At 30.9% G+C, this 72,089-nt stretch overlaps 1 protein-coding gene across 1 annotated transcript; it reads left to right on the forward strand.

Annotated features, from left to right (window-relative positions):
- The first annotated feature begins 5,403 nt into the window (after positions 1 to 5,403).
- Positions 5,404 to 56,242, forward strand: LOC145318314 (titin-like). Its single transcript, XM_080159619.1, has 10 exons — positions 5,404 to 5,449; positions 20,310 to 20,391; positions 29,106 to 29,232; positions 29,999 to 30,075; positions 31,573 to 31,660; positions 38,766 to 38,814; positions 43,955 to 44,036; positions 47,473 to 47,562; positions 48,082 to 48,227; positions 55,094 to 56,242. Exons 1-10 carry the CDS (start codon positions 5,407 to 5,409, stop codon positions 55,195 to 55,197), a joined length of 888 nt encoding a protein of 295 aa, XP_080015745.1. The 5' UTR covers positions 5,404 to 5,406; the 3' UTR covers positions 55,198 to 56,242.
- Positions 56,243 to 72,089: the final 15,847 nt, after the last annotated feature.

Raw genomic sequence — 72,089 nt, forward strand, 5'->3', positions numbered from 1 at the left:
AAATCTTGAAATCATAACTAACCTAGCTATAGTTAACATTAATAGATATTACCTATGTACAATCTAATCATAAAAAGACATCAGGTTTTTAGCTATACTTTCTTCTCTGTCTATCTAATTAATTTAAATCTTTTATTTTCTGCCATCTTTTTTATTTGTTTGTTTTTGTTTATTTTATATGGTTGATACATTTAGACTTTAGTAATATTTACATTTCAAAATGTGTCCGAGCCATATTACCCCTAAAAAATTATATGATTGGGGGTTATAAGGTTTTTAAGAAAGTTTTTCAAGCTGGGAGGTATGTAATATTGGACTGGGGCCCAAAGTTCTATAAATACGATCTCGCAATCAAAATCAATCTGAACACTTTTATTAAATATTGATTGGGTTGTTCTAACCGTTTCTTCCAAAAATTTTAATCTTCAGAACGGGTAATTTTGTTGATCGTAATTGTGTGTATACATCAATTTGTTGTCCAGTGTCTTATTCCACAAGATTATGATTATCATGATTAGGCTTTCCTTTCAAAGCATTGTTTCACCAGGCATGAACATATACAAAAAAAGTAAAGCATAATGATATAAATTTTTTATCTGTATGAAAAGGGCTGGAACCTGGAAACCTGCCAGAAAGATCCTGCAGACCATAAGAAATTGTCCTTTATTTTTCAACTTCATCATTCATCCCACAACTTTATGTGTAGCGTGGCAATAACAAGCTAACAATAGTTAAAAAAAAGTTAAAATATACTTTTCTCGGGTTTTTTTCGAATCCGGTGGATAGGAACCGGTTCTCATCCATACGAAAAAACTATGTCTAGCATCGTATTATATCCAGCTTTCAACGAATATATATAAGAATGTACAATCATAAGATTAAAACCAGTTTTTTTAGCCGGTGTCTTCGACACCTCGGGGCTACATTGTACATTCTATATCCGCGGAAAGCCGTTTATAATACGATGCGAGAAATAACTATTATCAGACAGATTGGAACTAGCTTTTGAGGGCACTGTCAATAAATCACTAATTTGGACATTGCTTGCAGATGGTAATAATTAAAGCAAAATGTTTTGTATTAGTTGAAAAATAAGATCCCAAAAGTATTTTTAAAAAATTTCATTAAAGGTTAGGTTAACTAAAGTTTAAAGTATTTATGGGAAAGTCCTACTACTCTTTACTGAGAAAGACTAAACTACATAACTTTTGTGTCACTTTTGAGGAAGATGATTCCCTTTTCTTCCTCCCTTCCCTTTTTCATTCCGTCATATGACGTCATATGAAATCGTCTTCCGCAAAAGTGACACAAATGTTAAGTAGTTTAGTCTTTCTCCTTTTTACTTATTTTGTTTTACTTTTGTCATAGGGGGAGGGGGGCAGTGTGTAGATGGATTCACTGACAATTGAAGTGATTCTAACAATCAGAATTCATATGTCCGGTATTACTATAATTGTAAAACACACAAAAGATAAAGCCACAAAAATTATTTTTTTTATCCTATCAGTATCAGTATTATTTTTAAAAAGATAATAAAGATTAGAGACCTTTTATCAATAAATGAAATTCAAGCCAAATGAATTTGAAATTTGAAGATGGGGGGAGGGACATTGGACTGGTAATTTTACTGTTACCAAAGTGTTCTCCTATTCGCTTTTGGGTACTTAAAAAAATGTTGGTTTTCAAACAATGTTTTGATCTATATAAGGGGGATGTACATCAATGAATCATGTATTGTCATATCCCCTTGCGTTTATTTTATCATCTATGACCAATTCTATAATCTAAGTACACCATGAAATTTTTATTATGTCTTGTATCTGTCCCTTTAAGAAAGTAAAGACACATTTCTTTGTAAGCTAAGCTACTATTTAGTATTTTTTTGTTTGGGGGGGGGGGGGGTTAAGAATTTATATGCCCTAACCCTCTTGAGGGTGTTGACTTATCTTATCATATCCTGCTACATATCTTATGGCCTCTCATAATCAACACTAAGCTTTTCTTCTGATTGTAGAGCAATTGGTCCAGCCGTTTACGAGATCTTACTGGAAACATTTTATTATTCTTTAAAATCGGTGTTGAAAAAATGTAACCAACCCGGGAAGCATATGGCAAACTTAGAAAATTGTTAAATTATTTCATATTTTCAAATATTCCAAGTTACACAACTCATAAACTGGAAAAATCCTTTTTTTTGTAAGCGAATTCTCTCTATCACCATGCCCACCCTTCTAATCTAATCTTTCCCATTTAGGACATGAACAAAAATTGTGTAGACTAAAAATAAAAGTTTCTGTCAATATATGCTTCTTATGTACTTTTAATGAAATGTCTCTGAAATTTTTTAACAGTTAATTAAAAAAAAATATGCAGAATACCTTATCATCGGAGTAAGATGAATCATATGTAAATTGATCAGGAATAGACGAGCCAAGTAGCAAATAAGTGTTATGATATTATATCCTCTTATATTTTTATAATTATTGTTTCCCCTTTGAAGCTTTACAAAGGGCCTCAAAATATCAGCCGTGTAACGTCATAAAAATGAGGGATGAGAAAAGTGTAAAAGGAAACCCCTAAAAAGAGATAGATTTATATGACGTCACACGGCTGATTTTTTAAGATACTTCTTCCCCTTTCTTTTAAACTCTCTTTTTTCTCCTTCTTTAATCCTATAACACTCTCAATATTTTACATATGACTTCATAAGCTATGCTACTAATAGACGCAATCATCCTTGCTTTTAATTGAAAAGGTTTGAATATGAGTGAGTGAGGGGGGGGGTAGAATAGTCCATTAACCCTAAAAGGTATGTGTAGCGTCTATAAAATTTATATTCATATCACTTTCATATGTTTCTCTCAAGTATCTTTTTAATATAATAGTATCAACATATTAAAATAATAAAATAGTTTTCTTCTTTTTATATATAGTCAGGAAGGAAGGGGACATTTACCTGTAAATTTCACTGGTCCCAAAAGTCTTATAATCTTCCACGCAATAGTTGAGTTAAAAACTTTGGATACTGTTATTAAATCTTAACTTGTTCAAACTTAAAACTTTGGGTACTGCCATTAAATATTGATTGGTTGGTTCATACTAAAAGTATCAAATTTTTTTAACAAATGTTATGATTTAAGTCTATAAAAGGGGTGTCTTTGGTTATCATCATTAGCCGTTTACAAGATCTTACTGGACACACAGGCAGACATATCTCCACCTACATCTAAGTAAGAATTACGAAATATTTATAAAATTAAAATTTATCAAACACAAACAAAATAATAAATAGAAAAGGAACTGAGAAAAATTTATTTTCCGTTTTTGTATTTTATTGTTAAAATATGCACATAAACATAACAGGCCCTTCCTGGGCATAATTTTTTTAGATGAACATCTTCTCTGTAAAGAGGGCATGTCTGTCATATATTTACCTTTTTTTGGTATCAGTTTACTAGCGGTCATGCCCCTAAAGCGCGTCAACTTTTAATTTTAGTTTTATAAAAAAAGATTTTTTTCCAAGGGTAATTTCTCTTGGGAGAATAGAGGTTTTCACCCCCAAAATAGTTATAAAAAATCACTTTAAAAACCATATCGGTCCAGCGGTTAAACAAACAACTTGTCACTTTTAAATAAAGATCAAATAATCTCAACAAATTAAAAGTTCAAGATTTTATTGTTTTTTTTTTGGTTGGATCAGAAGTGTAAAAATTAAAAGATTATACAGGACTATAGGTTTTATTATTTCACTTCCTTAAATGTGAATTTTTCCTACCAATTAATAATTTGTCATTTACCTGCTAATTAACACTTTTTCAAATCCTAAAATCAAGTTTATGCCAATTTAAGTTCAGTATGATAACCAATTTATTCAGAAATTTGAAATAGACCAAATTGCCTAATCCCATCCTCATGAAAAGATTGAAAAACAATTTAATTTAATTGAATTAATGGAATAATAAATAGTTTGTTTCCATTTCACTTCCTATTTTGTTCATTTAATTATTTTATGCGAGCTCAATATCATATAAATCTTTTTTTCTTCAAAAAATAAACAAATAGTCATTTTGAAAATGGACATGGAGCCTTTCTCTTGAAAATGCTTTTGAAAAGTACAGGAATCATCATATCAAGTTGAAAATTGATAAAAAAAAAAGCAAGCAAATCATTATGCTTAAAAAAGACTGTCTGATAATGATTAAAGAGTTTCTAAGTTGTACCTATCTTTTACAGTAATCTTCATGTAAAGTTTAAAATCGACAGGACAATTATAATATGTCACATCACTTTTAACGATTGGTATGTTACGAATCAAAGGTAGAGAGCTGAAAGTGTTGTTCTAATGCTTGCAATATTATTTTTTGGGTGGTTTGTGAAGGAGGAAACATAAATAATTTTTTCTAGAGGAAATGAAAAAGCAGGGATCTTAAGGGACAAGACACTGGACGTCAAATTGATATACATCCCCAATTACATAAAGAAAATCACCTAAATGTTGATAAACAGTTTAGATAATGTTAGATAGACACAAACCATTAAAAATTTGTACCCAATTTTTTTTAAAATTTAACGATTAAGATAACTTGTTTATAAAACTTTGGGTACTGGTGTAATTTACAGTAGAATATCCGCTCTCTCCCTGGAAAAAAAAGGGAAAATGCAGGTAACATGGTGGTGTAAGAGGTGCTAAATCATTGTTTAATTTTGCATTCAATCCAAGTCAAATTCAATTTTCAAAGAGGGGAGGAGGGTAGGATCTGTTGGAAATTAGAGAAGGGGCTAATATAAGAAAGGTAAGAGTAAGAAGTATAAGAGGGGGTGGGAATATTATTTCACTTTATTTATATCCTTTACAGTTCACTGCAGATACTTGATGACACACTAAAATTGCATAAAAACAATGAAAGCACAGTGGTCTACCATTAATTTTTCTTTTATAAAAATCTTGGACCAAGGAATATAATTAGAATTTCAGAATTTTATGTCAAAACATTTTAAGTAAAAGTCTGTAATATTTTTAGCAAAAAAATTATTACCAATAATATATTTCGCACCAAAGTTAACCCACTTTAGTTTTTACTTTTAAAGCATTTAGCTGGGATTTTCAACATAAAACAATAAACACAAACTGCATTCAACTCAATTGCCTCTTAAATTGCCATTTTTAGAAATAATTATAATTTATTATTCACGTTTTTTGTTTCATTGGGATTTTGCATAGATGACATTAAAAAAGTGTACATAGTAATTTTCTCATAATGAATTAGCACAAAGTTTAAAACTTTAACACATTATGTGCATGAATTGAATAAAAGTGCAAGATTAAAAAGTGTAACATGAAAAACAGTTGTAAAATTGTTTAATTAAAGTGGTTTTAATTTTTTTGAATTAATTTTCAGAGTAAAAATGAGATGGCTTATAGTCCAGCTAACCCTGCTACAATTACAAGGTAATTTACAAATTTACTAGAGCTCATTAAAAGAAGATACCCCGACATTCATGCACCTCTGGCTGTATGGAGCTCATATACCCTTACCAATTTAGTAGGTATGTTAGTCAAAATTGATATATTTTACTCAGAGGATCTTAATGAAAATAATATACATATAGTTTTACAGTAGTAATAATTCTTTAGATGTTATCAAATTAAAGGATTTTACAAAAAGGTTTTGAGTGATATTACATAAAATATCATTTCTCAGGATTTACTTAAAAATATAGCAGCAATGCATCACAGGATTTATCCAATGGAAAACCAAAACTTGTTGAGCCAGTTGTGAAAGTTAATTTTATTGTTCTGTCTGAAATTAAAGAGCTTGTGTAATTACATGTTATTTTTCTAGTTCTTACTGGTGCATTAAAACAAAGTAAAATTATTTTTATTTTCAATGATAGAAAAAGTGCCTTAAACAGAATATCCTAATAACTTTATAACATTTGTTTTCCAAATTATAGATGAAAACTTTCTACAACTGTTTGAAATCTAAACTCAACATTTTGAAGAAAGTTTAAGGAATTTTATCATTACAAAATACAAGGAAAAATAGTTTAAAATTAAATTGGTATCTTGTTTGTACAGAAAATACAGAAAATGTTGCATCACTGATTTATTTATATATGAACAAAGAAATAGGACTTCCTTAAATGCTTTTATCCTTGTTTAAGTTAAACTTGTAAAATACAACTCATAAGACCATTGGTAGCGCAAGCTTCAAATTCTGAATAGGAAAAGTTTTTACATTAACATTTTTAAAATGCTTTTTACACAAACAAATTTGCACCATTTGTGTTGTGTTGAATTAATACAAGAAGCACAGTACATGTTTTAGTGTAAACCAGTGCAACTTATGATTTTAAATTAGAATTTTTAATTTGAATATGAAGGGAAAGTCTAGGGCACATTAATGGTTTGTAATAGTTAATCCAAATTTAATTTATTCGTCTGGATCAGTGGCCAACTAAAACAAGACAAAATATATATAAACTCTGTTTTAACATATCATGTAATTGAAGTATAAATTACATATAAATTTGCATCATACTTTTCTTTATGTAAAATAATTTTAATTTTGATCTAGATTTCATTCCTGTTTTCAATTGAATTTTAAATTTAAAATAGCATTATATTAGTCATTGACATACAAAGAAAACTTTATTATTAGTTTGACATAACTATGTATCCATCTCTTTACTAATATCTATATGTTTGGTACTAGCAGCTAAATCCATAGAAGCATCATTGGAAACCATCCCTTGATCTACAAAAAGCTTCTCTGTAAAGGAGAACCATATTGGTTAATTGGTTAGCAAGGTCCTTCAGTACATACATACAGACAGAAAAACTTCCTACTACTTTTAAATAAGTTGCACCTTAAATAAAAAAATATTATATTACAACATCTTTTTAGTAGCGAAGCTACTCTATAATTTGAGATGTCCATCTGTAGTCTGATTGCTTTTGCAACTTTCAAAGATAAAAATCTTGTTTTAGGGTTTCATGATTTTAACTCTTTGCATATTATCTCATTTTCTTTTCTTTGTTATGATAACAGAAAATCTGCTCTATAACTTTTTCTGTTTATCTACTTCATAATAAATTTTGTGCTTTGCTACTTATGGATGTTGTCATCCTTGTTAAATTTATATTTACTTGTAAAATACAATATAAGTTTAAAAATATAGGGATACTGTAGGGGGTACACTCTATTTTACCCCCTCTCCCCAATTTGACGTCTTGTTATAACCTCTTTACTAATTCCTCTGTGATCAATTAGATAAGTTTCTTCTCTCTAATTCCTCTGTGACAAATGAAAAAAATATATATCTCCGCCTCTTTATTAATTTGTCCATGTTATTAAAGTTGTATCATCAATTTAAGAGCACCTTGACTTTAGCAATGCATTTGAGAGCTCTCTAACTGATGAAACATAAATCTTATAAGTAGTGAGATGCATTACTGGAAATGAGTAGTTGCTACTTTTTTATTGACAATATTTTATATTTTATTATGAAGTTATTTTTTTCTATTTATTGAAAATATTTATTACAAGGAAAATATGTTTGAAATATCAAAAATAAGAATGATAATATCCAAAGTTAATTAACAATTTACTAAAATAATTAATAGCAACAAACAACAAGATAAATGTACAAAGTTAGATGTTCTTATTTTTTATTTGTTCTTGGAAATGTTTCATCAGATATCTTTAGTAACAGCTGTGACAATCACATCATCCTACATTTTTTCTGATAAAATCACAAATAGACGGACAGACAAACTGACAGACAGACAGACAGACGAATAGAAAGACGAAGAGGCATTAAATTACAAAGAAATACACTAGTATGATTTATAGAGTGGTTTAACTTTTGGAAACTTTAAGAGAGCAAAAGAATATTTTATTTTATTTGAAACTTATTTTGGTTTGTTGGTAACTTGTTATAAAATTTAAAATGTTAACAATTTTCTTTTCTTCTAAATAGTTTGAAGACCAATTGATGAAATACTTTTTCTTTTACTTGTCACACAAAACTGGGATTTACGGATAAGACAATATATTATCGGATAGGGCAGATTTATAAATACTATATTGCTAAAAATACAAAAGATATAATTGGACATACTTGCAATTTGAGAAATATCTAAAGAGATGTTATACTTAGAGAATCGTGCCAATTTATCTTAGGAATCATTTATGTATGTATAGGAATAAATATAATCAAAGAAACAAATCTTATCATATATTACTAGACATTTAACTTGGTTAACTTGATATTTTGGTTAAAAGATTACTTATGCAAGGCTTGAAATTTATAGGACAATTCTAAAATGTAATATGTGCCTTATCTTACTGTCATATATTTCTGGACATCCTACTGAACAGAATAAACATTACAAAATTTAGAAAAGTTTTGGTTGTAAGATTAATAAATCAAATATTAATGAGAACAAAACATTGAATTTTTAGCCTATAGCCCTATGCCTTTATCCTTGTAATGAAAAAGATAAGTAATAGATGTATAACTATAGATGGTCAATTGGACATAATATTTCGTCCAACTTAAAAGGGATTTCTAGCAGACGAAAATATTTGCCCAAGCAATTCTTTATCCTTGGAAATTCGACTGTTTAATCTAATAGCTGCTTCATTATAAGAATAAAAAAGTACATTTTCTTACCAATAATGTAGTCGGATTGTTGCAAAACCGTTTACTATTGGTTTAAGTAACGAATTGTTCATCTAGACTTTTTATATCTATTATATAAATAGCATTGTGAAGATAGAAAGATAGGAAGATTAAATAGTTTAGCTTTTAGTTGTAAAACTATTCAAATAAAAACAACTTTTTAAACTTTCAACATTGGGTAAAAGAGTTATAGTTTTTAGTAGCAAAGCTTCTTTAAAGTAAGGTTAATTACGTCTGTGAGTTAATTTGGACATTCTAACAGTATACTAGCAGTTTTTTTTTCTGGAATCCAAAGGGATAAGACAATGGGCAATATATTGTTGTAAACTCCCTTTTCTGATAAATAATTTTACCCTTTACATATATTATGAATTTAGGGTCCAATGTCCGACCCCGACCTGGGCTTTTCTAACAATTTTAAAAGCAAAAATTATGTTTTTTTTTGACAAAAAAAAGTAATCATCTATAATACAAAGTAGCTTAAAGTAAAGTCTGTCCGTCCGTCTGTCCTTTAAGATCTCGGTAACCACTGAACCGATAGGATTCTATTCTACAGGGAATATATCTACTGGTTCTGTGGTGGTTTTAGGCTTTTTTCAGGGGGAGGGGGAGGTGAGACACTCCCAACCTCAAAAAAAACAAAAAATCCCCACCCCATTTTTTTTTCTATTTACGTCCGACGCAAGAACCCTGCAGCTTGAATTACCACATACAAATTCTATTTAGGAGGGTTAAACTCCCCTATCCTCATAGGGCGAAGCCCCTAGAGGCTTGGGGCGAAGCCGCTAGTCTATAATACAAAGTAGAACGATGTCTGTCTGTCTGTTTGTCTGTTTATTTGTCTGTCTATTTGTAGCGAAGGATCTCGCTAACCGATCGGGTTCTCCTTTACAGGGTAGCTTCTCATAGGTCCCGGGAAGGTTTATAACTATTTTTTTGGGGAGTGGGACACCCCCAACCCCCCCAAAAAATGGAAAATACCCCCCCCCAAAAAAAAAAAAATTCCCCCCACAAAATTTGTTTAAAAATTTTTCTTTTAAATCTAAAATACCAAAATACGGGTAGACCAAACCTTTTGGGGCAAAGCCCCTAGAGGCTAGGGGCGAAGCCGCTAGTATATTATAAAGTAATAGGATATCTGTATTTCTTAAGATTTCAGAAGTATTAACAATATATAAATATATATCCTAATATATAAAGTAGTATGTTTTTTTTGTATATAGCTTAAGATTTAGGTAGATACTGAGCTGATTTTGATACCCATTTTATGTAAGCTTTACATCGGCTCTAAGATGGTTAAAGGCCGCCATTTTAGATTCAGCCTGGGGATGGTTTTAGGCTATTGTTTTGCCCACTCTTACCCCATTGTATAAAGAGTCCCTAAATGCTAAGGGCGCATCCACTAGTATATACACAAATACGATAAAAAGCTTTAAACATTAAATAGATAAATGTATTTTTAGTAAAAGAATTTTACCTCTGCATTAAGGGAAGGCGAAGTTCAAAAAAGCGAAGCTAAAAAACACTTTATAAAGTTACCTTGCTGTTTATTGGACGTGTAAATCATTTTGTGTTTTTATAATGTAGTTGCTACGCTTGATAAAGACGACAAAATTGCCCAAGAATTATATTTATATCTAAAAAAGCTATCCGTTAACTTAAACTAAATGAACTGTAGAAAAACTTTGCTTTATGAATGAAAGAAAAAGAAAAAAGAGAACAACAAAGGGTATTGAAGTATAACAACCCCATAACAAAAGATTCCTATACAGATATCTATATTCTATTTATAATTCAGGAGGGAAGGGATAGAATAACAAAAGATATTGAAGTATAACAACCCCATAACAAAAGATTCCTATACAGATATCTATATTCTATTTATAATTCAGGAGGGAAGGGATAGAATAACAAAAGATATTGAAATGTAACAACCCCATAACAAAAGATTCCTATACAGATATCTATATTCTATTTATAATTCAGGAGGGAAGGGATAGAATAACAAAAGATATTGAAATGTAACAACCCCATAACAAAAGATTCCTATACAGATATCTATATTCTATTTATAATTCAGGAGGGAAGGGATAGAATAACAAAAGATATTGAAATGTAACAACCCCATAACAAAAGATTCCTATACAGATATCTATATTCTATTTATAATTCAGGAGGGAAGGGATAGAATAACAAAAGATATTGAAATGTAACAACCCCATAACAAAAGATTCCTATACAGATATCTATATTCTATTTATAATTCAGGAGGGAAGTGATAGAATAACAAAAGATATTGAAATGTAACAACCCCATAACAAAAGATTCCTATACAGATATCTATATTCTATTTATAATTCAGGAGGGAAGGGATAGAATAACAAAAGATATTGAAATGTAACAACCCCATAACAAAAGATTCCTATACAGATATCTATATTCTATTTATAATTCAGGAGGGAAGGGATAGAATAACAAAAGATATTGAAATGTAACAACCCCATAACAAAAGATTCCTATACAGATATCTATATTCTATTTATAATTCAGGAGGGAAGTGATAGAATAACAAAAGATATTGAAATGTAACAACCCCATAACAAAAGATTCCTATACAGATATCTATATTCTATTTATAATTCAGGAGGGAAGGGATAGAATAACAAAAGATATTGAAATGTAACAACCCCATAACAAAAGATTCCTATACAGATATCTATATTCTATTTATAATTCAGGAGGGAAGGGATAGAATAACAAAAGATATTGAAATGTAACAACCCCATAACAAAAGATTCCTATACAGATATCTATATTCTATTTATAATTCAGGAGGGAAGTGATAGAATAACAAAAGATATTGAAATGTAACAACCCCATAACAAAAGATTCCTATACAGATATCTATATTCTATTTATAATTCAGGAGGGAAGGGATAGAATAACAAAAGATATTGAAATGTAACAACCCCATAACAAAAGATTCCTATACAGATATCTATATTCTATTTATAATTCAGGAGGGAAGGGATAGAATAACAAAAGATATTGAAATGTAACAACCCCATAACAAAAGATTCCTATACAGATATCTATATTCTATTTATAATTCAGGAGGGAAGGGATAGAATAACAAAAGATATTGAAATGTAACAACCCCATAACAAAAGATTCCTATACAGATATCTATATTCTATTTATAATTCAGGAGGGAAGGGATAGAATAACAAAAGATATTGAAATGTAACAACCCCATAACAAAAGATTCCTATACAGATATCTATATTCTATTTATAATTCAGGAGGGAAGGGATAGAATAACAAAAGATATTGAAATGTAACAACCCCATAACAAAAGATTCCTATACAGATATCTATATTCTATTTATAATTCAGGAGGGAAGGGATAGAATAACAAAAGATATTGAAATGTAACAACCCCATAACAAAAGATTCCTATACAGATATCTATATTCTATTTATAATTCTGGAGGGAAGGGATAGAATAACAAAAGATATTGAAATGTAACAACCCCATAACAAAAGATTCCTATACAGATATCTATATTCTATTTATAATTCAGGAGGGAAGGGATAGAATAACAAAAGATATTGAAATGTAACAACCCCATAACAAAAGATTCCTATACAGATATCTATATTCTATTTATAATTCAGGAGGGAAGGGATAGAATAACAAAAGATATTGAAATGTAACAACCCCATAACAAAAGATTCCTATACAGATATCTATATTCTATTTATAATTCAGGAGGGAAGTGATAGAATAACAAAAGATATTGAAATGTAACAACCCCATAACAAAAGATTCCTATACAGATATCTATATTCTATTTATAATTCAGGAGGGAAGGGATAGAATAACAAAAGATATTGAAATGTAACAACCCCATAACAAAAGATTCCTATACAGATATCTATATTCTATTTATAATTCAGGAGGGAAGGGATAGAATAACAAAAGATATTGAAATGTAACAACCCCATAACAAAAGATTCCTATACAGATATCTATATTCTATTTATAATTCAGGAGGGAAGTGATAGAATAACAAAAGATATTGAAATGTAACAACCCCATAACAAAAGATTCCTATACAGATATCTATATTCTATTTAAAATTCAGGAGGGAAGGGATAGAATAACAAAAGATATTGAAATGTAACAACCCCATAACAAAAGATTCCTATACAGATATCTATATTCTATTTATAATTCAGGAGGGAAGGGATAGAATAACAAAAGATATTGAAATGTAACAACCCCATAACAAAAGATTCCTATACAGATATCTATATTCTATTTATAATTCAGGAGGGAAGTGATAGAATAACAAAAGATATTGAAATGTAACAACCCCATAACAAAAGATTCCTATACAGATATCTATATTCTATTTATAATTCAGGAGGGAAGGGATAGAATAACAAAAGATATTGAAATGTAACAACCCCATAACAAAAGATTCCTATACAGATATCTATATTCTATTTATAATTCAGGAGGGAAGGGATAGAATAACAAAAGATATTGAAATGTAACAACCCCATAACAAAAGATTCCTATACAGATATCTATATTCTATTTATAATTCAGGAGGGAAGGGATAGAATAACAAAAGATATTGAAATGTAACAACCCCATAACAAAAGATTCCTATACAGATATCTATATTCTATTTATAATTCAGGAGGGAAGTGATAGAATAACAAAAGATATTGAAATGTAACAACCCCATAACAAAAGATTCCTATACAGATATCTATATTCTATTTATAATTCAGGAGGGAAGGGATAGAATAACAAAAGATATTGAAATGTAACAACCCCATAACAAAAGATTCCTATACAGATATCTATATTCTATTTATAATTCAGGAGGGAAGGGATAGAATAACAAAAGATATTGAAATGTAACAACCCCATAACAAAAGATTCCTATACAGATATCTATATTCTATTTATAATTCAGGAGGGAAGGGATAGAATAACAAAAGATATTGAAATGTAACAACCCCATAACAAAAGATTCCTATACAGATATCTATATTCTATTTATAATTCAGGAGGGAAGGGATAGAATAACAAAAGATATTGAAATGTAACAACCCCATAACAAAAGATTCCTATACAGATATCTATATTCTATTTATAATTCTGGAGGGAAGGGATAGAATAACAAAAGATATTGAAATGTAACAACCCCATAACAAAAGATTCCTATACAGATATCTATATTCTATTTATAATTCAGGAGGGAAGTGATAGAATAACAAAAGATATTGAAATGTAACAACCCCATAACAAAAGATTCCTATACAGATATCTATATTCTATTTATAATTCAGGAGGGAAGGGATAGAATAACAAAAGATATTGAAATGTAACAACCCCATAACAAAAGATTCCTATACAGATATCTATATTCTATTTATAATTCTGGAGGAAAGTGATAGAACAACAAAAGTTGAAATAGAACTAATTGCTATATAAACAAGATATTTATCAAAACATTTATTTGCGCTGTTGTAATAATGTTGTATCCAGTGGCGTTCGGTAAGGGGTGTTAACACCTTTCTTAGAAGTGAAATTGGAAAGGCCTGATTTCCTCCAATTGTCCCCCCCCTTTTGCATTGCTCTGCACGCCACTGATTGATTGTATCCATATTTATTCAATATAGATTTTACTGACGTTATATAAAATAATGCAATTTTTTTATTGTATTATATTTTTATTGACCTTACTAGTGGGGAACATACGTAGATGTCAATGTATTTGAGCGAATGATCTAATATTTTTTTTACAGTTCTATACATTACTATTTTATTAACCTTACTAGTGGGGTAATTGAGTAAATGGTAATGTACTTGAGCGGATGATCTGATATTAAAATGTTTTTAGGACCTTATAAGTGGGGTACTTGAGTTGAAGTCAATGCAATTTAACGGTTAATACTTTTACTATTTCAATTTACCAAGCAAAGTTACTCTATACTTAAGCACACAACACAGATAAAGGCAGACATAAATTTCCAGGTTTATATTAAAATTTTATAACAGTTTAGTGTTCTTTCTTTTTTCTTTGAAATTTCCTCAGCGTTTTATGCTTCAGGATAAATAAGATGGAAAATATAATAATAGTATAAAAGAAGTTGCTTTGGCAAATAAAAATCCACCGAAATTCCATTCTTTCTAAACCTTTCTTTAGGATAATAGTATAATACAACTGTATTACAATATAACGTCCATTCTATTACTTTATCCTTTTCTTCAGGGATCTTAAGGGATAAGACAATTTAGAATAAATTGAATGAAATCCCCAATGATGATAAACGAAATTTGAACAGTGAAAGTTCCAAAGTTTTAGAGTGAACCAATGAGAAAACGTGTATAATTTAGAGTACCAACATTATTTTCTGTCAAATATACCCTCCCTCCCTCCCTCACTTAATTCCTACACATTCATTGTATAACCTTTTTACATGTTAAACTAAGAAACATTGTATTGACTTTCATTATTAATGTCGACTTTTTGGTAACTGACATATTATCAATATTTTAAAAGATATTTACTTAGACATTTAGTTCATAATTTATAAATTTACAGGAGGTATGAAAAAAAGAGTTTAAATGGGATGTTACAATGAGTTAATAAGAACACCATAGTTTAGCAGATAATATTATGCAAGGCAATTAGATGCAAGAAATATCATATGGTAATCATTATGTTAATAAGAACATCATAGTTTAGCAGGGGTTAATAAGATAAGATTATACAAGGCAATTAGATGCAAAAAGATCTATGATAAACAAACAAATAAAAACAAATTGGTTTATTTCTTTCTTTCTTAGTTGGGAGCATGAAACTAAAAGTATTTATATTATTTTCATCACTTTACATAATGTATGACTTAAGACTTAAATGTATTAGTGTCTTCATCCCTAACACTAGCATCTAGGGTCTTCCCCCTCCCCCAAGGGGTTGGACTTTACCCCCACAATTAATATTTTTGTTACAAAAAAAAAACATACTAAACAACATTTTTATTGCAATCAGCATATAATTTTTTGGGGGGAGGGTGCAATTAGCCTTAAAAAACCTTGGAATAAGCATTTAGGAAACTAATTGAACAGCAAAGTCCAATTGGTCCAGCAGTTTCTGAGTCTTGAGTATCATCCAGACAAACATGCAGTTGCAGACCTTGTATTATGGATAAATATAATTCAGTAGATAAAATTTTTATCTAATTTTGTGTTTTAGTATTTTTTTGTTCCAATGTTTATATATTATCGGCTTTAAAAAAGTTTTTCTAAAAGAATCACAATCCCTTACTCCATGATTTTAATGCTAAAGTGTTGAATATTTGTATAAAATTATATTTTATATTCGCTTAAAAGATCAACTGTCTATATAATATGCATATGCGAATAAAGTACTTTAATATTAGCATGGCACGAAATCTTTACATGCACTTGGAGGAGTGGTTTGTAAGATTCTTTTTCTAAAATTATGTTACTGATTCTATTATAAATATATGAAATATAGGCTGACAAGGATTTTTTGTCATTTTTTTGTTCTATTCAAAAGAATGTAAAATGAAAAAAGTAAATTTTTTATGTAACCACTAACAAATGAGATTATAAAAAAAATTGGAGATCTAAAAAATACCGAAAAAATAAAAGGGGTTGACATCTAAAACATAAACTAATATCTTTAATTCTAATGGCCCCTTTGATCTTTGTTGGGAGGAGGGAATGAATAAGTGAGTCATTCAGAGAGGAAAGTGGAAACTTATAGAGATGCCCAACATTTCAACACAAAGAGTTATGAAATTGCGTTTGCAAAAATGAATTTTCTTGTCAGGCTACTGCATATCTTTTACTCTGACCTGAATAAATTTAAATATTGGATATAACTGCAGATAAAAGTGTCGCATTTGTGTGGACACAAATTTAAGGTGCAAAGCTACTCTAGACATAGTTTTGTGTACTAAAAAGTCGTTGTTCTCATATCAACATAAGGTTAACGGTCGGTATTAACCTTTCATGATTGTCCAGTGATATTAAGGGATAAGACAATAGACGATAAATCTATAAACATCCCAACACTCCAAATTCAATAAAAGTAACAAAAGGTTTGGGGCTAACGAGAAGATAACGTGGTTTTTATTTAGTTGATATTTACAATCCAAAGTCCCCTACCTTCTTAGGTGTATCAAATTAAGGGAAGCGCTCCATAATTTGACACATTACAAACTTTCCCGATTTTGTATTATTTTTGAGGAACATGATTCCAGTTACGTTATATTTTTCTTTCCCGAAAAAGGGAAGGGGGGAAGAAAATCTCTTCAAAAGAGATGGGGAAAACCCCCTTTTCTCCCATCTCTTTTTTCTTCCCCCTTCCCTTTTTTTTCTTTCCCCCTTCCCTTTTTCGGGAAAGAAATATATGACGTAACTGGAATCATGTTCCTCAAAAGTAATACAAATTCGGGACAGTTTTTATTGTGTCGGTTTGGGGCTAACGAGAAGACAACGTGGTTTTTATTTAGTTGATATTTACAATCCAAAGTCCCCTACCTTCTTAATTAGACCGTGTATCAAATTAAGGGAAGCGCTGCATAATTTGACACATTACAAACTTTCCCGATTTTGTATTATTTTTGAGGAACATGATTCCAGTTACGTCATATTTTTCTTTCCCGAAAAAGAGAAGGGGGGAAGAAAATCTCTTCAAAAGAGATGGGGAAAACCCCCTTTTCTCCCATCTCTTTTTTCTTCCCCCCTTCCCTTTTTTTTCTTTCCCCCTTCCCTTTTTCGGGAAAGAAAAATATGACGTAACTGGAGTCGTGTTCCTCAAAAGTAATACAAAATCGGGAAAGTTTGTAATGTGTCCATAATTTTGAAAATGTTGCAAAAACTGATAGTAATCTAATACTACTTAAACAAGAAATAAAATAAAGGTGAAATTTAACTATTTTAAAATTCATAAATCTAGCAAACAAAATATATTTTTAATTTCAAGAAGAAAGGGGGAAAAGAGATGTAACAAGAACAATCATATCCATTATTATGGCTGAAATACAAACAAACAATATGTTTTAAAAAGAACAATAAAGTTTTATACAAAAAGATGAGAGAATATTTTTTTTAATAAGGTAATTCAACAAATTACTGAATATAAAAATTTATTTTATGTTGTACGTTGTACGTAGGGCTTAATCTAATATATAGAAGCCTCACTGTTAAAACTGACTGAAACAATGGATGTAGAAATAGGTGGATATTATGCCAGGAGATAAATTGTCGTCAATTTAGCTTTCTAACATGACCATAATTTGTCAATCAGTTCGTTTATCCAGTAGGAAGGGAATGGATGGTGTAAAGGGTGTGCTTTGAAAATTCGTTATTTTAGCCAGCTACAAGTTTGTTTTTAGTACATGATAGTCTGAAATAAGTGAGAAGAAAGAAAGAGAATAAAAGACTTTCATAATAGTAAAATTTGATGGAGGAGGGGAGGGGAGGTGGTAAGTGTTTTATTTTTACATAAATTTAGTTTTAAAGTTTAAAAATGTATAATTTTCTTGTTTTGCAAAGTTTTACTTAATGGCATAAAGTGCCTTGGTGCCCGCAAATTTACAGCCAATAAATCCTTACATAGTTGGAATTTGTCAGTGTCATTTTATGGCTTGAAATTCATTAAAGTGGGCAAGTTTATAGGTTTGATGGGGATTTGGCAATAGAAGCATTGAATATTTAACACATATACTCAAAAGTTTAATTGCCTTAAAATGCAAAATGCACAAATAACATGATTATAAACAGTTGGTTTTTTATGACAGTGCTGATTCTTATTGATATTTTTATTGATAGTGATCGCTAATTGATTTATAGCAGACATTTGTACAACTGACAAGTGTTGAAATCTTGGCAGTGTTGTATTAGAATATGAGTTATTAGATAAGTAATGCAAATATTAATTTTTTTTAGATTAATGCAGTATATTCTATTGATAGCATAGCTTTGCTTTTATATGTCCTTAGTCTATTAGGCAAATTAGTATCAGGACAAAGTGTCTCGAAAACAACTATGTGATGTCATAAAAATGAGGAAGATGAGAGGAGAAGGGGGTAAGAAAAAACCTAAATAGAGATGGATAATTCCTGACATCACATGGCTGAGTTTTGAGACACTTTTTCCCGCTTCTGAAAATAAGTAAATGTCTGTCAGTTGTTGTTGGCAGATACCAGGCTTCGGCAAGTGTTTTGCAAATAATTATTTCCAGAACATAAAAAGTACTTACAATCTACTTGCAAGATGTATATACCCAATAAAATCAGGGACAAAAGGACACCATTATTATAAAATATTAATGTTTTTAATTGATTTTGAAAAAGAGCAATGCGCTTCTGTTTATTGGACAAATCTTATACTGTGACCTTTTGTAATTGGAGAAAAATTTTCTAAATTAAACCAATTAAACATTGTAGAAAAGAATATTACAGCATACTTTTACAAAATAATAAAGTTTGTAGTATAGCACTCTATAGGATAAAATTTCCACATTGACTATTAAGATTAAAATCAATAGTATACTGAAATAAATCATAAAAATGTTCTTTATTATAACTAACTTAAAACTGCTTTAATAAGTGCAGCAACTTTAAAACAACTTAACAAGTGTCTGTCTGGATGGCCATTAGTCCATATTCAAAATGTAAGAAATATAATTCCTCCTTTTTTGAAGGTCAATTTCTGTTTCACCCTAACCCTGAATTAAAGTAAAAGATGCACTTCTACAACTAGAAATATACCAAATTTTAGGTTGTATATGTAATAGCTTGGTTCCACTTCAACAAGCAGGTTTCCTTACACTGATATAACAAATTATATAAAAAGAAAAATCCTAATTTCCTGTCAATAAAAGATATAACATTACAAAATGAAAAAGAATTTTAAAAAAGGCCCTCCTCTGACCTTAGTCAGCAAGTGGAATGCCAAATTTTTTACGGTGCCTTATCAGTTTCATGAAAAGAAAACGAAGTTTTGGGTTTTGTCGCATTTTTCCAGTAACTTTTCTCCTAATTCTAACCCCTGCGGCGGGCTCTAACCCGGCGGGGCAATCATTAACACCTAACCTAAAATAACCTTTCAAAAGCTACTGTGAAAATGCGATGAAACTTCCAACTTCCAACTTAATTTCCATGAACCCAGTTTCTCAGTTTGAGTGAAAGTTTTGATTTAAAGAAACATATTGACTCCATAACCTTTTTCTAGTAGCCTTAGCTCTAAAAAGGAAAAAAGCTTTAGGTGTATAGATAAGCTAATAAAAAAGTATTTCAACATCTTTAGTTTTGACATATTGCATTCAGCAGACGTGTTAAATGTTGCATATTTTCTAAAGCTGCACTTTGCATTATTTTCATTACTTACAGACAAACAGATTGACTAACAACCCGTAAAGTGTTAGATTTATTGCAGTTACATTTGTAAGACTATACTTTTGACAGGTACTTTAACATTTCTGACAGAAAAACTTCTAGATGTATTTCTGTCGGTTGTACAAGTGGCAGCGTCCAAGTAAAATATATATTTATTTTAGGTGAATTTGGGAGTGTGTTTTACCCTCCCTACGAGAAGAATTTCTGGTTGGAGTTTGGCGGGACCTCTACAACAACTAGCAAGTGAGTAATTATGTTGTATTCACTGCATCTACTCTTTGTTACCTTAAAAGCGTTAAGGGGTGAGATTGAATTTTGATTGGGTGGTTCAAAGTAACAATTAGCAATTTTTTACCAATGATTTTAATCTATAAGTGTTAATTTTGTTTATCCTAATTGGGAGGGAGGTACATTAATTTATGTCCGTTGTCCAATCCATTATGTGTCTAAAATAAGAGTCTAAAATGAATTTAGACTTGGACCAATAACAATAATTAACAGACAGATATTGCAAATTGTTGGCAGAATAAAAAAAAATTTCATGTATTTTTTTGCAGGTCACTACTAACTTTTTAAGCTTTTATATCCAACCCCCCCCCCCCCCCCCACCTCACTCTTCGCAAGGATAACTTTGACCATATTCAATTTTGAAGGGAGTATTATTCTAAAGAAGAAAAGGTGAAATATATATTGTACAATAAAACGGATTTTCCAATAGTTTTACATTTCAGCTTAAAACAAATCAAGTGCAGGTTTTAGGCTATTATTTAATGTATTATTATTATATTGCCATTTTCTCATGAAAACAGTTAAAACATTTGAATCTTATTCTGTGTCCCAATTGTTGGTTGACAAGTACAATTCTGTACAGAAATAGCACAACAACAATAAGCTGATAATATTTGTACATATAATTAAATTACATACACAATAATAACGATCAAAATTATTCCTTCTGTAGATTTAGAGTTATTGATAAGTATTGTAACTGCTAGTTTGAATCAAGCAATCAACCATTAGTAAAACTTATAAAAGTACTCAACGGTTTAAGCTAGCGAATGAGAGAGCATAATCGTAAAACTGTAGGTACCACAAGAATTTACAGTCCAATGTCCTCTCCCTCCCTGAGAACATTAAAATATAATACAGGAATAATTTGAAAATGATTGTATTGCATATGAGTTTTATGTGAATACATGACAAAGCTTTTAGAATAACTAACTGCCATTAATTATAGTATAGCTCTACATAAATGTCTGTTTTTCGTCTTCAGAAGAACATATGGACAGATAGAATAGCTGTACCACGAAAAATGTTTTGTATCTTTGTTGATGTTATTTTGCATAGTTTTATCGGTTATTTAGAATATTGGAGTCTATGCTTTCAACTCTTTCAATAACCTAGTCAATTCTAGATAGACTGGTTCGAAATTATTATTTAGAATATTAAAATATATGCTTTCAACTTTTTCAATAACCTAGTCAATTCTAGATAGACTGGTTCAAAATTATTATTTAGAATATTAAAATATATACTTTCAATTCTTTCAATAACCTAGTCAATTTTAGATAGACTGGTTCATAATTATTATTTAGAATATTAAAGTCTTGCTTACAACTCTTTCTAGAGAACCTTGTCAATTCTAGATAGACTGGTTCAAAATAATTATTTAAAATATTAAAGTATATGCTTTCAATAACCTAGTCAATTCTATATAGCCTGGTTCAAAATAACTATTTAAATTTTAAAATATTGAAATCTATGCTTTCAACTCTTTCAATAAACTAGTCAATTCTATATAGACTGGTTCAAAATTATTATTATTTAGTATTGTAAAGTCTATGCTTTCAACTCTTTCAATAGCCTGGTCTTTTATGAATAAGTAGAGCAATAAGTTCACAAATTATTGCTCTTCAATAATATTTATAGAGGAAATTAATTTTACATATTTTTTATTACATTACAATTTTTTTAAGCTCTCTTCAGATGACAATGAAAAACTAAAGTTTAAAATAAGATTAAATCATTATTATTACAAATATTTTGGAAGATTTTGATATAAGTATTTTTTAAAATATGTACATAACACTACCAGAATTTCTGCCAAGATGTTTCATTTTGAAATATTTCTTCTTGAACTTGTAAGCTTAAAGAAAATATTTGAGTCAGGCTAATGGTGGTTAAAGAATATTGGTGTTAGTTTACATAATATTTCTTTTTTAACTTCAAGAATTATTATTAGGGTTGTATAAATAAGTATGAATACTTCAAAATTAATTCTTTCCTTCTTATAAAATCAATATGGAAAAAGATTGTTATTCATATTTGACTTTTTAAAATAAAACACAATCAAAAAGTCAAAGTGATAACCAAACCCTTTAAAACCTTTTTAAAATATGTATGTAAAGCATTTTAACTTACCTTTACTTAGGGACTACTTTACTTTTCAAGGATGATAGCTGATACCCTCCTTCCTTGATTATATTAAAATATATACCAACTAGCGGCTAGGCCCCTAGATTTTTTTTTTAATATCTAATTTGAGAAATAATTTGTCTATGTTATCAGCTGTTAAATTCATGTCTCTACGCAGCGCGACTACGCTAGCGACACTATGCGGCGGAAATATTTCAAATTTTTTCGATTTTATTGTGATTTCTCTTGGGAAGGTGGTGGTACCCTCCCCCAAAATAGTTATAAACCTTCCCGGGACCTAAGAGAAGCTACCTTGTTAAGGAGAACCCGATCGGTTCAGCGGTTAGCGAGATCCTTCGGTACAGACTCACAAACATCCTGTTACTTTAGTATAAGGATAATAAATACGCCCCTAGAGACATCTCAAACAGCACTTAAAGGTGAAGGGCGAACCCGACCACTTTTAATTTTATTCTCAAAAAGAAAAAAGTTTTTTCTTGCGTTGATTTCTCTTTGAATGGTGGTGTTAACCCGTCCTCCAAAAACTTAAAAACTTTCCCAGGGCCTATGAGAAGCTACACTGTAAAGGAAAACCATGTCGGTTCAGCGGTTAGCAAGACCTTTCAGTACAGACAGACAGAAACAGATTTTGTCATTACATAGCATTTTGTTTTAACTTAGAATCTAATTAAAAGTAAAATATGTGTCCGTGCATTTTTAGGAAAAGGATCGCTAATGCTAGTTTCTATATTCTAAATAGACTTTGGCTCTAGAAAAAAATTACATTCATGAGGTCACAAAGTACAAAGTACAAAGTAGGTCAGACAAAAATGTGATATTAGAATACAGAAATATGTCTCTGCTGACTGGGTTAAATATTTTTTTCTCAGTAGTAATTTGAGAAATATATAAATCGTTAATCTTTATCGACTGAATTTATTTTGTAAAATAAATAAAACTAGCAAAAATTTTAATTTCAAATGAATTAGATGTCTTCGCTTAAAAATGTGATGCTAAATAAACAAGGATAACAACATCCGTAAAAGCGAAGCACTGGGTAGGACAAACGGACATTAACATTTATATTGTGTCAGAACTGAATTACCAGTATAAAAATGTATAAGAGTCAAAGCAAAATTGTAAGTCAATTTGTTGAAAACTGCTTGATACAAGATAATGTTTATGGACATACTTACATTTTTAAGACTTGATTATAGAGTTGCTTCGCTTTTAATTTTATACTTTGTTGTCCCAGGAATTAATATACCAAAAATCAGATCAATCGGAGGATTAGATCACATAAAAGATTGTTGTTAAAAAATTTAAAAAATCAACATGTTTAAAATGGACGTACGGACATTTTGGTAATGATTATAGAGTTGCTACGCTTTCTAAATTGTACCTAACTACTAAAGGAATCACCATGCAAAGTTTGAAATCGATAGGACAATTCTAACATGCCTAAATTAACAAAAAAAGCTATCCGTTACGGACGGACGGACGGACAGACCGACCTTGATTGTAGAAAAGCTTCGCTTTTAAAAATAATATCGGGGAGGAAAGTGACATTAAATTACACTAGTACCCAAAGTTTACCATTCGTTGGCTAAAAAACTTTTATTGAATTTTAATTTGTTGATTTCATACAAGCATTGTCCAAACTTTTAAACCAATCATTTTATTTACAGAAAGCATAATTTTGTCTGTTATCATTGGGTATACAAATCAATTAATCGTCTCATCCCTTAAAATCATACAATAAATAAATATTAGAAGTTAAATGGATTAAATTGTTTAACCCACAAAAACGTACAAATTTCCTATGCAATGTGGTTGATAAAAGGTAGGCACCAAGGTGACCGAGAATGTAAGCAAGTTTAAAATGTACAAGGGCAAATAACCAATTAAATACTGCTTCTTAAAAGTCTCTTATTATATAAACATTTCAATAAATAAAACTTTTAGAAAATAAATACAAAACTAAAAAAAACCATATGTATACAAAATATGTTCTGATAGGAAATGTATGTATAGGTAGGCTGGATAAATAGTCCATATATTTATCTGGGAGGGAGGAGACATTGGACTTTAATTCATAACAGTCACAAAAGTTTTATAAACAAATTCTTTGATTCGTTAGCTAAAAATTTTTATTCATCATCATTTTATTCACCATTTTCATATCTCTTAAAATCCCTGAAAATTATAGCGGGAGAAAAGTATAGCAAAGTATATATAAGATTCATGGAAATGGGAGAGAGGAAGGAGTGAGAAAGGAACAGAGAGAGGTGAGAGAGAGAGAAGAAGTGAGAGAGGTACAGAGAAAGGGGAGAGAGAGAGAGAAAGAGAGAGAGAAAAAAAAAGAGAGAGAGAGAAAGAAAGAGAGAGAGAGAGAGAGAGAGAGAGAGAGAGAGAGAGAGAGAGAGAGAGAGAGAGAGAGAGAGAGAGAGAGAGAGAGAAAGAGAGAGAAGGAATGAGAGAGGTACAGAGAATGGGGGGAGGGAGAGAGAGAGAGATTGAGAAAGAAATAGTGTGAGAGAAAAGCTTTAATCTTGAAAAATCTCTTCATCAAAGAACTTTAGTTTCAAGTTTTATAATACAATATAATAATTTCAAATAACATAAAATTTGCTACTATATACTAGTACTAGCGGCTACACCCCTAGAGGCATTTAATTTTTTTTTTATTTTAAATATCTAATTTGAGAAATCATTTGTCTATGTTATCAGCTGTTAAATTCATGTCTCTACACAGCGCGACTAGGCTAGCGACACTATGAGGCGGAAAGATTTAAATTTTTTTTCGATTTTATTGTGATTTCTCTTGGGAGGGTGGTGGTACCCTCCCCCAAAATAGTTATAAACCTTCCCGGGACCTATGAGAAGCTACCCTGGGAGAACCCGATCGGTTCAGCGGTTAGAGAGATCCTTCGGTACAAACAAACACACAAACATATAAACACACACACAGACACACAAACATCCTGTTACTTTATTATAAGGATACACTTTTATTCGGAGGGGACAATGGACTGTCGATTATACTTTTCTTCGCCCCTAGCCTCTAGGGGCTTTGCCCCAAGAGGTTTAATCAAACCAATTTTTCGTATTTTAGATTTAAAAGAAAAATTAAAAAAAAAAAATTTTTTAGGGGGTGGGAAATTTTTTTCGGGGGGGGGGGGGGGGGGTAGTCGACCCCACTATTTTAATTTTAGTTTAAAAAAAAAATTTTTTTTTTTTGGGGGGGGTATTTTTCATTCTTTGAAAAATACCCCCCTCCCACCCTCCCACCCTCCTTGAAAACCTTCCCGGGACATATGAGAAGCTACCCTGTAAAGGAGAACCCGATCGGTTCAGCGGTTAGCGAGATCCTTCGCTACAAACAGACAGACAAACAGACAGACAAACAAACAGACAGACAAACAGACATCGTTCTACTTTGTATTATAGATAATCTCTTATTAGTTAATGAATAGGTTGGGGACTTTAATTTAATCTTGATTGGGTAGTACACAATAACAATCTTTACAATTTTTCACCAACAATTTCTATCAACAGAAGTGGTTATTTTGTTTATAATCATTTGGGATATATATAAATTTTTCGTAATTTGTCCCTCAAAATCCATGACTTTTCTTAAAAGTATTAGGAGCAAAGCTTTTCTTTAACTTTATCGAAGCAGCTTACATTGCCTATAAAAAAATGACGGCATACAATACAAATGACAAACAAATTTTATAGGCACTATAAGCTGCCTCATTTTATTATGAAAAGAGGGTAATTTGACGGATTCTGAATACTACTAAAAACTTAAGCTACAGAAGAAAAAAAATCACTACTATGAATAAGAAAAAAATAGACAATCAAACAAACATAAAATAAGAAGATAATATAGTTATATTTCTTTTTGTAAATAGTTCTAAGCGCATTAAATTAATGTCTAGGCTTTACATTAAACTAGTTTAATTACTAATTAGACTGAATTTAATGACTTATGATTCACAAGATTTCCTCATCAGAGCAAGGGATAGGAAAATGATTATTAAGATAACTAAAACAGCATTTTGAGTATTCAGAGGAGGATTTATAATAACAGTTTTGTTTCAGGTTTTAGGCTATTTTAAAGATGCTTTAAAATTTCCTTTAAATACTTTATTTTAAACTAGCGGCTACGCCCCCTAGAGGCCTCTAGGGGCACTTAAGGAGGGGTAGTCGAATTTTTTCTCTCCATCATTTTTAATTTTATTTAAAAATTTTTTTTTTTTATGGGGGGGGTGTATTTTTCATTACACCCCCCAAGAAAATAGTTATAAACCTTCCCGAGACCTATGAGAAGCTACCCTGTTAAGGAGAACCCGATCGGTTCAGCGGTTAGCCAGATCCTTCGGTACAAACAAACACACAAACACACAGACACACATCCTGTTACCTTAGTATAAGGATATTAATTTTTAAACTTGTAATTTCAATAAAAAAAAACTGAATTAGAAAGGAATGAGACTGGAAGATAAATTGATTTACATCCCTAATGATAATAAACAAAATATTTTGTATATTGGATTATTGATTGAAAAGTTTTACCTCTACTAGTTAGGAACCAACCAATAAAGTATCCAAAGTTGTACAGCCTGGTTGTGCGAATGGGGCACTTGTCCAAAATCTGGAATGTGGAGATCGCTCTTCTATGAGTACTACTTAAATCCTACTTTTACTGCAATACACATAGACATTCTCAAAGTCTGCTTGTCAGTGAAGAATGCTTTTCCTTTTATTCCCACAAGTATAATACGAATTTGGTTGAACTCGTGGCTGTTCAACAAATACCCACGCATGGTATTATATTGCTTAAAATTAAGAATAAATGGCTGGTTATTATGTCCGATCTATATCATATAAGTATATCAAGTACATAAGAAGGAAGATGGTTTTATAAAGTGTATTTATATTACAAGCGAATCAGTTAAGTATGAAAGATACAGGATAGGAGATAATAAACATAAGTAGTGTAGGACAGGAGATTGCCTTAAGTCCAAAGCATCTAATTGTGCATAGTGTTAGGCCTCTAACATAAGACCTAGGCACAATTCATGCTAAGTACTAAGGAACCTAAATTTAAACTACAATGCATGCTAAATTAACTAAGATCATTACCTTTAAGCCAGGAGAGAAGAAAGAACTTAATAGTTCAAGAGTTAGTAAATAACTGACTGATTTTAAGAGGTGCAAGTTATAAAGACAACTTATTACCAGGATCTAGTCCTTGTCTGTTCAATAAGGTGTTTGTATGTTAAACTTGTGACGTAAATGTAGCTGTGGCTGTAGGTATGCTTAGTTTTACATAATGGTTACATGATTACTTTAATAATAGATACAATTTTTTATATAAGCATATAACATTTGTCAATCACATATAGATTACCATAGATAGGCTAGTATTACCCATATATAGTGTTATATTGGTAATAATAGGCCTGAAATTGCATAAAAATACATTAAAACTGACTGAGGGCTGACCATATTATCTGTGTCTTATGCCCTGAAGTGCGAGAGATAATTACTATAAACTGTCAATCAAAATTTAGACCAAAGTCTTATATTGTACTAATTTATAGAGGGTATAAATAAAGTGAACTAGATGCGAAGCATTTCTATAAAAATCTTGTCTGTACATTCAAAGAATTTTGAAATTTAGATGTCGCATCTCCAAACCAATGAATAAGATAACGTGGTTGGTTGGTTAAAAAACTCTGGATACATTATTATTTGGATCTTACACCAGATGTTCTCTAATAAAATGAAACACGCAATGGTCTAAAATAATCATTTCCTTTTTCCATCCCCTTTACCCCATCCCCCCCCCCCTCCTACTGGAAGAACAAACAGACCAATAAGCGAGTTAGCATGTTAGCAACCTAAATTGACGACATTTTCCCCTGTCATAATATCTACGTATATACTACATCCATTATAAATATAAACAAGTTTTTATTCCAAATGCTGAAATTAATAGGTCAATAATTGACAACTTATTATGAAAAGGGAAATCCATTATTATACCTTGTCAATTCTGCATCCAACATTAAAATATATTCATACTATCTTATTTATTTATTTGAATTTTAAAAATGACGCTTAGTACCACCCAATTATGATAACCAAAATTATTCCTTATGTAGATCAAAATTATGGAGAGAAAAGTTTGTACCACCCAATCAATGTTTAACATTTAACCTCGCATGTTTTAAGCTAACCAAAAGCAGTCTGTGAGTATTTAATCTCCATTACGATTTCGTAAACGACTGGATAATTAATTCTGAAATTACAGTCATGTTTTACATGTTTACAAGTTAAGATAGAGAGCTGATTTTTTGTGAAGTTACTTAGTCCTTCAGTCTGTCGGAAATGATGTCAAAGAATTATTTTTTATTTTTTATTGCATATTCCTTATAACTTTTTTTTATTGCAACTGAACTGCTATAGAACTAGTTTGCCAATCCATGAGTATTTTTTGTGCCATGCTAATTCTGGATGTTTAATTTTAGGCCGGTAACAATATGGAAGCCACGGCCAGTGTTCCAGAACCCAGGTTATAACGGAACCATCCACACAGTCACACTGGGTCAGACAACACACATAGATTGTCAAGTCAAAGATCTGCATGGCTACCAGGTTGGTAAATTTCTTACTTAGTATGAATTTGAGATCTTAAGGGATAAGACAATGGACTTAAAATTTGTATATGTATTTGCCCTTTTAATGATAAATAAAACTAATCCTTTTGTTGTAGATTAACATTATGTTTTGAAATAAAAGGACACGGTTTGTTTGAACCATTCAATCAAAATTCTAAAAAGTTTTTAAAAGAACTAAAAAGAAAAAGTTTAAGTTTCCAATCCCTTCTATGTCACATTTGTGACTTCAATAGTTAGAGTAGGGGGAATGGTTTGGCCTAAAACTTACACAACTAATTACCTTGCACAGTTAGGACTTCCAGGTGGTTGTTACTTAACATAATACCACGGATGTTAATTATACTTGGTTGTTGGACCTGACGTTAAAGTGTCATGGACATCAGCCTCGCCCGTATGAGGCAATTTAAGTTATTTATAATTTGGATAGTCATTTTAAATCTTTAAATTACTAATTACAGGTTAGCTGGTTAAGGAAAGTAAATAGTACAATGGATCTATTAATTACTGGATACTTGATTTATAAGCTATCAAACTAATATTTAATATATTACAGGTTAGCTGGTTAAAGAAAGTAAATGGTACTATGGATCTATTAATTACTGGATACTTGATTTAAAGGCTGTCAAACTAATATTTAATATATTACAGGTTAGCTGGTTAAGGAAAGTAAATAGTACAATGGATCTATTAATTACTGGATACTTGATTTATAAGCTATCAAACTAATATTTAATATATTACAGGTTAGCTGGTTGAAGAAAGTAAATGGTACTATGGATCTATTAACTACAGAACATTTAGTTTTCTCTGCAGATGCCAGGTTTGTTTAAGTTTTTTTGTATACCTATTAATTGCATAGATACACCTTTTTGCCTTAGGTATATTCTTATATTAAAATACTAGGATGTTTGACTATTTGTCTGTTTGTATCGACGGATCTCGCTAATCGCTAAACCGATATGGTTCTCCTTTACAGTGAAGCTTCTCGTAGATCAAGAGTAGGGTTTAAATCTATCTTTTGTTTTTGGGGGGGGGGGGAGAACAACTAACCTCTGAAGAGAAATCGCCACAAAAAAAATACCCCTTCCCCTACTTCCCCAAGTAAAAATTTGAATTAAAATTTAATTGCTCCTGAAGAAATGAAGCCCCTCTCTCCTTCTAAACAAAATACCAGCATCCTTAAATTAGAATACACCCTCAGTTGTCATTTGTCATTTCATACTTTTTATATTTATGTATCTATCTACCTACATTCAAATATAAACATTTATATTTGGTATAGAATTCTAACAGGGGCATACTTGGGCATTTTTTATAAGGGGGTGTCAAAAATTTTCCATTAAAGAGATATTTTATCAAAAAAATACTTTTTATCATTTAAATCTTATTATTTTAGTGTTTCTTATTATTATGTTATTATTATAAACAAAGAAAAAAATAAGTCATTTTAAAGGAAATAATATTTTGTTTTGTAGAAAAGTGGAAGGCAAAACGTTTATTCTTCATATGAAATATCCCTAAATTGAAATATTAATAAATTTACATTTGATATGGTTGTACTGTACATGCCTACAAAATAAAAGCACCCCTGTGATACGCACCTAACATTGCAGCTTGTGTATGGTTTTTATGGCTTGTTTATTCTAATGGATTCAATACCATCATCACAAAATAAAATTTTATATTTCTACCTTTCTACCTTACAAACAAAAATATTTTTTTTGTAGCGAAGCCATTCTATAATTTGCAACTTCCGCCTGTCTGTAAGAAATTTGGCTCCTGTACAATTAATAAAATTGACTAATAAGCATCTTGTTGGTTTAACTGCAGAAATATTACACTTTTGAGCATAGACGTCCAAGCTTTTTTTTGGGGGGGGGGCAAAAAATTTTAAGGGGGGGGGGGGGTAAAATGGCGCGCGCATTAAATGGGGGGGGGGGGTAAAATGAAAAAAATTTTGGGGGTGCCTATGGCACCCTCAAAACCGTTTGGGGGGGGGGGGGTAATCGCCCCATTACCCCCCCCCCCCCTTAGACGTCTATGCTTTTGAGTACTTTTGATACACTAATACCTGTATAATAATATATATTATTTAATGTTTAGATTTTGTGGTGTACACTGTAAGCCCAGCCCGACAACTAGAAGTTGGTCATCAAATCCTCCATAACAAAGCTACCTATATGATAATCAATATTATCCTATGTTTAGATATTCTGTGGTGTGCAGTACACCCCTCCAGACAACTGGAAGTTTGCCATTGATCAAATCATCCTAAACATTGCTACCTGTATAGTACTCTATATTATTCTATGTCTAGATATTCTGTGGTGTACACCCCACCGGACAACTGGAAGTTGGTCATCAAATCCTCCCAAACCAAGGATTCTGCTACATATCTTTGTCAGGTATACATATTTAATCTTTATGTCTGCACATAGGTTTCTGATTTAACCAAGAGGTGAATATGCATTCGTTGCGTGCATACCTAGGTTGTAAATGATTCTGATTATTAATGGATTTCTAATAATGAGATTGTTTTTATAAAAATTATAAATTTTAATGTAGAGCAGATTTTTGGGGTATAGTCCTTTCCACGACATATCTCCATAAGGAGCGATTCTTCGTAATTTTAAAATGGCTTTTTATAGGTTATTTTAGGTTAGGTTAGGTTATATTGTGTTAGGTGATTGCCCCACAGGGTTAGGTAAATGGCCCCGCAGGGTTAGAGCCCCCCGCAGGGGCTAGAAATAGGAGAAAAGCTACTGTGAAAAATACGAAGAATCGCTCCTTATGGAGATATGTCGTGGAAAGGACTATACCCGATTTTTGTATATCTTTTATTATTATTAAAACTAAAAGCGGATACGCCCCTAGCGAAATCTAAGGCACTTAAGGTAATGGAGGGAGGTCGACCCTACACTTTCAAGTACAGTTTATAATTTGGAGAGAATTTCTAAATTTTGGCGATTTATGGTTCTACAGGTAACGAGATCTTAAGCTACAGACTGACATCTTTTTACTTTATATACAATAAGGATATGATAATTTGATAAATTATAATCTAGATCTATATTAGTGTCTTTTCCTAAAGAATTACTTACATTGTGTGAAACTTATAAAAATAATTGTTTATTTAAGCTACCTGACCTGAACTCTATAGTTATATATTTTGTAACCCTAAAGCCTACCTTATACCCTATATACTGTAATAATAAATCCAATTTTCTGTTTGTTTGTTTCTATTTAAAAGTTTAACCTTATAATATATTATATGTGTTAGGCTTGATAGATATAATCAGACTTTACTTTTTACAAACTTTTTGTAAGTTTCTCTACAATTGACGTCGGTTAGTTTTTCCGTCCGTACATTCAAGACGTTTCCATCAGTGTTAGGCATGATTTAGAGCAGAAAGACTGACATTAATGGTAACTAATAGAGTAGCTTCGTTACCAAAACACGTAATAACATAGTCTCACTACTAGCTTTTGATAACTGTATCTAACATTAAAAGTTATTTTTTTTCTAAGTATAACACAAAATTGAAATTGATATTACAATCAAGGAATAGTTATATAGGCAAAATAATGTAATTTCGATACTATAAAACATCTCTTATTAAATAAAGTATTACTAAAATGCAAAGAACACCCAACAGACGTAAGGAAGAATAAGAATTACAGAGTAGATACTCAATGTTCAATATTTATAGAAACGTTTAGACATCTATCTTTAACTGCAGCCGAGAAAACTAAACTTTTTGATTGATTTCAATATTCCTTTGTTTTTGAAAGTGACCTAGTATATTTATATATATAATGCACTATATAAACATTCAAATATTGAACCTTTTGTATTTTCAACTTTTTACATAAAAAACTTAAATTTGTTTAGTGTTTATCTTTTGCTTTTTATATATAAATTTTTATTAATACTTTATTAGAAAACTTTAGTACTATACGGTTATATAAAGTTAATTTCCTATATATAGTACTTCTATTCTATTAATAAGTAGGGTATTTTAGAATTGGCATTCTGATTCCAATAACAATTAAGTACTCTATAATAGTTACCAGAAAAATATATATATCTATAATAGTAGAATGATGATGCCTGTCCGTCCGTCCGTCCGTCTGTCTGTCCGTCTGTCTCCTAAGAACTCGGTAACCACTGAACCGATCGGATTCTTCTCTTCAGGGAATATACCTGCTGGTCTTGTGGTGGTTTCAGGCTATTATCTTGGGGCGTTGGACACCCCCAACCCCCCAAAAAATAAAAAAAATTCCCCATTAATTTTGTTTTCTTTGATGATGGAGATGATACCAACTATTGGGTGCTGTACTACATTTTTTAAAATCACCTATTGAGGCAAAGCCCCTAGAGGCTCGGGGCGAAGCCGCTAGTGTTTATTAAGGTATGACGTTCTACATGATTTTAAGCTTCGTTTTTATGAATGTTGTTATTCTTGTTTATTCGAGATTTTGTTGGTTCTATGCATGTCCTATAAATCTTATTATCTAAGTATACATTATGTAAAAAATATAAATAGATACATAGATACATACTTAGACTGTGTAGTTTTAAAGGTTTATCCTCTATTCCTTTGGAAAATTATCCTATTTCAAAGAAAAGTTTTCAAATGCGCAGCTTCTCATGAGTTATTTACTTCCCTCAAATCTATTAAATTTTATAAATTCATGACATACTTTGTCCATTACAATAAACAAAATTACCACTATTGAAAGTTAAAATCTATTAGGGAATGATTCGATACTGCTGGATTGTCTAAACTAATAAATATTTACCAACGTTTTTAAAGTTTTTAATTCAACTAATTAACGCGGTTATAATATATTAGGCACCAGTGTAAATATACAATAAATACAGTAAATATACAATAATCAACAGATTTCAAATAAACAAATTTTGATGGATTGTTATTCCTTCGATAATTGTGCAAACAGCTGTACTTTTATTTCCTTCAACATCACCTATGGTCGATTTCTTACTTGTTTTTCTGCATTGAGAAATGAAAGTTTTGGAGTGATCTTGGATAGGTAGAACTTACACATTATTTACATCAGCCTGTCTCAAATTATTATTTATTTTAGTAGACCTTAACAATCATATCTATTAAGCTATTTAGAAATAAAATCTTATTAGACCGTAACAAAATATTGTGTATATTAGTATGTCTTAAAATATTATTTATGTTAGACTGTCTCAAAATATCATTTATAGTTGACTGTTTTAAAATATTATTTACATTAGACTTTGATAGGATGTCTCAAAATATTATTTGAATTAGTGTGTCTCAAAATATTATTTATGTTAGACTGTCTCAAAATATCATTTATAGTTGACTATTTCAAAATATTATTTACATTAGACTTGTTAAAAATTTTTATTAGACTTTCTTAAAACCTTCTTCACTTATGACTCTCTCAAAATGTCTATAAGATTACGCTTACTCAAAAATTTTATTAGACTTGCACAAAAAAGTATATTTTTTATAGAATCTAAAAACATTATATCATTTAAGAGTGTCTTAAAATATGTAGCGAATTTTACTGGCTAAAAATATTTATAGATGGACACTTGCTGATGTTATTGTTTACATTAGCTTGTGTCAATCTTCGCTAAAAGACTGTCTCAAAATATCATTTATATTAAACCGTCTCAAATTAGTTTAGTTGTTGAAAAAAATAAATATGTATATTAGCAGCTACGTCAAATCTTTTAATTTTGAGTGTGTTACTGGCTAAAAATATTTATAGATGGACACTTGCTGATGTTATTGTTTACATTAGCTTGTGTCAATCTTCGCTAAAAGACTGTCTCAAAATATCATTTATATTAAACCGTCTCAAATTAGTTTAGTTGTTGAAAAAAATAAATATGTATATTAGCAGCTACGTCAAATCTTTTAATTTTGAGTGTGTGTGGGGGGGGGGGGGAATAAGGGGTTTCAAAGGTATGAAAGGGTTATCTAATGTAGTTTTGAAAACTTTAATTTTGCTAGTTTGTCTCAGAGTATCATAAATTCTTCTAAATCAATTCCATTCAAATGTTTGGAAATATTATAAATATTATTAAGTCTCGAAATGTAAAATTGTTTTGCTTCCTTATATATATATATTGATTTTTAAAATGGGTATTATCCTCTTAGAAATTTTTTCATCAATTTTGAAAATTTGAGTAACACGAAAAATTTGTTTGATCAAACCTCTTGTGGCAAAGCCCCTAGAGGCTAGGGGCGAAGCCACTATTATTGTATATTCTAGCAGCAATTTCTTGACACATGATTTAACCAAATTTAATGTTGGTATAGATTTTATGTAAATATCCCCACATCCTATCAAATATTTAAATTAAAGCTGAATATTCCAAATATTTCCAATTCTCTTACACTCTATATTACAGGGAGATAAGTTGATTTTTGTGTAATAAAGAGATTAAACTTCCATTAAAATCTATAATTGATATCCTTTGAAAAATAATTATTTTGACTTCATGTGTAATTGTAAATATATTGTAAAATATATACATAAAAAATAGTTATTCAGTATGAAAAACTAACAACCATAAAATATTATTCAACATATTTTTCTTCATTAAAAGCATTAATTTTTTGCTGTAATAAATAAGAGTTAAGTTCTCTGTGTATGCTGATTTAATATCCTATTGTATAAAGTAGTAAGATTTTCTTGTCTGATGCTATAGATCTTGCAAAATACTGGTTTGAACTGGTTGTGCTTTTCAGGGAAGTCTTGTAAATGGTTGGGGATATTTTTTTGACATCCCCATTTCTCTCCTGTAGGCTAGGGGCGACAGCAACTTATATTTACAAGATCTATAAAAAGAAGATTGGCTACACTAAATCACCATAATCAATTGAATATCTTGACTATAATATGTTCAGTCTCTATGCCTGGTGCCATCATTTGCCTTATATAAATTTATGTTATGAATATGGCATATTTTCTCTTTCACTTTAATTTTCTTACAATTTTAGGTTTTGAATTTTATGACATTTTATTATTCTTCAGTTTTTCCTTTCATTCATTCATATGTAAAGATGTAAAACTTTTTTTTTTTTTTTTTTATATTTTGGCAAAGTACTAAACTTAACTAAAGTGTGCTGGTTTTTTACTTGCAATTGAATATAAAGGGGCTTTTAAAAAACATTCAAATCCCTTTTTTATAAAAGAGTTATGATTTGGATATTCATTATCTTTTTATTTTTGTTTGAGAATATTTTTTTTTTCGAATAATAATTAAAAGTAGTTTTCCTTTAAAAAGTACTTTTCTGTTTTTTTTCATCTCTCAAATTTCTATGACATTTGAATAAGAATTTAATATACAATGTGTTTTCAATATTTGAATACTCATAGCCATTGACATATTTCAAAACTAAGTCTAAGATTGTACACATGGATATTCTGGATAGACAATTAAACATTATGTTATCTAGGCTAAACAAAGTATAAAAGTCCAACAAATATTTTAAATTTATTTTAACTTCTTTTGGGGGAAACTGAATATTAAATAATGTTGATTTTATAATTTATAAAAGAAAAGAGAAAACTAAAATTATGCTAGTAAATTGTATGGGTATAAAACCTAAAGAGTATGTTGGATTTTAGGAAAAACTGTCAAAACTTGCTTTTTCAAGCAAAATATTTGAAGCAAGCAGCAACGACATTTGAATTTTGTTTATTTTGAATGTTAGAACTCTTTAATTTTCTAGATTTTTAGAAAAATCTTGTTTTGACTCTAATCAAGACTTTCTATTTCAACCCTTTTTTCTCTATTCCTACATCCCTGAAAAATGTGACATTTGTATATATTGACATGGGATTTAGATTTATTTTATGTTTATGTACTTCACCATTACTTTTAGTTTCTCCCAGGGATAAGGGATAAGAAACGTAAGAAAAAATTATTCCAGGCCTATTTTCCAACTAGGCCCAAAAAACCAGTTACGGGAGGGTGCAGTAGTTAGAATTGACAACTATCAACTAGAATAATAAAATAGCTAAATAAGTCCAAAGAAGATAATAGAATAAAATTCAGATAGCCTCAAGTATAAATAGAACTTTTTTACCCAATATATAAATGGCGTTTGTTAAAATTACGTTTTGATGTTTTTTTTCTCCCAAAATTGTTTTTATCTTTTACTCTAATAATTTGAATTTTTCAGAAAGCTATCATTGGGTTTGTCGCAGACAGATTTTAGGTTGTGTTATTTTTATTTGTATTAATGAGTAAACATTTTATTTGAAAATATCATTGCTTATTAAAATTGAAAATAATTAAATTAATAAATAAGCAATGGGTAACATTCTATCAAGTTCTATGGATACTATTACGTAATATATATAGCTTGCCTCCAGTTGCCCATTGGTTGATACAAAATAAGCCGATCCTTATTGGTTGAGAGCGATAGCTAATTTGGAGCTGCCTCCAATGACTATATTTACTTAGGAAGTGGTAAAAGTTGCAATATCCTTTGTGAAACTAGGCCAGGACCTAATTTATGGCCAGGTTTCCTATCTCTTATCCCTGGTTTCTCCTCCTGTCAAAATTCATTTTCCATAGGGAAGTCAGATTTTCTAAATGCAAAGGAAACAGGTGAAAAATGTGGTATTTCTAAACTCTTTCCTTTAAAATTTACAGGGGTTAGAGTTTATTATATCAAGTTTTGAAATCAATACTTAATTTAGTTGGAAAATTAGATTAATAAAATTGATATATTTAGTACTATATCCTTTAATCCTTTTTTTAGTTTTTAAAGTTGCCTGTAAAAGTAAAAAAAACAGGTTGGATTTTTAAAAACATGGCAAGGTTTTATTTGAAAATTGGACAATTTATTTTACAAAACATTGGATGAGAAAAAAAATTGGATTAAAACATTGGATGATTTTTTTCTTCAAACATTTGGTGGTTTTATGTAGAAAAGAAATGAGTTGGGTTTGGGAGAAAAAATATATGTTTTGGACTTTGGCTAATACCTGGTAAAAAGTATTCCTAATTGGCAGATTGAAATAATGAATTATGAACTAGAAGAAATATGGAAATATATCTAAAATGAAAAAGTTTCCAAGTTAAAAATGCACCGAGTTATAAAAAAGTTGAAATTACTCGAGTTTTCAACTTTAGATAGAACATTTAAGTCAGTAATGTTTTATGTTTTAATTTATGTATATTCAGAACTCAGGAGCGTGCAGGAGGTGGCACCTGAAATACCACTGTTATGCCTGTAATTTATGTCACCTTTTTACCTCGTATGTCTTTCTGATTTTATAAGTACTTACAGATTTTGTCAATTTCCCCCACCCCTTATCCACAGCTTTATTTTGAAATAAAATTTCTGTGTGCTCAGTGCAATAATTTAATTGCTGAATCCCTTTCTCTGCTAAGACTGAATGATGAACTAACGGACATTTAATAAATATGTGAAAGTAACAATGGTAAAAAGTAAAAAAAAACTAATGATATATATTTTATAGGTGAACAGTCATCCTCCAACATTCATCATGGTCAAGCTTCTTGTCATAGGTAATTATCAGGGTGCCAGGGATTTATATTAGGCAAATAATTTCTAGATGATATTGGAGAAAATAATATGTAGATTGTTCATTACATAAGGAACATATTGTCAACCCAATTATTAGTATTATTCAGTATTTATGTACGTTACCAATAATTATACACTAGTTGCCCCTTTTGTAGATAACAATTATTGGCTAAAACGTTTAGACCCTCAACCTAATGAACCAACCAATCCAAAATCAATAAAAGGTCCTAAAGCTGTTAACTCAACGAATACGAAAACTTTGGGGACTAGTGAAATAAACAGCCTAGTGCCCCCTATCCCTGATCCCTGAATATTATTACTATTACAATTATTTGTATCCAGTTTATCTATGACTAGCGGATACGCCCCTAGAGGCCTCTAGAGGCACTTTAAATGTTTTTTTTAATAATACGATACCTATCTATGTTGATTTTAAGTCTCTACGATACCTTGCAATGTTGCGTCTCTTAATGAAGTCTCTTAAGGTAAAACATTTTTTGATATATTTTGCTATTTCTCTTGGGAGGGTGGTGGTACCCTCCCCCAAAATAGTTAAAAACCTTCCCAGAACTTATGAGAAGTTACCCTGTAAAGGAGAATTATATCGTTTCAGCGGTTAGCGAGATCCTTCTGTACAAACATACAAACACACAGACAAACAAACATCCTGTTACTTTAGTATATAGCGGCTTCGCCCCTAGCCTCTAGGGGCTTTGCCCCAAGAGATTTTTTATAACTAATTTTTCGTGTTTTAGATTTTAAAGAAAATAAAAAAAAAATTTGGGGTGTCCCAACCCACAAGAAAATAGTTATAAACCTTTCCGGGACCCATGAGAAGCTACCCTGTAAAGGAGAACCCGATCAGTTCAGCGGTTAGCGAGATCCTTCGCTACAAACACACAGACAGACAGACAGACAAACAAACAGACAGACATCGTTCTACTTTGTATTATAGATAACGGTATATCTGTTTTTATCCGCACTGTAAAAGAAGTTAACTTTTCAAACCGATTAATTAGTAAATTCTTGATTATTGGACGTTTAAACTGTTAAAGTTTTTTTCTTATAAATTCAGTTTTATTATTTCACTTCTTGTTATGTTTTAAATTGAAATAAAGGTGACAAGAACTGGTGTAAAAGCTTCTCCAATGTAGTCTAATGTATTGGGCTAATTCTTATTATGATCTCTAAATTTTTTTTAAAAAGCTACTGCAAATTTTGTATGGTGAATAATGCTTTTAAAGTTGGCAGTAATCTAATGTATTCACTTTTAATCAGAGGCGCGCACACCTTTTTTTTACCAGGGTTGAGATTTTAAAAATTTTAAATAAAAGGGAAAAACTTTGAATGTCCGTTTCTTTGATAACTATTATATTAATCAATTTGTGGATGTTATTATCCTTGTTTTAAATAAAAAATTAATTTCATTCCCTCTTCTTAGTTGAAAAAAAGGTTGAAAATTTGATGAAAAACCTTATAGCTTAGTAATTATTTTCTAGGGGAGGATGTGAGGTGTATTCCCCCTAGTTGAATTCACGCCACTATGCCTTTAATATGATTTTGATAGAGTGGATATTTTAACAAGCAATAAGCAACTCTTAAAATCATTATTTCCATAAAATTTTAAAATAAACAGTTAGGTTGATAATTACATAAAGATTAACGACCAATTCTTTGCCTTTGGATGATCAACCATTAACCATGGACACCCATTTGTTAAGTACATGACTAACATACCAACATACTTATAAAATTGCATTCGTGGAATTAAGGATCTATCTTCCAAACCATTTACGAGATATTACTGAACATCGTATAGAGAGACCACCTCTAACTTTAATATTTAGGATTAAACTTAATTTAATAAATATGTCAAAAATTCATCGTGTTTATTTGAAAAATTGGAAATTCTGGAGTGTTAAGATATTTCCTTCGCTACTAAGAATAAAGTTCTTACTTGTTTTTCTGTTGAAATTTGCATGGTAGGTGTACTCAGGAAAATGTGTGCATACAGTCCAAAAGTGTGCAAAAATATTTTTAGCAAAATTTTTACAATTAGCTGAAAGTTATAATTTTTATATGTCCTGATTACTCAAGTTTAGAATTTTAATTAGATTTAAAACATTTTCGAACTTCTTTCTTGATGATAGCTACCCAGTAAAGCGAGTATTCTTCGCTATTATTGAACATAATCGTTCTTGTTGGTTGTTTTAAAGGAACAAAATTACACTTTATCTCACCACTCTGTGCTACACTAAAAAGAAGTTAAGGACAAATTTAAAAATAAGTTTTTTAGTATATTTGAGTACACATTCTTCATCGACCATTTGTTTTGAAGAAAACCTAATATAATTTTGATGTATATCCATTGTTCAGGCAGGGTAAAAACAAACACCTTAATAACTTTATATTTTGAGTATTGTTTCCAAAATTAAAACCAAAAACATCATAAAAACTCTGTATTTTTAAACGGCAAATTGTATAGGTGGGCAATTGCTCGATGGGTAACTTTTCCAACAAGAACAAGGTTTTGTGCTTAGTGCAAACCTAATTTAACTTCAACTTTTTGTTTATTGAATCCCAGCGTATGCTTTTATCTATCTATCTATTTATGTTTAATATCCTTACTTGAAAGCTGATCTATCAAAAGCAGAAAAGTATAAAAATTGATTTTACTTACAGCAGCAGAAAAGAATTACTGTATATACTTTAACAAGGACCAATATTTCAAAATAACAATACTTAAAAACAAACAACTGGAAAAAATTTGTTTTTAATTAAATTTAGTTTTCTACGGCTATAGATTTTAAAATGATAAAATTTCCAAGGACGTCAAATGGGATGGGGGGGGGGGGGTGATTAACTCCCTCCCCCCCCCCCCATTCCATCGCTGCACATGAATTGCCCAACTTATTTATATTTTGTATAACTCTCCTAAAATGAAAGTCTGAAATTCCTTTGATCCCACAACCTTAGTTTCAAGAGACCTTAGTTTCTATGAGTTCGTATAGGAAGGGTTTTCTCAGTGTTAACGCCACGCGCCTGACCTAGCTGCGATCCAAAAACCTTAAGTTTGTAATTATTATGACATTAGAGCCAATATTTTGTCAGCTATGATCACCTAGGTTAAAGTGAATTTTGTCAAAACTCAAAATATATTTTTCAAAATATATAATGTCATCCACGCACACTTTTCACTACAGTCATATAGTAGACACATAAACGCTTGAAATCTGAAGAATATTACCAGTTTGGCAGGGTTCAATCATCTTCGTATTATATAAAGTAGTTAGCTATTTTTGTCTGTCCCGAAGGATCTCGCTAACCACTGAAACGATATGATCCTCCTTTACAGTGAAGCTTCTTATAGGTCCTGGTAAGGTTTTAAACTATTTTTGAAGAAGTTTTCTTCACCCCTCCCCTCAAAAAATACTTTTAACTCTTTTAAAACTCAAATTTAAAAAGGGATGAGGTCGACTTTTCACCCTCCTACCAGTGCCCCTAGAGGCTTCTAGGGGCGTAGCCGCTAGTATATATATAAAGTATGGAGCCTAGATGCTAGGGGTGCATCCGCTAGTAATGTACAATACAATAAGTGCTGTTTTATATTGTGTGCTATGAACACTTGCATCCTTGTATTAATGCTTTAAAAGTGCCTTTATGTAATTGCTTTAATTGCGAAAATTTTCGTTGATTGCTCTCGATTATTCGCTTTAATTTTGTAGCAACTATTTTCTTATTTTTCTTACATGCAAGAGTATTTATGTAACAGCAAATTTATTGGATTGGTTTAAAAATTGCCATTCAATATAAAAAGTGGCTATTCATGACATAATATGCACATTTTTTGTTTTGTTTTTAAGCCTATCACTGACATATAAGACCATAAACATTTTGCTACTATTCTAAGTTTAGCGTTTTTTGTGAGAACGACAACAAAAAACTTTAAAATTCTTGACGTAATTATTTTAAATTCTTTGCCACTTTTAGATTGCATACCAATTAATTCATGGATAAATTGTATATTTCTAAGCTTAGAAATATCCTAGAGAGCGTTATGAGACTATAGCCACCGGTTGTTATCAATTCAAATATTCCTATAACAATTAGGTACGATTTTGAAAGCGTTGCAAAACTATAATGGTTTTAAAATATCCGTACGTTCATGTTGAATTTTATCCTTTTGATAATGTGATAGAATTATCCTATTCATTTATTTTTTGGAACACTGATTCCTATTACAACAAGGTACAATGTTATAAGTTAAGCATCTCTCTAATTAAGTCCTAAAAGTGTAAGTATGTATCCTGCATTTAAACAGTTTTGCAAAATATTTACTTACAATATTATTTCGACTTTTTTAGCCTTATTATTCAGTTCTGACTCTCTACTACCAGTTCAGAACTACGCTTTTATGGATTTAGTCATCCTTTGTTATTATATGTTGTGGTATTTTCAATTAGTTTATGTTTTCCTCAATATTACTTTTCACTATATCCTGGAAATTTGCTTCTTGCACTTTAAGGATATTTTCTTCTACAAAGAATTTTACTACCTATTATCCTCTATTTTATTTTTGGTAGTGCAGCTACTCCATAATTTGGTGGGTACGTCGATATGTCACAGCATTTATTCTATGAATTATAATTATTGTACTTGTTTTAATACCTTCAATCAATGATAGATGCATTGCTTGATTGTTTAGAGATTTAAACATTCAATTAATATTAGATTAAAATAAAAAAGATTTGAAAAAATGAAAATATGAATTAAAATATAGGGAAACAAAACAAGATTAAAAGTTCTCCAAAAATGAAGACGTCAGATAGTGAAGCAATAAGTAAGTGAGCCAGCGAGGGAAAATAGGACCATAGACAGCTTTTCACTGAATGTAAAATAAAAAATTGATTCCAGTTTTCTTAGCCCCAAGGGAACGAATGACCGGGCCCACAAAAGTGGTATTAGATTTTGGAATTTTCATTTTATTATTAATGAAAAATTGTCTATAACACGATACAATACATGATTTTTCTGTATGGTTCTAATCCAACGGATATTTATTGGTTTTAAAGCCACTCTGGAAAATATGATATTATATGGTAGATGTTATTATATGTTTAGTGCCCTCCCTCCAGATGATTGATGACATGGGGGACCCAGTGACGGAGAAATACTTCAAACCTGGCGGAACTATTGTACTAAGGTAAGCTATACTAACTATAGAGCGTGCTTCGCATTTACGGCGAGGGTCTGAAGAGATAAGACAATACACATTCCAAATTATGATAAACAAAATTACCCCTCCTGTAGATTAGAATCTATAGCTTGGACATAGTTTAATAAAGATTTTAAAAGAATAAAATTCTAAAATAAATCTTTTGGTACCAGTGTAATTTTCAGTTCAATATCCCCTCCCTTCTTGGTTATAGCTAAGAAAAACTCAAATAGTATGAAAAAAACTTGACCCATAAAATTTTACTTTTTTCCTTAAAGTAAAAATGTCCCAATTGACCAACTTTAATGTATAAAGAAATTAGGTCACCCCTACCTACGTAGAACAATTTAAACGTGCGTAATATCATTTAATATTTTATAATCCCTCAAAAGCTTAATATAGAGGGAATCCTGTTCAACTTTGAAGCAATCAGTTGACATTCAATTTATATCGACAATATAGTTGTTATTCAAAATATTATTTTAGAGTATAACAAAATAGAAACTTATATCTACCATGTAACATTACTGTTAAAACTAAAGGTTGTAAACCAGGAAGGAATGGGGGATTGGACCCAAAATTACTCTGATACCCATGGTTTTATGAAAAAATTATCTAGTTTGTTCACTTAAAAGCTTTAAGGCCTTTATTTAATCTTAATTGGCTGGTACAAAATAGCATTGTCCAAACTTTAAGACTAATGATTTCATTTCCATGTACATTAATTAATCGTCCATTGTCTTACCCCTTCAGATTCCTGGCAGTTACCATATAGAGAAAGGAGGTGGGGAGGGTCAACACCTTCTTCCTAGCTTGCAATATAAAATTAAAAAGTAAAAAATAAAGTGTTTAGGCAAAATAGCGTAAAACCTAATGAGAAATATGCACTGATGCCTGTTATTGTTATAACTGTTATTTGTTATAATATAACACTTACTCACACATTCGCTCATTCGTTGATATAATATCAGCACTGAAGTTAACAGGAAAGGTTTTCAATATTATGAGGAAAGTCTCGTAATCCCAGGAAGATAAGGTTATAATCTCTACCAATTTCATACGTTTAAGTGAGGAGGGGGGAGGGGGGCAATTCATATTCAAATTTTATACAGTTTTTGCCACATGGGTTTTAATTTTAATTTAATTAAAAAATTTTTATTTTCAAAACAAAATCAAGTATGAATTTAAATGCTATTTTCCCTAACACTTGTACTTAACCTTTCGTACATTTTCGGTCTACTGTGTTTAAGTCATCGTTATAAGTGCTTTTAATACTTGATCCCCCTGCCCTATATTCAATATTCTATTTCATTATCTTACTCAGATAGGTTGGACAAAATATCTTCTGGAAATGAACAAGAAATTAATAAATAAGAAATTTATAATTTATAATAGACTATAAATAATAATATCCTTATACTAAAGTATAAACAGGATGTTTGTCTGTCTGTGTGTCTGTACCGAAGAATCTCGCTAACCGCTGAACCGATCGGGTTCTCCTTAACAGGGTAGATTCTCATATAACCCGGGAAGGTTTTTAACTATTTTGGGGGAGGGTACCACCACCCTCCCATGAGAAATCACAAAAAATTGGATTTTTTTACGTTCTCGATTTTAGAAAGAGAGTTCAACGCAAACATAAACGTCAAACGAAACATAGACATATTTTAAATATAAAAAAAAAACATTTAAAGTGCCACTAGAGGCCTCTAGTGGCGTATCCGCTAATTTAAATATATAGAAAAGGCATTCCCCTAATCCCAGGGAAGAGAAGGGACATTGCACTGTATATTATACTGGTAACTGGTATCCAAAGTTTTATAAATGTACAAACTTATCTTATCTCTTACAATCTCTGCTTAATGCATAATAATAATATTTTTAACCTTATAAACAACTTGTTGACAATTTATGTTTATTTTATCCATGAAAAAAGTATTATAGTTAAAAGATTATTGAGGACTTTATTGGTTTTCCCAACACATTATACTAAATTTATTTTACCAGAGCTGGATCTTTAAATCATTTTAGTGGTGAGCCAGATCGGGGTGAGCCGAATTTCAGCCAATCACAGCCCGGCATTTTATAAAATGCTGTGCTCTCATTGGTGGAAAGTTGGCTCACCCCGATCTGGCTCACCACTAAAATGATTTAAAGATCCAGCTCAGTAACATCTATAGGGAAACATGTTCTAATTAATAGAATTTAGACGGGTATTACACGAATAAGACAATAAATGATAAATTAACATTGATGGTAACAAAATTAACTTTTCTGTAAACTATTGGTTGAAAAGTTTGGACACTACAACAAATGAATATTCTATTAAGCACCTAAAGTTTTTTTTATCGAACGAATTAGTTAGATAACGAAGATATAAAACTTTGAGTACCTGTGTAAATTACGGTCCATTATCCCCTCCCTTTCTCATGTCAATATATTCACAATTACGAGCAGTTTAACCTCAGCAAAGCATTTGACAGTTGCATATAATTTCTTTTTTTATGGAATAAGGTCGTTTTACTTTAATATAGAAGTCTTAAACAATAATAGTTTGTACCAATCAATCAAGATTTCATATAAGACACCAAATTTTTAGGTCATCAATTGAGAAAACATGTCTAGAAAACTTTGGGGACCAGTTTAATTTACATTCCAATGTCCCTTTCGTTATTATTATTTCATTATATTTGTTAATATTTAACCCTGTCATTGTATTTATAAATTGGCTTTTATACGCATTACATAGTTGGACAAAATAAAATGAAATACATATAAAACTTCCTTTATTTTCCACAACTTCTTTACATTTTCTTCATTTTCAGACATGTAGCTTTTAGCGTTTAACCTTCTTTTTGGTATTAACTTTTTAGCCTGCTACTTGTAAGATTGAAAGTTGTATAATACCCTCTTCTTGTGAATTAAAATAGAAGTATTTTATTTTTTGAAGAAATAGAAGTAAAGGAAGCTCTTTTTATACGGCCTATATAAAAAAGGAATAGATTTTTAAACTTTTGGTCGAAGTATCCTGAATGACGTCATATTAGAATTGCCTATTATATAAATATAACGTTATTTTGGGATTTTTTGGCCAAAAGTTTTTAGATTTATCCCTTTTTTTATATGCACTATAAAGAGCTTTTAAGTAAAGACAATAATACCTAACTGTTAGATATTAAGATTAAGTATTTCACTTTTCTGTTTGATTTGAAATTTTTTAACCTCATGTTTCACTATTTCATAAATATGTTTTAGACGTTTTGTAGCAATGATCATACAATGATCATTGGTTAAAAGATGAAATCTTTCAAATATGGTTTAACAAATATTACAGGCATTTCACCTTCCTGTTTGATTCAAAGATGAAATCGTCCACATTTTTGTGTACTAATTCAAAGAAAGACTGTTATATGATTTATTTTAGATGTTTGGTAGCAAATTACAGAGATGATTTCCACCTTCCTGTTTGGTTCAAGGATGGAGTCAAGCTAATCGGTGAAAGAACTGGAAGAAGGTAAAAATAATATTATCTATGAAACATGTATTCATCTGGTTGTATTTACTTGATTTAACTAATAACTAAAAGTGTGATATAAATTGAGAATACTTGGACCTTCGATACAGATCAATTGTATTATTCGTTGTCTTAAAAACTTTGGGATCATGGAAAGAAAATGGAGTTTGGGGTTTCGTCGCATTTTCACAGCAGTTTTTCTCCTATTTCTAGTCCCTACGGGGGGCTCTTACCCTAGGGGGGGGGGGAATTTCTAACCCTGCGCAGTGCGGGGCCATCGTTAACACTTACCTGAACTAACATCAAAATGACCTTTCAAAAGCTACTGTGAAAATGCGACGAAACCCGCAACTTCGTTTTCTTTCCATGACCCGAATAAATTTATTCTACAATAGGGGTGTTTTTAATCATAATAGGGAGTTACATAATTTTATCGTCCATTGTTATTGATCTCAGATAACTTTTTATAGAGGATGAATGATAATTTGAAGTAAAATTTTTATAAAATTATCTATCCAGAGTGAAGTATGAGTATGGACGGGACGGATCCCTGGAGCTGCGGCTGTACCTGGTTGGAGCTGGAGCTCAGGACACTGGAAACTATACCTGTACCATACCTGGCATAGATATCTCTAGAGCAGCTGTGTCTCTCTTCCTTACACTAGGTATACATATATCTATCTATATTTAAACTACTACAGCTGTACCATACCTGGCATAGATATCTCTAGAGCAGCTGTGTCTCTATTCCTTACACTAGGTATACATATATCTATCTATCTATCTATATTTAAACTACTACAGCTGTACTATACCTGGCATAGATATCTCTAGAGCAGCTGTGTCTCTATTCCTTACACTAGGTATACATATATCTATCTATCTATCTATATTTAAACTACTACAGCTGTACTATACCTGGCATAGATATCTCTAGAGCAGCTGTGTCTCTCTTCCTTACACTAGGTATACATATATCTATCTATATTTAAACTACTACAGCTGTACTATACCTGGCATAGATATCTCCAGAGCAGCTGTGTCTCTATTCCTTACACTAGGTATACATATATCTATCTATCTATCTATATTTAAACTACTACAGCTGTACCATATCTGGCATAGATATCTCTAGAGCAGCTGTGTCTCTATTCCTTACACTAGGTATACATATATCTATCTATCTATCTATATTTAAACTACTACAGCTGTACCATATCTGGCATAGATATCTCTAGAGCAGCTGTGTCTCTATTCCTTACACTAGGTATACATATATCTATCTATCTATCTATATTTAAACTACTACAGCTGTACTATACCTGGCATAGATATCTCCAGAGCAGCTGTGTCTCTATTCCTTACACTAGGTATACATATATCTATCTATCTATCTATATTTAAACTACTACAGCTGTACTATACCTGGCATAGATATCTCTAGAGCAGCTGTGTCTCTATTCATTACACTAGGTATACATATATCTATCTATCTATCTATATTTAAACTACTACAGCTGTACCATATCTGGCATAGATATCTCTAGAGCAGCTGTGTCTCTCTTCCTTACACTAGGTATACATATATCTATCTATCTATCTATATTTAAACTACTACAGCTGTACTATACTTGGCATAGATATCTCCAGAGCAGCTGTGTCTCTCTTCCTTACACTAGGTATACATATATCTATCTATATTTAAACTACTACAGCTGTACCATACCTGGCATAGATATCTCTAGAGCAGCTGTGTCTCTCTTCCTTACACTAGGTATACATATATCTATCTATATTTAAACTACTACAGCTGTACCATATCTGGCATAGATATCTCTAGAGCAGCTGTGTCTCTATTCCTTACACTAGGTATACATATATCTATCTATCTATCTATATTTAAACTACTACAGCTGTACTATACCTGGCATAGATATCTCTAGAGCAGCTGTGTCTCTATTCCTTACACTAGGTATACATATATCTATCTATATTTAAACTACTACAGCTGTACTATACCTGGCATAGATATCTCTAGAGCAGCTGTGTCTCTATTCCTTACACTAGGTATACATATATCTATATATCTATCTATATTTAAACTACTACAGCTGTACCATATCTGGCATAGATATCTCTAGAGCAGCTGTGTCTCTCTTCCTTACACTAGGTATACATATATCTATCTATATTTAAACTACTACAGCTGTACCATACCTGGCATAGATATCTCTAGAGCAGCTGTGTCTCTATTCCTTACACTAGGTATACATATATCTATCTATCTATCTATATTTAAACTACTACAGCTGTACTATACCTGGCATAGATATCTCTAGAGCAGCTGTGTCTCTATTCCTTACACTAGGTATACATATATCTATCTATATTTAAACTACTACAGCTGTACCATACCTGGCATAGATATCTCTAGAGCAGCTGTGTCTCTCTTCCTTACACTAGGTATACATATATCTATCTATATTTAAACTACTACAGCTGTACCATACCTGGCATAGATATCTCCAGAGCAGCTGTGTCTCTATTCCTTACACTAGGTATACATATATCTATCTATCTATCTATATTTAAACTACTACAGCTGTACCATATCTGGCATAGATATCTCTAGAGCAGCTGTGTCTCTATTCCTTACACTAGGTATACATATATCTATCTATCTATCTATATTTAAACTACTACAGCTGTACTATACCTGGCATAGATATCTCTAGAGCAGCTGTGTCTCTATTCCTTACACTAGGTATACATATATCTATCTATATTTAAACTACTACAGCTGTACTATACCTGGCATAGATATCTCTAGAGCAGCTGTGTCTCTATTCCTTACACTAGGTATACATATATCTATATATCTATCTATATTTAAACTACTACAGCTGTACCATATCTGGCATAGATATCTCTAGAGCAGCTGTGTCTCTCTTCCTTACACTAGGTATACATATATCTATCTATCTATCTATATTTAAACTACTACAGCTGTACCATACCTGGCATAGATATCTCTAGAGCAGCTGTGTCTCTCTTCCTTACACTAGGTATACATATATCTATCTATATTTAAACTACTACAGCTGTACCATATCTGGCATAGATATCTCCAGAGCAGCTGTGTCTCTATTCCTTACACTAGGTATACATATATCTATCTATCTATCTATATTTAAACTACTACAGCTGTACTATACCTGGCATAGATATCTCTAGAGCAGCTGTGTCTCTATTCCTTACACTAGGTATACATATATCTATCTATATTTAAACTACTACAGCTGTACTATACCTGGCATAGATATCTCTAGAGCAGCTGTGTCTCTATTCCTTACACTAGGTATACATATATCTATATATCTATCTATATTTAAACTACTACAGCTGTACCATATCTGGCATAGATATCTCTAGAGCAGCTGTGTCTCTCTTCCTTACACTAGGTATACATATATCTATCTATATTTAAACTACTACAGCTGTACCATACCTGGCATAGATATCTCTAGAGCAGCTGTGTCTCTCTTCCTTACACTAGGTATACATATATCTATCTATCTATCTATATTTAAACTACTACAGCTGTACTATACCTGGCATAGATATCTCTAGAGCAGCTGTGTCTCTATTCCTTACACTAGGTATACATATATCTATCTATATTTAAACTACTACAGCTGTACCATACCTGGCATAGATATCTCTAGAGCAGCTGTGTCTCTCTTCCTTACACTAGGTATACATATATCTATCTATATTTAAACTACTACAGCTGTACCATACCTGGCATAGATATCTCCAGAGCAGCTGTGTCTCTATTCCTTACACTAGGTATACATATATCTATCTATCTATCTATATTTAAACTACTACAGCTGTACCATATCTGGCATAGATATCTCTAGAGCAGCTGTGTCTCTATTCCTTACACTAGGTATACATATATCTATCTATCTATCTATATTTAAACTACTACAGCTGTACTATACCTGGCATAGATATCTCTAGAGCAGCTGTGTCTCTATTCCTTACACTAGGTATACATATATCTATCTATATTTAAACTACTACAGCTGTACTATACCTGGCATAGATATCTCTAGAGCAGCTGTGTCTCTATTCCTTACACTAGGTATACATATATCTATATATCTATCTATATTTAAACTACTACAGCTGTACCATATCTGGCATAGATATCTCTAGAGCAGCTGTGTCTCTCTTCCTTACACTAGGTATACATATATCTATCTATATTTAAACTACTACAGCTGTACCATACCTGGCATAGATATCTCTAGAGCAGCTGTGTCTCTATTCCTTACACTAGGTATACATATATCTATCTATCTATCTATATTTAAACTACTACAGCTGTACTATACCTGGCATAGATATCTCTAGAGCAGCTGTGTCTCTATTCCTTACACTAGGTATACATATATCTATCTATATTTAAACTACTACAGCTGTACCATACCTGGCATAGATATCTCTAGAGCAGCTGTGTCTCTCTTCCTTACACTAGGTATACATATATCTATCTATATTTAAACTACTACAGCTGTACCATACCTGGCATAGATATCTCCAGAGCAGCTGTGTCTCTATTCCTTACACTAGGTATACATATATCTATCTATCTATCTATATTTAAACTACTACAGCTGTACCATATCTGGCATAGATATCTCTAGAGCAGCTGTGTCTCTATTCCTTACACTAGGTATACATATATCTATCTATCTATCTATATTTAAACTACTACAGCTGTACTATACCTGGCATAGATATCTCTAGAGCAGCTGTGTCTCTATTCCTTACACTAGGTATACATATATCTATCTATCTATCTATATTTAAACTACTACAGCTGTACTATACCTGGCATAGATATCTCTAGAGCAGCTGTGTCTCTATTCCTTACACTAGGTATACATATATCTATCTATATTTAAACTACTACAGCTGTACTATACCTGGCATAGATATCTCCAGAGCAGCTGTGTCTCTATTCCTTACACTAGGTATACATATATCTATCTATCTATCTATATTTAAACTACTACAGCTGTACTATACCTGGCATAGATATCTCCAGAGCAGCTGTGTCTCTCTTCCTTACACTAGGTATACATATATCTATCTATATTTAAACTACTACAGCTGTACTATACTTGGCATAGATATCTCCAGAGCAGCTGTGTCTCTTCCTTACACTAGGTATACATATATCTATATATATTTAAACTACTACAGCTGTACCATACCTGGCATAGATATCTCTAGAGCAGCTGTGTCCCTTCCTTACACTAGGTATACAATATACATATATCTATTTATCTATTTCTGTGTCTACCTATATATCTATCTATGTGACTACCTATATATCTATCTATCTATGTGTGTACCTGTATATCTATCTATCTATGTGTCTACCTATATATCTATCTATCTATGTGTATACTTATATCCATCTATCTATCTATGTGTCTACCTATATATACATATCTATGTGACTACCTATAGTTTTATCTATCTATGTGTCTACCTGTATATCTATCTATCTATGTGTCTACCTATATATCAATCTATCTATATGTCTACCTATATATCTATTAGGGTGGGTCGATTTTGGACATTTATTTCTGAGACCAAAGCGGAGATCTGCAAATGATTTTTATGAGTAAAATACACCTCTGGATGATTTAAAATTTACCCTAAGTCTTAAAACCGCTGACGACCAGACATTCAATTGTATAGCTATATGTAAATGGGTGGCAAAAATTTATTGAATCGAAACTATGGCTTCATGGCGCTCCCAGGAAAGGCATTGAGGAGTAGAATCAAGAACTTTTGACCATTTCAAAAAATCTCGTTGAGAAAATCTCAAAAAACCTCTACAAGTTGGACAATTCTCAATAAACCTTAAAAAATGATGTTTTTTAGTGATTTCTAAGGCTAGGAACGAGATATTTGAAACGGACTAAAGTTCCTGATTCTACTCCTCAAGGCCTTTCCAGGGAGCACCATGAGGCCATAATTCTGATTCAATAATATTTTTACTCTGATTGCAAATAGCTATACAATTGTATGTCTAGTCGTTGGTAAAAGGTTGGTAAATAAAGAGTAAGGAAGCAAAATATGACTTTGACTGACTTATAGTCGGAAATTTATTATGCACAAAAATATTTAGCCCTCTAGCACTACTAGAAACTGAGATAATAAGTAAAGAGTATTTGAATGTCGTCTTTGCATATTTTTTTATTAATGAATTGCATTCTAAATATAAATTTTTTAAATTTCTTTTTCGTTCAGAACTTTTATTTAAGGTAGTTTTATCTGTTGCACATCCCCTCTTTGTCTAATTCCGATATGAACCCGCCCTAATATCTATCTATCTATGCATCTACCTATTTATATATCTATCTATCTATCTATGTATCTACCTATATATCTATCTATCTACCTATATATTTATCTATCTATGATTCTACCTGTATATCTTTCTATCTGAACAAATATTTAAATTATGCTGAGTTGATTTAATCACTCAAAGTTAAAGTATTACAGGGATTATGAATAGGCAAATAGAAAATTAATTTTTCTCCCAATTAAAGCTCGAGCCCTCATCCAAAATTTCAAGCTAAAGTACAATATGATGTGTTTTTTTGGGGTGGAATTTTTCTTTTTTTTTCGTTGACTCACCCCTGAATAAACTGAAGAACTGCGCAATATTAATTAGCACACTTAGTCATTGCTGCGTAGTCTAACACTGTAAATAAGGATAAGAACATAATTATTCTTAAGTAGCGCAGCTTCACCAAATTAAACAACAAAAGTAAATTGTAATGAAAAAAGAATCATGTTAACAGTATTTTTAAAAGCGAAGCTTTTCTATAATTAGGGTCGGTCCGTCCGTACGTCCGTCCGTACGTCCGTACGTCCGTCCGAGATAGATAGCTTTTATTCGTTAATTTAGGCATGTTAGAATTGTCCTATCTATTTCAAACTTTGCATGATGATTCCTGTAGTAGTTAGGTACGATTTAGAAAGCGTAGCAACTCTATAATCATTACCAGAATGTCCGTATGTCCATTTTAAACATGTTGATTTTTCTACTTTTTTAACAACAAATTTTTATGTGATCTAATTATCCGTTTGATCTGATTGTTAGTATATTGATTCCTGGGACAACAAAGAACAATAGTATAAGCAAAGCAACTCTATAATCAAGTCCAAAAATGTAAGTATGTCCAGAAACATTATCCCGTATCAAGCAGTTTTTCAACAAATTTACTTACAATTTTGATTCGACTCTTTCGATACTTTTATATTCTGATTATTCAGTTCAGACAGTATACAAGTGTTAATTTCCGTTTGTCCTACCGTTTCAGTGCTTCGCTTTTATGGATGTTGTCATCCTTGTTTACTTGTTGTTGGGGATGGATTGATTTTTAAAACAAATGAAAAATTCAGCACGCTTTACGCAAACTAATATATAAATTTTTAGGCGAGGAAACTGCAGCCGTTTATTCCCAAGCTACTCAACTCTATTTTGGATCAACTAGTTTGGTCTTCATAATTTCATTTCTAAATCTTATTGTAAACTTTTAATTTTTTGTAGAAAATTTTTCAAACTAAATATTTACTTTAAAAACCTTTTTATAAATTCTAATCTTTTCTTTTTCTAAATATTTTCATCAATATTGATAAAATAATTAATATAGTTTTGTAGCCTGGTAAAATATGAAACAATCTAATTATAATTGTAACTTTTTAGTTTATATGTACCAAAATTGCAATTTGAAATGTTAAAAGAATTATGAAACTTGATTTAAAAGTTACTCAAATTTTTAAAAGTATTAAAGTTTACAATATTTTTCAAACTATTCATGATTATTTTTTCTTCAAGATTTATCTTTTCTGTGGATATAATTATAATTTTTTATTCAAAGTTATTAATTTTTTTCCCCAATTACTACATAAACGTGACATGTATAAAAAGTCCAGTAAAGAAAGGGATATATGACTGTATGTTATAATTGTCCCCAAAATTTTATGAACACATTTTCTCATTCTCATGACTTAAAACATTGGAAACTTATTAAATCTTGATGGGAAGTACAAACTAGCAATGTGAAAATATTTCCATCATTAATTTTTTTCAACAGAAGGATTATCAATTATCTTTATCAATTCATTTTAATTGTCTTATCCCTTAAGATCCCTAAAAAAACTTATTCCAACTATTTTTTCTTACGTATTAGTGCGATAATTTCTCTTTAATAGCCAAAATCCTTAATTAGAAAAAAGAAAAAATATTAAATGTTCCTTTAAATACATTTTATTAATTTTGTTTACAATTAAAATGATGATGATTTAAAAAAAATATTAGCACAAACTGTACGAGCACACTACGCGACTCTCAAAATTTGAGTTAAACTTTTTTGTAAACAAATTAATTTTAAATGTTTTGAATCTTAAACTTTTTAAAAATTGGTGTTATTATATAATATTAATTATTACATAAAATCTCTGATAGATGTTGATTCTTTGAGCATTGTTTTCATTTATTTTAAAAATAAAGTTTAAATAAAAAATGATTATAAAAATATGTATGTTATTTCTGAAATAAACTTTATAGATATTGTAAATTTTAGTGTATTTCTTTTTTTAAAACAAGGATACTATAATGGTTAAAAAAAAGCATATTTTTTTTTATTTTGATATCTATATCAGGCGATTGGGTAAATGATTGCCCCGCGGGGTAAGGGTATCGCAAAAATATCCCTTGTGGTGGGCCCTGGGGTTAGGCATAAAGTAAGCATTAAACCTCCTCTTATTTTCAATTTATTTGAATATTAATGGGGGCGGGGGGGGGGGCGTGGTTTCATTGCTCTTTATGCACTTTGTGAAACTTTAGTAACGGTCGGTCAGTTGACGGTTCTACAGACACACCAAGGTCATAAGGTAGCTATGCTACAAAAATAATATGCTGCATATGTATTCAAAGCTGACAAAAAAGCTTTGGTTTTAATAATAGCATTGAGATTAAAGTAATACCTCTTCTGACACATAGATTTACTTTCTTATTAATTATTTTATGTCACATTACCAGAAACCAAGGACAATATAGTTAGTGATGGTTATTTTTCGCATCGTATTATAGACAGCTTTCCGCCGATATGAAAATTAAAAATTATAAGATTAAAACAAAGATTGTTACTAGTTAGCCATAAGGGGCCGAAAGCCCGGATTTACAAATTTTGTATTAATTTTATGATTTTTATTTTATAATTCGTGCAAAATTATCTGTAATACGATGCTATACATGCTTTTTCAGTATGGCTGGGAACCGGTTCTAATCCAGCGGATATTAATTGGTTTCAAATCCATACTGAAAAAAACATATCCCAGGGATCTAGAGGGATAAATTGACTTTTCCCCCCTCCCACCATCCACCAATATTATGATATACATAATTTCCCTTATTAATTATTTGTGGAGGAGTTTAATACTTTCAATTTGTACAACCAAAGCTGGATTTATTTAAAGCCCCGAGGGTTTTTGGAAGAATGGGGTATAGATTGATTTAAATAACCTTTACTTTTAAACTCCATTTCAGAATAACAATCATTCAAAAATGTTCTGTTTGACCTTAGTATATTACAACTGGAATGCTGCATATGAACAGTTCTTCAAAAAAGAGCTACAAGTTATAGAGGAAAAAACTGATATTTCATTTTTAAATCCCAGTAAGATGGGGGGGGGGGTAAAGGGGTGATTACCCCTCCCCCCAAATTTTTAATTTTTACACACCCCCAATAAAAAAGCTTGGACGCCTCTATAAAATAAAGATTACCCCCCCCCCCCACAAAAAAAGCCTGCTGTTCTTGGTGTCTGTACTGAAAGATCTTGTAAACAGCTGGACCTATATATCCCTACTTTCACTGAACATCTGCTCTAATATTCACTTTGTCCATTTGTCTATCCAGGATTTTTTTTGTGTTTCGCTACTTATGGATGCTGTAATCCCAGTTTGAAAGCGAGTCTATTCTATAATTAGGGCATGTTCTATTGTCTTTATATACTAGTATATTAAAACGGTACAAGGAGTAGTTCTCTAAATCTTATAGGTCTATAGAACAGACACTATTTAACATTATGCATTCCCTGCTAAAACTAGGATTATTGTGTTGATACATATTAGAAATCCATGTCGACCATTTGCACAGTGGGATCTTTTGAAAAAAATCGGGACATCCAAAAAAATCTAAAATCGACTTTTATCTATCCTAGGACCTAATAATGGCTGTAAGTAGACAGCTAGAAAAGAAATTTTTAAAAAATATTAATTTTTGGCGGGTTTATGCCATTTTTAAAAAGGTAGTGAAAAATTTCTTTTCAGTTTTGATGATTTTCCAGATTTTTTTACACAATTTTTTCAAGGCAACAAAAAATACATTTATGTTCATCTTATGAAAAAAAAATTATTGAGGTACTTTTCAGATACCTGTACCAATGTCTAATTAAAGAAAAAATTTAAAAAATATTTTTTTGGTGGTGTAAATTGACATTTTGTGAGAAAATTTCATCAAAAATATTAAGATTTTTAACCCCAAAAAATCAGTTTTCTCCATTTTACCCCAAAACGGACAGGAGGCCCCGGGTTTTGCAATAATAATATTAATATACAACATGTGTTGTGTATAAAACAGTTTTCACAACCAGGGGCCTCTTGTCCGTTTTTGAGTAATTGAGCATTTTACATTGCATGGTTTGAACAATTTCGTTCTTGTTAATTTCAAATTTTCCCCCGTTAGAGGGGGAAGGAGTCATTTTAGAGCCCAAAGTCATCTCTGCAATATTTTCAAACTTATTAAGGCGGATCTTTCTTGACTTATGCATCATTTGCCTCTGGCGAACCGTTTCGCCGTTATTTGCCGCCGTTGGCGTGATTTTTAACGATTTTTGCCGTTCTCGCGGTTTTAATGGACATTTAAGGGATAAAGGAGTCGTTAAATAAAGATGACTTAAAAATACTTTTATTTTAGCAATTAAATTTGCTAAATTTCATGTGTTCTAAAAAAATTTGTAGTTCTAACTGGTTTTGGTCCAGCAGAAATTCAAATTTGGAGATTAATTATAATATTGCAAAAACATTATATACGCATCAGAGAGAGAGAGAGAAATACACGTTTGAGAGAGAATATAATTTAAGTAATTATGCTTATATTCTTATACAAACTTTAAATGAAGATAGCTAGACCTAGAATAAAGGTATTAACACAAAATCAAAAGTGTTTTGAAAATTATGTTATTGTTGTTTATATCTGTAAAAAAAATATTTGAAAACATGCCTTATAAGTGTCCTATTTTACTTATACTGGACCTACCTAAAAATGCCGGGACTCGAAATGAGTGCACCTGACGCTATATTCTTGTTCACAAACATTGTTTGCATTGAAGAAATATTTACATAGACGTTGATTTTGTTAAAATATTCCTATCCTAACTAAAGTTATGAAGTTTTATAGATTTTTTAAAAATAGGGTAGCTTCGCTCCTCCAAAACAGCAAGACGTACTTACCAAATGCACATTAGAAGTTAACAGAGGCAAAATTTAAGTTATTTCCGAGTTAAAGCAAAAGAAATTACATCATTTCTTCAAATACAAGCTTATTTATTGAAGTTTACTTTTGTCTACTCTAAATGTCCCGTTTTTTGGCAAAAGATCCCACTGTGATTTGATGATTTTTCTCCTAGACTCTAGGGGTGAAGCCACAATAGCCCTCGAGATTTAAACATAAAATTTTTAAATCTCCATAAAATAGCTCAAAGTCTGCTCTGGCCCAAAACTTAACTTTTTCCAGGTACGATTTCTACCCCCCAAATAGCTAATAACCTTCTTTGTGTAGAGAAGAAACATATCAGTCCAGCGGCGGTTAGCGATATCCTAATCTACAGACAGACAAACATAGATATATACGACATATAAAAATCTTATGTTGATGAAATAACAGCAAAAAGGCCTAACATGGTTGTATTGTATTGAGTTAGCTGAACACAATAGACTAAGAAAGTCAGATACTTTATAATCTAAATATGAATAACCAGACAGATACAAGGATATATATTCTCAGGATAAAAAAAGCTTTTTGTTCTTTTAAAGAAACCACTTTTGAACAATTGAAAGATATTTTTGGCCCTCTGGGGGAGCTTAACCTTGTGGGACTCTCTTTCTACGGTTTACTGTCCCTGTGTGGATCCTCTAACTCTAACTAACCTAACATTGCCGAACATAAGCAAAAGTTTGTTTGCAGAATGAGGTAAACCACCCATTATTTTTAAGCGATCAAATTAACTGCATATTTTGGCCAAAAAATAATAATTATCTAATCTAACACACAGATAAGACAGACATTCTACAAGAATAATTTTGTGTAAAAGTTTGAGGACTTTTAATTAATCTTGTTTCGGCGGAACAAACTAGTAGTGACCAAACTTTTAAAAATATTTTAATCCACAAAAGAGTTATTATTTTATAATAACTGGGGGAGTGTGTCAATTTATCGTCTATTGTCTTATCCCTTAATATGCCTTGAGTGAAGTATAAAATCTTAAATTACATTTTTTGTAAACAATAGTTTTTATTGACCTTATAACAGCTAAAAGTGTATCTTTTCTCCAAGATTTAAAACTAGAATGAGATTAAAGTAGTTAAAAATAATACCTGTTGCTATTATATCATAATATTGACGTTTAGATGTAGTGCCTTATCATAGAAACAGGCTCAGAACTAATTAACACGCCCAATAAAATTTTTTTTTTATGCGCAATGATAACCTATTGAGAGACTTTTGTCATTGCATTCTGAGTGTATTTTTATACCCTATAATTAAAAATAGATGTTCCATGTTTTTATTTGGCAGACAACAATCGACATATTATTACTTGGATGTTGCACCAGATTTTCATGTCCTCAGCTGGCTAAATCAACGAGATCCTCCATCAACTCCTTTTATCTCATCCCCTCCCCTCCTAATGGATGAACAAATTGACCTATAAATGAGTTCCATATTAGCAAGTTAAATAGACGACAAATATTCCGCTGTGAATATAGCCCATATATCCTATATCCATTCATACTACCCTTTCAATTGAAATTAAAATTCATGTCCATTGTCATGTCCATCTCCTCTGCAACCCACAGATTTTTCTTTATCTCTCTCGGGAACCAAATTTGCAGTTTTTCCAGAGACGCAGGGATGGATCCATAGGAGTAAAAAAAACGCTAAATTGGGGGATTTATAAAAAGAAAGTGGTCGATGCATTTCAAACAGATAAATTAAAAAAAAGGTATGGTTTTCAGAGGAGCTTTGATTCAAACTAGCCAAAGTTGAATTGATACCCCTAGAATGGAATTATTTTTTGATGTAGAAAAGAATGTTTCCGCATGTAATATCCCATCCTGTTATTAACTGTTACTTTTCTCCCTGATGTTATGAAAAATATTGATTTAGAAATCCAGACGTGTCCTTATTTTTTTTTAAAGAGTTGCTACTCTAAAATTTACTCAATCTTTAAAAGCGTTAAAGAATATAGGGCAGTTTTATAAAGACTTTTGCATTTTAAATGACTATTGCTATGTCAGCGGAGTGGTTATTAAAAAAAGTAAGGAAAAATTAATACTCTTTGCCCAAAATGGCAAAATATTCGGGTATAGTCCCTTTCGTAACATCACACCTTATGGGGCGATTCTTCGTATTTTTCACAGTAGCTTTTCTCCTATTTCTAGCGCCTGCGGGGGGCTCTAACCCAGTTGGGCAATCACCTAACCCAATATAACCTAACCTAACCTAAAATAACCTATTAAAAGCCATTTAAAAAATACGACGAATCGCTCCTTATGGGGCGATGTTACGAAAGGGACCATTCCCAAATATTCTTCAATATATAACAGCTATTTCTCCATTAACTCGGGAGAGAAGTTTTAAAAGGATAGTAATTTTAAATTTTTTAAAAAAATTTCGGGTTGGGGGAAAGGTAAAAAATTTCACTTGGTGTATAATTCAACTCTTTTGCAAAAGGGTGATTTTTTCTTGAATGTTTTTACAAGTCCACAATCACATCCTCAGGAAACTTTTACCCATCCAATAAATAACTATTGTTACACTACTAATGAGCATATTTATCCTTGATGTACATATTAGTATTCCAAACTTATATCACTCGCCAGAAATTATTTCTAACCTAAGATGCAATTTCAAAAGGCGGTGATATTCTGCACTAACTTGCCTGACCAGATATGAATATTTATTGAGACATAACATTATTGTACATTTTGATGTTGAATTTATTATTTATCGAGGAGCTTTGGTAAAACAAGTACATTTATATCTAGAGAAGTCTTTCCGTACACTATCGCCAACAATATTTGTTAAAGGAAGCCTGCAGGAAATACTCGATTTTTTATACTGGAAAACTGGGTCTTAATTACAAAATTTGGGAATAGTCCCTTTCGTGGCAACGCCCCTTAAGGGGCGATTTGTCGTATTTTTAATATCGCTTTTGATAGGTTATTTTAGGTTAGGTTAGGTTATATTTGGTTAGGTGATTGCCCTAAAGGGTTAGGCAACTGGCCCCGCAGGATTAAAGCCCCCCGCAGGAGCTAGAAATAGGAGAAAAGCTACTGTGAAAAAAAACGAAGAAACGCCCCTAAAGGAGCGTTGCCACAAAAGGAACTATACCCCAAAATTTTATTGTCTTCATATCAATAACAAAAATGTTATTCAAATTTTAAAATGGATTTGAAGGGATTTAGATAACTGAAGAATTTTCAATCCCTAAAAAAGTATTTATATCTTAACAATTTGTACTTAAAAATAGTATTTTGCATTTATTGACCTAAAAAATGCAATCCTACCATCAAATTTCATATTTTAAGTTAAAAAAAAGATATTCTGCTGAAAATAAAATCCTCAAACAATTTGCCATAAAATGCGTCTCACAGCACCCAAGATCAATTTCCTATAATATGGAAGTAAAACTCATTATTGGCGCCTTATAAATAACACTTACACAAAAAGTCCAAAGTTAAAAGTTGAAAAAAAAACTAATTGAACAAAACACATAATGGGGGAAAAAACCTAACTTTTTTCTCTTTATGCCTTACCACTATGGGGGGCCCTTAATAAAGGGCCTAATCCTGCAGTACTCTGCAGGACTTCAATATTACCAAAAATAACATATCCAACAAACTACAAAGTAAAATACAAACCCAAAAATGTTAAGTTTTTATCCCACTAGATCTTTTGTCCATTGGGTTCAATGTCTTTAGGTCATTTGTCCATTAGGTATTTTGTCTGTAAAGTCTTTTGTCAATTAAGTCTTTTGTTTATTAGGTCTTTTGTCCATTATGTCTTTTTGTTCATTAGGACTTTTGTATATTCTGTCATTTGTCCATTAGGTCATTAAGTCTTTTGTCCATTAAGCTCAATGTCTATAGGTCTTTTTCCATTAGGTCTTTTCCCTTTGATTCATTTTTCCCAGCGCTACAGTTAAGGTTTGAAAGAAATGAGATTTACCAATATAATGAGATTTAGATTGAATAAAGAATTATTACACACAGTTCACATCTATACATACAACATTCAGAGATATGATAACAGACAAAAAAATAAATCTTAACCCCAAAGTTTCTTCGTGATATTTGACTTTGAAAGATGGTATATTTTAAGAGAAAAAAAAGTTGTAAATCAACTAAACATGCATAATTCCCTACACCCTTGAATAACTATGATAATATATTGTTGTATTCAATTTGACTATACCAAGCTTCTCAGAAAATTGTAGACTTATTGGTCATCCCATTTCAGTGATCTAACTGGACACATCCTAACAAAGGACAGAAAAGACAGTAAGGGAATCTAATACTTTTGTTAGATACAACCTACATTTAAAAAAAGACTTATGTAAACAAGAACAGTATTATGACTACACATTTTTATTTGTCTAACGTTTTAAGTTGAAAGAAAATGCACATTAAAAGAATAAGATATTCATCTCATTTAAATTTGAAAACAATATCAGATTTGTTTCCACAATTTAACTAAAAATTTTACAAAAATAAAAGTTTTTTATGTATCATTGTTTTATTCATTGGAATTTTTATTACACAACTCTTGTATTTATTGAAAGACAAAGCAAGTGATATACAATTTATATCTGAAATCTAAGTTTCTTACAACGCCAAAAAATAATCTCAAAATTGTTGTCAATTTGGAATTTGTTAACTTAGAATGTAGATGTAAATAAATATTTTGAAATGATGCAGGGAGGGAGGGTACAAAGGGCTGTTGGTACACTAGTCCTCTAAGTTTTATGATAATGTTTTCTTATTCGTATGCTAAACAACTTTTGGGACAATTATTGAATTTGATTGGTTAGTTCAATAAATTGAGTGTCCAAACGTTTTAATCACTAATTTTAATCTTCAGAAGGAATAATTTTACAAATGATTATTGGGGATGTACACGAATTTATCGGCCATAGTCTTATCACTTAAGATCTCTGGAAATTATGACACTTTTTATAAAAGATTTATTATTCATAACTTGGTAAAATTAGAGCAAAATTTTAAACTGTTTTGTGCAACAGATGATTTCCAGATTGAAAGGTACATTAGAAAAATAGTCTAATTCAATTTTGAATTTAGGAATAGTACAAATTTAGACAGATCTTTAAGATTGTTTTGAAGTAGAGGCATGTACGCACCTGAAAATTTTGACACCTTCCTGAAACCAAAATTGAGAGGGGTTGTGAACTTTCGAGGGGTGTATTGTATACAACAAGAGTGGTGTTGTTTAGAGTTAGGGGGGTGGATTCATAAAAAGTTTATCATTATCGCCACTACATGCTCCAAGTTTTATTGGAGTTCAGCAACTGACATCATTATTCATTAAAGATATTTATCTTTTTTGTTTTCTTGGTTGTTGTCATCCTTGTTTTTGTGTGGACTGTGAACCTTCACATATTTTCAACCTGGTAATTTTTTATTAAAATTTTTCACAACAAAAAGTAAAAGTAAACACAAAATTCTTTAGAAAACAAACAAAATTCCAATTAGTCAAATTTTTCAGACTTATTTCTGATTAAAATACCTTAGTAATTTGCTGCTATGAATAGTTAGACACATACTCTATAGTTTGATTTGTCTCATTTTTTCTGTTTATATTTAGGAAGGTAGGAGACATTTGATTGTTATTAAACATATATCATATTTGTTGGCTTAAAAAGTATTGGGAACTATTATTAAATCTTCAGTGTCCAAACTTTATCTTAAAAATCAATATAAGCTGATGTTGAATTAAAATCCTTTTTATTTTTATCTTTTAAAAAATAATTGTTTCGAGAAATTGAGTATATTGGATTTAATTTCAATTTTTTTCTAAAATAAGTTAGATGCATAGCTACCTACTAATTCGAAAAGGCTGTTATTCTGACTGTTGGAAACGTTTATTTTGCTCAGTAAAAACTCTAAATACTTGGCTTCTAGTACTAATAACAAGCATTTATTTATCTATACCAATTTGCATATACTTTATAATTAAAACAGATCTATAGTAAAGATGTATATACAGACAACTACCTCCATTCCTTTTTCAAAGACCTCTTTCGTCTGCTTCTAAATTATTTTCTGCACTTGGCTGTGTTAATATAAGCGAGACCATTGGTTGATTTTCAATGACCCAATAAAAAAGGTTGCACAGGGCGGTTGGGATGTGGAGATACAGTTATTTAACCTTTTCTTCCTCTAGTGTTTTACTCTAATAGAACTATCTAACTTGGTCTGCCAGTCTGTCTGTAATATACTTTATATTCATTAGTTTTGTTTAACTATTTTAACTTTAACTCGTTATACATTAAAAAATAATCAAATTAACAAAATTACCCCTTGTATAGTTCAAAATCAGTTGATGAATTGATTAACACAGCCCTATCAAAGTTTAATATGTTTTAAGCTAATGAATATCAGAACGTGTTTATAATTTTTGTTTGGGGCAGTATAACTCACACCACCACCCCCTTTTTTTCCCTGCAAAAATCAAATCACTTTCCTGTCCCAGGTTTTTCATAAGAGTTTAATATGTGTGCATATATATTTTGGCAAGGAGGGAGGGGATATTTGACTGTAATTTACACTGGTACCCAAAGTTTATAATCACATTATCTTATTCGTTGGGTCAAAAACTTTTACTTTTATTGAATTTTGATTGTCTGGTTCCAAACTAGCAGTGTCCAAACTTAAGAATGGGTGGTTTATTGGGATGAACATCAATTTGTCGTCCATTGTCTTATCCCCAAAGATCCCTATGTATTTATGTGTTTGTGTGTATGTGTGCGTGTGGGTGGGTGGTTGAATGAGTGAACATGTGTGCAATCTTTTTTCTAAGGTTTTGAAGTTCAGGTTGAGTAAATATTTACATCTTTCAGGGATGAGGTGTACATAAGACTGTAAATTATACTGGTCCACTAAGTTTGATAAACCTGTTCTTTCATTTGTGGGCCTATAAACTCATTGGACAATTTTATGAAATCGTGGTGTTGTGTTTAAATTTTTTCATCAGTAATTTAAATCTACAGAAGCGTTTCTTTTAATTCCTCAATGGAATGTTCATTATTTTGTCATCTTCTGTCTTATTCCTGAAGATCCCTGAAATCTTTGCATCTAGGCCAGTGTTCTAACTTTCCAGCCAGAGAACAACAGAGCATCAACTCAACAATTTAATTTGTTTGTCAGACCTTTTTACACGGATATTTGGGAGAAGAAATTTCGGATCATGGAAAGAAAAAGAAGTTGCGGGTTTCGTCGCATTTTCACAGTAGCTTATGAAAGGTTTTTTTTTAGGTTAGGTAAGTGTTAATGATTGCCCCGAAGGGGCTAAAAAATAGGAGAAAAGCTACTGTGAATATACGACGAAACCCGAAACTTTGTTTTCTTTCCATGATCCGAAATTTCGATTATGAAAATGATATTTATTTATGTGCTGTGTTAAATAGACCTCTGATTTATTGCTAATAATTCTTGATCAATTTCTCTTCAATAACACATTTGTTAATGCTAGACACTGCTAGTTTGAACCAACCAATCAACATGTAATAATAGTACCCAGAGTTTTTAAATAAACATGTAAAATACCATGTTTATAAAAACCAGTATGATGTACAGCCCAATGTCCCCTCCCTTACTAGGATCTTTATTGTTTTTTTTTTTTTAACATTCAACTTCTTGCCTCTATTTCCTGTAATAATAAATTTTGACTTTTTTTATTATTTGTAGTGTTGTAGGAATATCTAGCTCCGAAACATTGAATTTTCTAAACCTCTTCATTAGGAAAAACTATCAGATACATTTATAATTAATTGACAAATTTTAAAATACTGGCGTGCACAGTAATTCACAAGGAGGGTGTAGATAAGGGGAATGAAGGCATTCCCAATTTCCCATTATCATGAAAAGGGGGGTGTTGACACCACCCACCGCACGCCACTAATGGTAAACAAATAAGCCAGAATTAAATAACTTGGTTATTTCAATTTTCAAAGATAATTTTCAATAATATGTAAACCTTTTGCTCGTAAAATTAAATACATCTATTTATTACTCTTTTAAAGGTTACTAACTCTTTCTTTACACATGTCATTCATGTTTTATAAGGAAGAAATAGGTGTCAATATCTAAAAATGTAACCTAGTTTACCACTGGTTAAAAGTTACAATTTTGGTTAATTGTGCAAACCTCAATTATTTATTTAGTAATATGAAGCTACTCTACAAGTATTGTTTGTCAAGGAAACTCATAATAAAGTGAATATGTAATGAGAGTATGGAAATGGCACTATAATCAAATTCATTTTTGTCTTACTCCTGACTTTTCACTTTTTGTGTATACCTATACGCCCCTAGAGGCCCTAAGGGCGCATGGTGTGAAGGGGGAGATTGGTAGATTTAAACATCCCAAATTTAAATTTCAATTTTAAAAAAGAAAAGGAATAAAAATTTAGGAGGGATATTTTTTCTTTGGATAACTTCTATTGGGAGGGTGGTGGTATCATCCCCCAAAATACTAATAAAATTATTACCCAGCCCTATGAAAAGCTACACTCTTAAGAAGAAAAATATCGGTTAAGTAGTTAGCGAGATTTTCGTTACAGACAAAAAAAGCTTACTACTTTATATAATAGTATTGTGTTAGGGTACTATCTTGTACCCTATGTACTTTTATGTATTTTTATGTACTATATTTCTGTACACAATATATTCCACTCTAATCATTTTTTTGTTAATCCTTTTAGTACTGTAAACTATTTTAGTAAATTAAGTTTTGGTTCTATCTTGTACCTTATGTACAATTGTGTCTTTGTGTACTATATTTGTGTAGAATGTACATATTTGTATTATACTCTCAGTAGTGAGTAGAAAACCCAAACTAATTTATGTAGGTTAATTTAGAGTAAACAAACAGTTAGGAACTTCAAACATTATTCCTAAAATCAAATCTTCTTTTTAAAAAGTAACTAAATGTTTATTATCTGTATGGATTGCTGTGTGGATTGATATTGCTCCTCTCATCAGTGAAGCTTCTTACAACTCCTGGAAAGATTTTTATTTATTATAGGCGAATGTACTTGCTTACTTAGTTACATAAAAGATTATATTTTTTCCAATTAGGGACAACAACCTCCATATAAAGCGTCACATTGAATAACACAAATTTGTGAAATAACAATCAAGCAGTCTGACGGACAAATTGGAAAATGCATATTTGCTTTTAGAATCCTAAAACGAAATTTCAGTCATCTATCATTACTGGTAACAAAGAAAATCACAATTCCCCTCTTTCATTTAATAGCAGAGAAATTCATGACTCCCCTTCAATATAGCGTACAGACAGACACAAGTTTCTAATTATAGAGTAGCTTCTCTACAGAAAAGGAGAAAGAATGGGCAAGTAATAAAAAAATTAACAACCAGAGTTAATCCACTTTCATCAACTGAAGGAAGAAAATTGATGAAAAATTGAAAATTTAAAAGCTTTGCGCATAATATGTGTTCTTTGTATATAAATGCATAATTTAAAGGGGGGGGGGGGGGGATATAAAACAAGCATAATTATTTTAGCACCCTTACACTAAAGCTCATCAGATAGTGTAATTGCATTAGACAAGACGGTAAAAAGTATTTATTTTATGTATTATTGTACTTATTTCATCTCCTTTTATGTAACTTTTGTGATTTAATTAAATACTTGTGGCTTCGCCCCTAGAGGCCTCTAACAGAACATAAAAGTTTTCTTTCAAATTTATGTTAAGATTAGCTGTTACCAAAATATTATCTAAACAGCCAATAGGGGGCACTAATTTTGTAGATTTTTGGCAATTTCTCTTGGGAGGTCAGTGATACCCTCCCTTAAAAAAGCTAGAAACCTTTTAGGACCTATGAGAAGCTACACTACAAAGGAGAGCCATATTGGTTCAGTAGTTAGCAAGATCCTTTGGTACAGAAAGACACACACACAGAAAGATATCCTGTACTTTTATCTGAGGATATCAACATTATAACATTGTAGTCAAAGTGCAAGTAGTAGGTTGAAAATTTTCTTCAAATTAAAAAGTGAATGGGTAAGACAGACAACAGTATAGACAGACAATGGAAAAATTTTAATTTTCAAGTAGCTGCTGCACTTACATTAAAATCTTAATTTGAAATTATTGCATTTAAAAACTTTTACATTTATAAATCTTGTTAATCTTTTATATAACTTTGCATGAAAAATTTTCTTAAAACGTTTCTAAACATGTTGATTTTTAAATATTAAGCATCCTGTATTATGTCAATTAAGCGGCAAAATTACACAGAATTGTACTAAGAATAATGGTTATTTATGTTGAAGAAAAAATCGATATATTATTACTTGGATGTTGCACCAGATTTTCAATTTCATGCTCGCAACTGGCTAAAATAACGATACCCCCATTTACCCTTTTTACCACATCCCCTACCCTCGTACTGGATGAAGGACCTGTCAATATATCCACGTATATCCTATATCCATTGTTAAAAGAGATGTCACTCTATATTTGGTAATGTTGTCTGATTAAAAATAATAAATGCCTTTTTGTACCAACAATGTACACTTTCTAACCAATAATAATAATATTGTCAGGTTGTTCCCTACACTGTGTTCATATTGGCCTAATTCATTGATTGTGAATCTAAACTTTGTCTAATTTTAAAGCTTGGTATTGTAGGCATGTGTAAAGACATGTCTTAAAGTGTTATCATGTATTCATTATATTTGTGTTCACACTTTTATTCTTTGTATTGTCAGTCTTGACCTGGGAGGGAGGGGATATTGAACTATAAATTTTACTTGTGCTCAAATCTTATAAACATGTTCTCTCATTTTTAAACTTAAATATTAAGCAGTAAATGAATTTTTTGTAGGTTTGTTCAAATTAGCAGTGTTCAAATTTTTCTACCAATAATCTACAGGTGTAACATGCACATCAATTTTTATTTTGTCTTATCCCTAAAGATCCCTAATGTTGGTATAAAGAAAATTAAGCAGCTGGTAACTTAATTAGTTGGTGTAACAAAGTTTGAATGAAGCAGCACTATAGTTTCAGTAATTATCATAGGATATATTTCCTTAGCTAGACATCAATCCTTGATACTTAATACCTAGTTCTCTTCATGTCAAGATAGACACTCAGTAGATCGAGAATATACGCAAGTTTTTAAAGTACAAGGCAAATAACCATAAAGATAATGCTTCTAAAAAAATATTTGGTTATAAAAATCTTTTTGTTTTGTAAATTTTAGTAATCAGATGTGGTACAAAATATATACAGTGTGAGTCAAATAAAACTGAGTTTTCCGATTTTCAGAAACAACCAGAAGGAATACAGAAAAAATAATTATATGTCCTTGTTCTCTGTACAAAAGCACATCAAACTTGTAAAAGGTGTTTTTCATTATCTCTAAAAATGCGGCCTCTATGATAGGTGCATGGTGTCAAAAAATGCCTTGCGTGAAAAATGTTGATCAAGAAAAATTAAAATAACTCATCTATTTTGTATAAAAAAAATCGTAGAATTTCAATATTAATTTAGAAAAAGGTCTAAGAAAAGTACCTAAATGAGTTTTAAAGATTAAATGCTTTTGGCTCCTCACAAAAGCATTTTTAGAATACTGCGACTTGTCATTTTTTCACATTTCTTGATTGTGATGCGTTTTCAGTAAAAGAATTTTCTTTAACAATGTAGCTTATAGTATAAAGAAAATAAAACCTATTTATTTGACAAAAAAATTCTCTAAAGACAAAAAAGTTATTGAAGTTTGAATTTCTTTTATAAGAATGCTTTTTTAAAATTTTTCCCATGTTATTATGACGAATTATAAAATATAAGCATAATTTGTCAAAAGGGGGCGGAGATTTTTAAGATTAAATCAGGTCATCATCTGATAATCTGATTTATACTGTGAAAATTTTATTTAAATAAATTGTATTTTTAAGATGTTAAATATTTAGAATCTGTTGAATAAAAACTTTAATGAATAAAGAATATGTTTGGTCATCTGTTTAGAATGGCAGAAATATTTTATTAGAAATATGTCTACTTAAAAAATACAAAATAATAGACAAAAAAGTCATTACACACACTTTTTGAAATCTTTATGCTCTAAAAAGCGCCGTTGTTTTCAGAAATATTCAAAAACACCTTTTCTAAGTTTAATGTATATTTTTATAGAGAACAAGAACCTATCATTGTTTTTCCATATTCCTAATAGTTGTATCAGAAAATCGGAAAACTCAGTTTTTTCTGACTCACCCTGTACTGTACAAAATCAGGCACTGAATTAGCCTATCATCTATCAAATGGGTTAATTTGTGCAATAGGAATTGATTATAATCAAAATCAAGATCTACAATTATTAAAACAATAAGGACATTCTTAGGTTTTCAGACTTGATTATAAAGATGTAACATTCTACTTAATGGATCTAGTAATAGCAATTCATTTTATTATTTTTTTTTGAAATTCGGGGGGGATGATTTTTTTCTAGGATCGATTATTTTGGGAGGGTGGTGTGAACCCTCCCTTAAAATAGTTATTAACCTTCCTAGGAATTATGAAAAGCTACACTGTAAAGGAGAACCATATCGGTTCAGCGGTTCGCAAAATCCGTATAACAGACAGACACAGATCCTGTTGCTTTTATATAAAGAAAAGCAAAGTTAAATGTTACGGTATTACGGACTGACCATAATTGAAGAAAAGCTTGAAATATCAAATGTTTAATTTTCAACACACCTTGCTAGTGATTGAACATTCATGTTTGTTCATAATTCAGGAAACTTAGGGGATAAGACAATGAAGGATCAATCATCAATGGCGATAAACAAAAGTATTCCTTCTGTTGTATTGGTTGAACAGATT

This window comes from Acartia tonsa, chromosome 4 (genome assembly GCF_053477335.1).
Source record: "Acartia tonsa isolate MP-2025a chromosome 4, ASM5347733v1, whole genome shotgun sequence".
Lineage (NCBI taxonomy): Eukaryota > Metazoa > Arthropoda > Copepoda > Calanoida > Acartiidae > Acartia > Acartia tonsa.

Bases quoted from the DNA above. Each gene is read 5' to 3' on its own strand.
- LOC145318314 (XM_080159619.1), top strand. From the start codon at position 5,407: ATGAGATGGCTTATAGTCCAGCTAACCCTGCTACAATTACAAG. The intron at 38,815-43,954 runs GTAATTATCAGG...TTATATGTTTAG, and splicing joins GGTCAAGCTTCTTGTCATAG to TGCCCTCCCTCCAGATGATT. The intron at 44,037-47,472 runs GTAAGCTATACT...GATTTATTTTAG, and splicing joins GGCGGAACTATTGTACTAAG to ATGTTTGGTAGCAAATTACA.